The 72,089-nt window shown below is 36.6% G+C and overlaps 1 protein-coding gene across 2 annotated transcripts; it reads left to right on the plus strand.

Annotated features, from left to right (window-relative positions):
• Positions 1-21,353: 21,353 nt before the first annotated feature.
• Positions 21,354-53,268, plus strand: MAP9 (microtubule associated protein 9). 2 transcript variants are annotated; one of them, XM_080797567.1, is made up of 14 exons: positions 21,354-21,592; positions 22,496-22,645; positions 23,413-23,497; positions 24,598-24,918; positions 31,078-31,307; positions 38,506-38,599; positions 40,149-40,318; positions 42,163-42,233; positions 43,264-43,432; positions 44,354-44,443; positions 46,087-46,248; positions 46,380-46,525; positions 46,706-46,838; positions 53,010-53,268. In XM_080797567.1, exons 2-14 carry the CDS (start codon positions 22,571-22,573, stop codon positions 53,130-53,132), a joined length of 1,869 nt encoding a protein of 622 aa, XP_080653693.1. In that variant the 5' UTR covers positions 21,354-21,592; positions 22,496-22,570; the 3' UTR covers positions 53,133-53,268. The 2 variants fall into 2 exon arrangements, with proteins under 2 accessions (XP_080653693.1, XP_080653692.1); XM_080797566.1 differs by having other exon boundaries at positions 21,397-21,592; positions 40,080-40,318.
• Positions 53,269-72,089: the final 18,821 nt, after the last annotated feature.

Raw genomic sequence — 72,089 nt, forward strand, 5'->3', positions numbered from 1 at the left:
AGCTCAAGCACTAGAAGTAGTTTTAATATTGGTTGTCCAATGGAAATCTGAATTCGATGGTATTGTGTAGTCAATGAACTTGAGATTCCAGAACTTCCTTTGTACAACCCAAAGAAGGAATCTATAGAATAAGGAGTTGGAAATGTTGGAGTAGCTTTACTATGCGTAGCTTCGTCAACCAACCCTTAATACATGCCCTGAAGAATCCATAAGGACACTCTTCTGCAGCACTGATGTATGTCAGTGAGGGGAGCTCCAGTATCCTTCAAGAGCTCGAACGTGGTTCTTTGCAGGCCTGAAATGATGGTAGATATCATACCATGAAACACCCTCCTTAATTTTACTTGGGAGGGAGTAGGATCTGAGAATGTGAGAGGACAAGTAACAGTCCTGAAGGCAAACATGAAGTTACAGGAGCAGGTGTTTCATATTTTTGTGGCATCTACTCCAACTGCATTTCACCTCTTCCTCAAACTAAACAAAGACGACTTTGGGAATTCCCTAGGACCAGCTATGGGGGTGTGGGGTGGGAAAAAGAGCAGGCAATCTGCTGATATCAGTCAGTAGTGGACTGGTGCAAAATGACAGCCCCTGAAGGAGTGGGGGTGAGAAATCCTCCAGTGTGGAGGATCACTGTGGGCAGTTGATCTGCTTATTCACTCTTGGTATAATAAAGGAGGGATGGCAGCTCCTCTACAACAAGGCACTGATCTGTCTGATGATTTCTTGAAAATAAAATATTACAGAATCGATGACAAGAAGGTTTGGGGATAGACCATTTGGAAGGGGCCCCTATTTTTAGTATATTGTTCTGAGTGCTATATATAAAAAAACCAGGAAGACTTTATTTGTAATCAGGTGGATAAGATTAGCTAATGCTCTGTGAATGTTAGTCAGCCTTTCTTTAGCTACCCCCGTGTTTATTCAAAGTGGAATCCTCAACAAGGAGGGAGGTTATACACGAATTCAGCAAATTAAATTTATCCTCACCATGGCTGATTTGGCTTGTTAATGTTGAATGTCTAAACTTCCAACAGCAGACACCAACAACACGCCCCTGCCAGGGCACCATATGCAGATGGGACCGACCAGTCACTTTTATACAGTTTGATTCTACAGGACTATACTCATTGTGGAGGAAGTTGAGATTTGTGATTACTGAAATATACATACGTATTCTGCATGTGGCTTTGTCTTCTCCGTTTAGATTGCTCTGCCAGAAACACCACCCCAAAGTTTTTTTGAATGTCATATTTACCATCATGGTATCCATCAGAGCACTGAATTTGACTGAGGAACACTTTTTACAGAAAAAAGAAATGATGTACTACGGTGACCCCCATGGAATCACTGGTTGTGTCATATTTCCCCTTACTCAGAAGCAACTGGCTCTTGTGTTATGGTTGAATGGATCTCAGTTACAGTACTGGTCAGAAGAGGGTACTCTCCCACAGGATGCAGTACTTGCATTAAATTGGGACAGATTTTATGGCTAGCTCTCCCAACAGTACACAGTTTCAGGAACAAGCAAGGAAGAAGGAAATAAGGAAATCTTATCTTACTGTTATTCCTAATGAATTACCTGAAGATCGTGTTTCTCATCCCTGAAATGGTGGGTTCTGTCTGTTTCAAAGGTCCTGCTTCCCAAAAGATTAATGCTTCACCCAGGAAATAAAACAATGGTCCCATGTAGAAGTTAAGACTGTAACCTGGGCATTTGGGTTTCTTTTGCAAGAAGAGAGTAAATGATCTTGATTAATTAAGGGGCAGTTGCATTGTGTCTATGCAATAGAGATAGGAGGAGTTTATCTGGAACATATAGTATGTATTATAAAACATATAATAAATGATAGAAAATGTAATATAAAACTGAAAGGTATATCACATATAAACACAATGCACATCATTGACTCTAACATTACAATAAATGTCTTCCATGTTATCTTTATTAATCTTCTTAACAGCAATCAGAGAGAGGTATCTTCATTTTTTTCTGTTTTGCAAAGGAGGACGCTTCAGAAGGTTGAGTAACTTACCCAAATTCACAAAGCTATTAAGTGGAAGAGCCAGGATTTTAACACAGAGTTTGATCCTATTGCCCAAATTTAACTGACAAATTAAAACAGACAAAATGCCACTATGCAAGACACATGAACACAGTGCTAAATTGCAACATCTACTTTAAATGTTTACATTGAAATTGAAGATGTAAAGAAAAGTGAAAACATGAGACAAAAGTCTAAAAAAATTATAAAAAGAAAAAAAGAATACAGAAGATTTAAATTTGATAAGCAAATAGAAAAAATGAATAAGGACACAAAATGGTACATAAATCTAAGAGCTACTCATATAAATGAATAAAATTTGATAGGTTTATATCTAGTTTCAATAGGCATTGAGAAAATTTCTGATTTGGATGCTCATTGATTTACAACGAAGAATTGGTGAGCAGAGCCGCAGGTATGAATATGGTCTTACAGCATTATTCCTGTTAATTAATCAATATTCTTGCCCCCACCGAGTTGATTTCCAACCTTGCCTATTATCTTGTTTCTGATTCTTTTCTTTCTAAAAAATACTTTGATTCATTTTTTCAAAAATTTATTTTTCTCTATCTGCCATTTATACAAGTCCAACAATAAGAATATTCTAAACTTAAAGGGAGCATCAACAATTAATGCCATCTCTGAATCATAAATGTCCAATTTAATCTTGTAAAATCTCTTGAACCACTGAAAGAGGAATGTTCCACCCATAAACCAGTAAGAAAAAGCCAGGACACAAGAAGATAAGCAGGGGTGAGTTCACAGATTTATTCTAACACACATGCAGTGCAATTGTAAATGTCCTCTGTACTGTTTTTGACTATCATATTTGCAAGCACTTTTAATATATTTTAATATATTACAAAGCAGTCCAAGCTTGCACTATTTGGGGAACATAGTAAGAAAAATCATAAAATACTCTATGCTGAAAAAGATACGGAGTAAGATTACTGAAAGAAGTTACGGTAACTGATTCAAGAAACAATCTGTTCTTCAGTGTGAAATTAGCACCTTTTCTATCATTACCAGTATCTAAAAGTAGCTAAACTCTCTTATGTCCATTGCACTGCCCTTGGGAAAGACTGTTAAGCAAATTTCATCCCTCTCCACTAAAAAATACAAAAATCGAAATAAATGCAACCCTTATTTGAAGTAACATTTGACTAGAAAGACATGTAATTATGTAAGATCTATATAATATCTACACACAGAGAACACACAATATCCCTAATTCTGAATCCATGAAAGTTATATACAAGAATTATTTCACTTTTTCTATAAACACCCACATATAATAAAGATTAAATGATGGAATCTATCTAGTTTATGATCTGGACAGTGTGGAATAAAGGTGGATTCTCAGGGAGAAATTATCACATTGTATTTGGTTAATTATGAAAGTTTTTGTGGAGGATATAAATGTGGGAAAGAATTTTGAATGATGGTATGTGGGAGGATTAGAAGAAATGGCATTTCTATTTAAAAGATGCTTCCAAAACACAGTGTGTGGGTAATAATAAAACATAGGTTTGCTGAAAAGAGTGGGATTGTGGGGTTGGAAGCAGGTGTGTAGTCATGGAGTTCTGTATTTCTCTAACTTTTATTCACATTTTTGATGCTATTAATTGTATCAACCCCTGCAAGATTAGAGTGCTTAGTCCATTTCCATTTGTAAAGCTGTCACACAAATTGGAGTTGTCCTCCCATAATGGTAGACAAATTAAGTATTATGGTTTTAGGGAAACTGGTTTTCAGGTTGTATAAGAACTAGGAGATTCTTATCTTTCTCCTCCCATTCTCTTGCCTAAAAGAGCAGACTGCATTCAACAATTCAGTGGCTATCAAAATTTTTGCCCCTACATACTGAAAAAAATATATTTTATTCTACCACCTCAACATATGTGCATATACAATATGTGTATTAAATTTCTATTTTATACATATTATATTTGTATATTATGTAAAGTATTATAAATATTTATTAAATATTTTCCATGTATAATATATTCATTATATATGTGGGAATATAGGCTTTCTGAAATAGCACATACTTTTCTGGTTTGTAATGTCTGTGTATTTTTGTACTGTTCTAATCTAGCTTATGCCAGGAATTTCTTTTTAATCTTGATTACAATCTAATTAATGTGATGAGTCATTAGTGGGTCACATTCACAGTTTGGGAAATGCTGCCCCTCCTTGCACACAGACACTGATGTAGTTGAAAGCACTTTCTGCTCCCTCCTTTACCCTGTGTTTCATTCTTTCCATCTTCTGGGTAGCACTCCCTGGTTTTCATATTCTTCCACTCTACATATATTCCTATTATCTCCATTTTAGAAATAGACAGACATATCTAATTTCCAACTGATTTGTTGAACAGGTGATGAGATTATCCAGTCCTGTTTATTGTTTCCTGTGCCTGATCTCACTACTCCATTGGTTCTACCAGTTCTCTGTGAACTTCCAGGGAGCAGAACCCGCAACCACACCATGGTCCTCTTTGCATGCCTGTGGTTAAAAAAAAAAAAAAGCTCCCCTCTGTTCCCCTTTTTCAAGATGTAGCTTTATATTGACATGGATTCAAGAAATATGGTTGAGATTTTATTGGGATAACTATGATGAGAGTGGTGTGATAGAATAAGGTAAAATCTAACTCCAAAAAATAAGAGCAATGCCCAAAGTGATAAAAGCTTTCTTATTCAATGATAGTTTGAATCCTACTCAAAAACTATGAAAGACTGTGTGTGTATTTATGTGTTTGTGCAACAAAAGTCTAACTATAAAATCAAGTAGAAATAAATATTCTCATCAATAACCAAATGTCTAAAGATAAAAAATAAAAGAAATGGAAGAATGTCTGTTGGTGTTTCCTGTAATAGAAATGCAGCTTATCCTAGGATTTGGAATAATTTATATGTAACACTCAAAAAAAAAAAAAAAAAGAAAGAAATTCTTACATCTTTGAAATTTACTCCGCCTACTTTATCGATGTCCCCTAACTAATCTTAGAACTATATTCTGTTTTCATTTTGACTTTATGCTTAAATTCTTTATTTACTAAAATAAAACTATTACTATACCTTTTGGTAGTTCAATATTTGACACGTCTGGAAATAGTAATTTTTTGCAGTGTAATTTTGTCCCTCCCAAACCATCTTAAATTTTATCTGTAATTTAATTATATGTAACTAAATTAATTATATTAATGTTAAATATATTTAATAGTGTTGAGGAATTTTTTTCTTCAAGTTTTTATTTAAATTCAAGTTAATCAACATACAGTATAATATTAGCTTCAAGTGTAGAATTTAGTGATTCATCACTTACATACAACACCCAGTGCTCATCACAACAAGCTCCCTCCTTAATCCCTATCACCCATTTAACTCATCCCTGCCACCCATCTCCCCTCCAGTAACCCTCAGTTTGTTCTTTACAGTTAAGAGTCTGTTTTATGGTTTCCCTTTCTCTCTTCGCCCCCCCATGTTTTCATCTGTTTTATTTATTTGTTTGTTTGTTTTGTCAAATTTATTTATTTATTTATTTATTTATTTATTTATTATTGTGTTATGTTAGTCACCATACAGTACATTATTAGTTTTTGATGTAGTATTCCACAATCCATTGCTTGTGAATAAACACCCAGTGTTCCATGTAATCCATGTCCTCCTTAATACCCATCACTAGGCTCAACCATCCCCCCAACCCCCTGCACCTCCAAAACCCTCAGTTTGTTTCTCAGAGGTACGTCTCCCACTCTGATTTCTCCCCTTTCACTTTTCCCTCCTTCTCCTAATGTCCTCCATGCTATTCCTTATGTTCCACAAATAAGTGGAACCATATGATAATTGACTTTCTCTGACTCATTTCACTCAGCATAATCTCCTCCAGTCCCATCTATGTTGATGCAAAAGTTGGGTATTCATCCTTTCTGATGGCTGAGTAACATTCCATTATGTATATGGACCACATCTTCTGTATCCATTCATCTGTTAAAGGGCATCTTGGCTCTTTCCACATATTGGCTATTGTGGACATTGCTGCTATGAACATTGGGGTGCATGTGACCCTTCTTTTCACTACGTCTGTATCTTTGCGTTAAATACCCAGTAGTACAATTACTGGATCATAGGGTAGCTCTATTTTTAATGTTTTGAGGAACCTTCACACTCTTTTCCAAAATGGCTGCACCAACTTGCAATCCAAGAGTGTAAGAGGGTTCCCCTTTCTCCATAACTTCTCCAACATTTGTTGTTTCTTGCCTTGTCAATTTTTGCCATTCTAATTAGTGTAAAGTGGTATCTTAATGCAGTTTTGATTTGAATTTCCCTGATGGCTAATGATGATGAACACTTTTTCATGTATCTGTTATCCATTTGTATGTCTTCTTTGGAAAAGTGTCTGCTCATGTCTTCTGATCATATTTTGACTTGATTATTTGTTTTTTAGGTGTTGAGTTTAAGAAGTTCTTTATAGATCTTAGCTATCAGCCCTTTGTTTGTAGTGTCATTTGTAAATATCTTCTCCCATTCTGTAGGTTGCCTCTTTGTTTTGTTGACTGTTTCCTTTGCTGTGCAGAAGATATTATCCTGAAGAAGTCTCAAAAGTTCATTTTTGCTTTTGTTTCCCTTGCCTTTGGAGGCGTGTCTTGAAAGAAGTTGCTGTGGCCAATGTCAAAAAGGTTACTGCCTATTTTATCCTCCAGATTTTGATGGATTCCTGTTTCAAATGGAGGTCTTTCATCTATTTTGAGTTTATCTTTGTGTACGGTGTAAAAGAATGGTCAAGTTTCATTCTTCTGTATATAGCTGTCCAGTTTCCCCAGCACCATTTATTGAAGAGACTGTCTTTCTTCCATTGGATATTTTTTCCTGCTTTGTCGAAGATTAGTTGACCATAGAATTGAGAGTCCATATCTGGCCTCTCATTGGTCTATATGTCTGGTCTTGTACCAGTACCATGCTGTCCTGGTGATCACAGCTTTGTAATATAGCTTGAAATCAGCCAATGTGATGCCCTGGTTTGTTTTTCTTTTTCAACATTTCCTTGGTGATTCTGGGTCTTTTCTGGTTCCATGCAAATTTTAGGATTATTTGTCTCAGCATTTTGAAAAATGCCATTGGTATTTTGATTGGCATGACGTTGAAACTATAGATTGCTCTGGCCAGCATAGACATTTTAACAATGTTTATTCTTCCAATCCATGAGCATGGAATGTTTTCCCATCTTTTTGTGTCTTCTTCAATTTCTTTCATGAGTGTTTTGTAGTTCCTAGAGTATAGATCCTTTACTTCTTTTGTTAGGTTTATTCCAAGGTATCTTATGATTTTTTTGCTATTATAGAGGGAATTGATTCTCTAATTTCTCTTTCTACAGTTTCATTGTTAGTGTGTAAGAAAGCAACTGATTTCTGTGCACTGATTTTGTATCCCGCCACATTGCTGAATTGCCATATGAGTTCTGGTAATTTGATGATGGAGATTTTGGGGTTTTCCACATAGAACATGATGTCATCTGTGAAGAGAGAGAGTTTGACATCTTCTTTGCCAATTTGAATACCTTTTTTTCTTTTTGTTGTCTGATGCTGTTGCTAAGACTTCTAGTACTATGTTGAATAATCGTGGCAAGAGAGTGCATCCTCCTCGTGTTCCTGATCTCAATGGGAAGGGTCTCAGCTTTTCCCCACTGAGAATGATATTCACTGTGGATTTTTCATAGATGGATTTTATGAAGTTCAGGAATGTTCCTCCCTCCCTATACTCTAAAAAGTTTTAATCAGGAAAGGATGCTGTATTTTGACAAGTGCTTTTTCTGCCTCAATTGTGAAGACCATGTGGTTCTTTTCTCTTCTCTTATTTATGTGTTCTGTCACATTGATTGAATTGCAAATGTTGAACCACCCCAGCATCCCAGGGATAAATCCCACCTGGTCATGATGGATAATCCTTTTAATATACTGTTGGATCCTATTAGTTAGGATCTTGTTGAGAATTTTGACATCCGTATTCATCAACTATATTGGTCTGAAATCCTTTTTGATGGGGTCTTTACCTGGTTTGGGATCAAGGTAATGTTGGCTTCATAGAGAGTCTAGAACTTTTCCTTCTGTTTCTATTTTTTGAAACAGATTCAGGAGAATAGGTATTATTTCTTCTATGAATGTTTGGGAGAATTCCCCAGGAAATCCTTCAGGTTCTGGACTCTTGTTTTTTGGGAGTTTTTGGTTACTGCTTCAATCTTTTCACTGGTTATGGGTTTATTCAGGCTGTCAATTTCTTCCTGTTTCAGTCTTAGTAGTTTATAGGTTTCTAGGAATGCATCCATTTCTTCCAGGTTGCTTAATTTATTGTCATATAGTTGTTGATAATAATTTCTGATCATTGTATTTATTTCCTTGTGTTAATCATGATCTCTCCCCTTTCATTCATAATTTTATTAATTGGGGTATTAATTTGGGATAATTAATTTTATTAAATAATATAAATAAATAAAATAAATAAATAAATAAATAAAATAATTAATTTTATTAAATTGGGATAATTCTGGCCAGTGGCTTATCGATCTTATGATCTTAGGAATTCTTTCAAAGAACCAGCTTCTAATTTGTTAATGTGTTTTATTGTATTTCTGGTTTCTAATTCATTGATCTCTGCTCTAATCTTAATTATTTCCCTTCTCATGCATGGGTTAGGTTCAATTTGTTGTTGAGTCTTCAGATCTTTAAGGTGTAAAGATAGTTTGTGTATTTGGGATTTTTCTATTTTTTTTTGAGTGAGGCTTGGATGGCTATGTATTTCCTCCTTAAGACCTCCTTTGCTGTATCCCATAAGTTTTCGATCAATGTGTCTTCATTCTCATTGGTTTCCATGAATTGATTAAGTTCCTTTTTGATTTTCTGATTGACCCAAACATTCTTGAGCAGGATGGTCTTTAGCTTCCAAGTGTTAGAATTTCTTCCAAACTTTTTCTTGTGATTGAGTTCCAGTTTCAAAGCATTGTGGTCTGAGAATATGGAGGGAATAATCTCCAGCCTTTTGGTATTGGTTGAGACCTGATTTGTGACCTAGTAGCTGGTCTATTCTGAAGAAAGTTCCATGTGCACTCAAGAAGAATGAATATTCTGTTGTTTTAGGCTGGAATGTTCTGTATAGATCTATGAGGTCCATCTGGTCCAGTGTGTCATTGAAAGCTCTTGTTTCTTTATTGATTTTCTGCTTAGTTGATCTGTTTATTGCAGAGAGTGGAATGTTAAGGTCTCCTACAATTAATGTATTATCAATAAGTCTCTTTATTTTGGTTAACAATTGGCTTATGTAGTTGGCTGCTCCCATGTTGGGGGCATAGATATTTACAATTGTTAGATTTTCTTGGATAGATACTTAAAGAATGATATAGTGTCCTTCTGTATCTTTGACTACAGTCTTTAGCTTAAAATCTAATTTGTCTGATATTAGAAAGCAGCAGTAGAAAGCTACTACCCCAGTTTTCTTTTGAGATCTGTTGGCATGAAAGATAGTTCTCCACCCCTTCACTTTCAGTCTGGATGTACCTTTTGGTTCAAAATTAGTCTCTTGTAGACAGCATATGGATGGGCACTGTCTTTCTATCCAATCTGTAACCCCGTGCCATTTTATGGGAGCATTTAGGCTGTTCACATTGAGAGTGATTATTGACAGATAAGATTTTATTATCATCATGTTGTCTGTGAAGTCCTTGTTTCTATGGATTATCTCTGTATATCACTGTTCTATATAACTCTTGGGGTCTTTCTCCTTTTATAGAACCCCCTTTAATATTTCTTGCAGGGCCACCTTAGTGGTCATGTATCATTCAGTGTCTGCCAGCCCTGGAAGCTTCTTATCTCTCCATCTATTCTGAATGACAGCCTTGCCAGATAAAGAATTCTTAGCTGCATGTTCTTCTCATTTAGTATCCTGAATATGTCTTGCCAGCCCTTTCTGGTTTGCCAAGTCTCTGTGGACAGGTCTGACATTATTCTGATGTTCCTCCTCCTGTACATAAGGCATCTCTACCCCTAACTGCCCTTAAAATGGTTTTCTTGGTTCTAAGATTTGCAAGTTTTACTAGTGTATACCTGGGCATTTGTCCACTCTCACTAATCTTGGGGGTGTCCTCCCTGACTCTAGGACACGATTGCTTGTTTCATTCCCCGGGTTGGGGGAATTCTTAGCTACAATTTGTGCAAATATATTTTCTAGTCCTCTCTCTCTCTCCACCACTTCAGAGATCCCAATAATTCTGACATTGGAGCATTTCATGGTGTCATTTATTTCTCTAATTCTGTCTTCACGGATTTTAAGCTGTTTGTTCCAGGCCTCCTTCTCCTCATTAGTCTGTCTTCAAGATTACTAATTCATTCTTCTGCCTCAGTTACCCTAACTGTTAGAGTATCTAGAGTAGATTGTATCTCATTGATACAAGTTTTTAAGTTTTGCCAAATCTGCTATCACTTCTGCCCTTAACAAATCTATGTTGCCATTAATAGTTTTCTCCAGCTTGACTATTGTCTTCATAACTGCTACTCTGAGGTCTATTTCTGACATCATACTTAGATCCATATCCATTAGATCTGCTGGAGAGGCCATTGTCTCTGGGTCTTTTCTTTGTTGAGAATTCCTCCTCCTCATCATTTTGTTGAGTTGTGGTTGAGGGGATGTACAGTCGAAAATTTCAACCACTATCCAGGCAAGGTGTACCCTGGGAACTTTCAGAACAATAGGAAGTCACCACCAAAAAGAAAAGAAAAGAAAAAAAAAAAAGCCAAAACCATATCTTTTTCCCAAGAGTAAGATTTATAAAGTATAAAAACAAAACAAAACAAATAAATAAAATACCAACAAAAGAAAAAACAATCCAAATAAAAGGGGGGGGGGTGACAGGAAGGTGGTTATAATCCCTCAATATGGGGAGGAAGGGTATTTCAGTTCTTCCTGGGTGTATCTTGTTATCTTTGTTTGAGAACTCAACTTTCCAGAGATACACAGAAATTAAAACTGGTTATATATATATATATATATATATATATATGGTATTGAATAGGGAAAAAAGGACTACATTGAAGCTTATATCTATATCTATATATCTATCTATATCTATATTATAGCTGCAGATATAAAGAAAAAGAAAAAAAGTGTATGAAAATGTTCAAGTTAAAAAGTTACTATGAAATATGTTGTATTAAATATCTAGTTGAAATGATTAGGTAAAAAAAAAAGAACAAGAATCATGAAAAATAATTTAAAAAGAGAGAGAGAGAGAGAAAAGTTGTATCTAAGAAATATACAGGCTTGCAACTGCCCCTCAGAACAATGTATTACTTAAACTATAACCCCTGGATGATTTTACTAGTTACCAAGCACATTTAGATATGGCCTTAAGAAAAACATATACTGGCAACAGGTCTTTGGGGGAAAGGACGATATATGACATTGAAGCTGAGCAGCTGGGGATGCTCGCCGCTCAGGCGCCTGCTTCCCTTTTCTGTTGTCTCTCCTTTCTCTTCCCAAAAGCACCCATTGTTAGTTAGATGAATCCTTTGAATGTGCTTGAATGTGCTTGTTTAACTATAAACTTTACCCTCCTTCTTGTTTGTCCACAAGACGTGTGACTAATGTTTGACCTTCATTGGTTCCTCTGTTGGTTATTGTTTCTATCTAATAAAAGTGAGACTGTGGAGTTGCTCCGGGCAGCAGTCTTTTTGACCGTTGTCCCCTGCTCCCTTTCTCTTGCAGCTGACTTGTTTGTGCCTAATTCTTCCCTTGTTTGCCGGCTGAAAGCGGCACAGGCTGTTAGACAATAGCTTAATATATTGTTTTCCCTGGTGTTGGGGTTTTAGAGTTTTATGGGAACCCTGTGGTTGTTGTCCTCTTCTTCCTTTGGCTTGTCTTCTGGGGGAGAAACCTGCTGCATTGCTGTTCCATCAGTCCTGCTTGGGCACAGTGGCCCTGTAGGCTATCAAGGGACTGGGCTCCATGGAAACTATTCTTTGGGGCTTTTGTTCTCTGGAGGCTCTTATTCTCTGGTGGCTTTTCGCACCTTTTTGGGGGGTCAGAGCAAAATAAACTGTCCGTACCCAGACCTTTGCCTTAGAGAGAAACAGACTGCTCATCTCTGAACCCTCCAGAACACAGACACCCCCTCTGCAAGCTCTGGTGAACACCACAGCCTTCCACAGGTAGTGCATGCCCCCAGGCGACACTTTCAGTGGTCCCCCAAGGTCCTTCTTGTCTCTGTACCCCTGTGCCACCAAAACCACAAGCGATACAGTCTGGGAAAGCCTGGCCCCAGTGGCTGTGGATCCTGGGACCATGGGCTCCAGTCCAAGCCTGGTCCTCTCTGCCGCAGTGGCAGAGGTGGCAGCAGTGGCTGTGGTGGCAGTGGTAGCCATCAGCCCCAGGGACCCAGACTCAAGTACTTGTGGGGTCCTCTCAGCCCCAGGGGGTGGTGGAGGCAGCCACGGACGTGGCTGTGCTGGCAGCAGCACCTGCCAGCCCCAGGGACCACTGACTGAAGCTGCCAGCACCAGGGACTGCTAACTCAACTCTGTGCTGGGTCCTCTCAGGCACAGGTGGGTGGCAGCTGTGACTGGTCCCAGGACCATGGGCTTAGGTCTGTGCCTGCAGCACCCCAAGGTTTCCCCTCCCCCATTCCAGCAATTGTCTGTTAAGCCCTTTTGTTCTATTTGAGTGTTATTATCAGTCCCTCCTCATCCTGCAGCCACTGGTTCCCAAGGTATCACTGGTCCCCAAGCACAGGGCACTTTCGCATTGGGGTACTACTTTCCAGTAGCTCCCTTCTGGTGGCTCCCTCCCCCTTCTGTTTATCCTCCTGATATCTTTCTGCACAATCCCACCTCTGTCTTTTGTACCTCTCAACTGATGATCTGCTGCCCCACAGAGATCCAGACATATATAATCTTACATCTCAGGTGGGATTAATGGATGTCCAGAGTGCTCTGGTGGATATCCAGCTCAAATCAGGGGACCAGTTGAAATAGGGTCCCCTACTCCTCTGCAATCTTGTCCCCCTCCTCCAATCTGTTTTGTTTCTTAAATTCCACATGAATGAAATCATATGGAATTTGTCTTACTCTGACTTATTTTGCTTAGCATAATACTCTCTAGTTCTATCCATGTCAGTGCAATTGACAAGATTTCATTCTTTCTTTCTTATGGCTGAGTAATATTCCATTGTATATATATATAACACTTCTTCTTTGTCTATTCATCAGCCAATGGACATTTGGACTTTTTCCATAATTTGACTATTGTTTATAATGCTTTTATAAACATTGGGGATCATGTATTCCTTCAAGCCAGTATTTTTATTTCCTTTGGGTAAATACCTAGTAAGCAATAGCTGCATCTTAGGACAGTTCTATTTTTAACTTTTTGAGTAACCTCTATAGTTTTCCAGAGTGGCCGCACCAGTTTGCATTCCCACCAACAGTGTAAGGGGGTTCCCTTTATCCATGTCTTTGCCAACACTTGTCATTTCCTGTGTTGTTAATTTTAGCCATTCTGCTGGTGTGAGGTGATATGTCATTGTAGTTTTGATTTTTATTTCTCTGGTGATGATGAGTGATGTTGAGCTTATTTTCATGTGTCTGTTAGCCATCTGGATGTCTTCTTTGGAAAAATGCCTGTTCATATCTTCTGCCCACTTTTTAACTGGATTATTTGTTTTTTGGGTGTTGAGTTTGATAAGTTACTATAGATTTTGGATACTAGCCCTTTATTTGATATGTCATTCGCAAGGATCTTCTCCCATTCCAAATGCGGCCTTTTAGTTTTGTTGATTGTTTCCTTCACTGTGTGGAAGCTTTTTATCTTAATGAGATCCCAATAGTTTACTTTCACTTTTGTTTCTCTTGCCTCAAGAGACAAAGCAGGAAAGACAATCCAATGGAAAAAGTTTCTTCAAGTGGCGTTGGAAAAATTGGAGAGCAACATGCAGAAGAATGAAACTGGACCACTTGCTCACAACATACACAGAATAAATTCAAAATGGATGAAAGACCTAAATGTGAAAAAGAAAATTATCAAAATCCTAGAGGAGAACATAGGCAGCACCTCTTTGACCTCAGTCATAGCAACTTCTTAGTAGATAGTGTTAGGAATTTTTAGAAAGGAAAAGCAATACTCACTAAACTGCAGCAGAGAGAAATGACAAACTACAGATTATAGTAAATACATAGGCTATTTTCCCTGAAGTTTCATTCAGTTAAACATTTCTTGGACACATGATTTTCTATACAATGTTTTAGTTTTCAATCATATTATGTAACTACTGAGCCTATTTACAGCCTATCACATAAAGCAATATTATAACTGCAATTTCCAAGTGCCACTGAAGGACAAGAGAACCAAATGCAAGGGAGCCCTGATGCTGCTATTGCTGTCTTAGGAGCGAGAAAGAAGGTGATTCCATTTCTCTAAACCACTGCCAAAGGGGAAATAGCAAAATGAACTTGGCATTAACTCTGGTCAGAAAGACGTCCTGAATGTGGATAAATTAAATGTTCTAATGATATTTTTAGTAAATATCCTTGCCATATACATATCCTTATTAAATTTAAAGATAATACAAAAGTGAAAAATTGTATGCTGGATGACAAAATAAGAACTCAAGAAGTTTTCTATAGAGTGAGAGGTTGAAAAGAGTTGCCCCAAACCATACAACGATATTTAACACATTAAAATATCACATCCTACATTTTGATTCAAAGTTTCTTTTGAATCATATGGTACCTAAAAAATCACAGCATCTGGTTGAATACAAGTCCACAACACGAACCAATGGTAGAACCCATCTTCTGGAAAGACATCAACATAAGTTCAGACTGTTAGCAGTTTTCATACCTTGGAAAGGAATCATTCCTTTGCATAGGTTAAACCACATCTAGGTTGTTATTCTGCTTATCTTTAGACACAACTCTTGAAGGAGAAAATCAAATTACATTATCCAGAAAAGAACAACCAGGATGATAATGGGTTTTTACAGAAAATAGCAGTAAAGGGAAAAGGTAAATGGGGAGAGGGAGTATGCTAAATCTTTCCAAAATGGAAGTTTTGTCATGTGAAAGAAGTATTAGATTTATTCTCTGAAATTCTGCGGCATAGAACTAGAATCGATGTATATAAGGTAGGATAGCACATTTTGATTAAGTATGAAGAATAAAATTGTGATAATTAAAGCTAAGAATGAAAATATGCATCAGATGTAGGTGTATTCCAGCTATGTCATTAGAAGTATTCCAACAGGTATTTTTCCTTAACATTGTCAATTCATACACCAAGAATTATGTTAGTATTTCTACGGCATTCTAGGATTCTAACTTATTCTTGCGGGGTGACACAGTTTCATTTAGACAGTAGAACTCTCTAAGTGGGACATAATGTTCTTAAATTGTTTTGTCTAAAAGAAAAGAATCTAAAACATACTCAAATATAAACTTTGAAACTGATATTCATAAACCAGATGCAAAATCATGTCTCATTACCTCATTGTCTCACTCCGTCTAAAACAGTGAGATTTCCTTTTAAAAATGTAAGTCCAAACTTCCAAAAGATTTAGGTTTTGCAATCTTAGCCCTCTCAAAAAAAACAAAAACAAAAACAAAACAAACAAAAAAAACAACTAAAAACAAAAGAAAATGAAAGAAGAGGGAGAAGAAAAACAAAATCTGTACGATCTGTAACCTTTTAGACATCACTTTACCAACCCCTGACATATAACACTTCAAAATGTAAAATAAAACCAACATAATAAAAAAAACAGGAAACAAAATAGATTCACTGGCAGCTAATAGGGAAAATTTTATCTTTTTCTAACAGATACTATTGGCTATCTTAAAGGGAAAATTTTGTGGGCTTTCATTATAGAAGGAAAAGAAACATTATAATATGTAATGCCGGGAAAAAAAAAAGAAGAAGAAGCAGCAGCCTGCATCGGATTTTTATAGAATACATTCCTCTTTTTTTTCTCCATAATAGAAAAAAATCAGTTGGCTATGGGTTGTATGGACATGCTGTTTAAAATGAAAGGCTGACATCTGAATCCAAGTCAAGGAATAAAAGCATCACCTTATATATTTACTCAGGAATCACAAAAGTTCATTTTAAGGTTAAGAAGCTTGCATAACAGAAAGTTTTTATGAATGTTTATTCTAAGTTTGGCTACAGTATATGTATATAAAATGCCTAAAATTGAATCCTTGATTGGGCAAATGTAGTGTCTTTGAAGTTACATAAACTGTTTAGTAATGCTTTAGCATTCATCGTTGTCTATTTTAAACATGAAGAGTTTTAATTTATGTTATTTTTCAGTTGTGTGACCTAATGGATCTCCTTAAGAGCACTATATTAAATAGTGCCTTCCTAATGTTAGGAATAATAGTTATGGAATTAGGAGATTTGAAATGTTTTATTTTTACCTCCAGAAGAATATTTTTCTGTTAGATTTTAGAATAATTCCTTTTTTCTTTAACCATTAATGTTTCCTTTTAAAAACTGAAGGAAATATTTTATATTCATGTTTTTACTTGATGTGTAGTTTTTTTATTTGGTGCCAATATATGACATTTTTTAAAAAGAGACAATTAACCCTGGAGTTATACAGAATAAAATGAGAAGAAAAGTTTAGTTTACAAAATTGCATCTTATAAGGGAGCAATAAGGTATCTAAGTCATGAATAAATTTAGGTGAACACTATTCTTATGTTATGTTCTTATGCATATGTTGTAAAAACCTTTCTGGAAGGCATTTTGGAAATGAATATAAAGCCAGCTAATGTACTTATACTTTGACCCAACAATTCCACCTCTCATAAAAGCTGGAAATAATCTAAAGAGTGTTCAATAATAATTTTAGAATATCCATAATTGTATAACCATAAGGTAATGCACAATTCAAATTTAATTAACATGAAAGGATACTCAAGTGAAAAGACCACGCTATGTGTAACCTGGACATTTTTATGTGAATAGGAAAAATAGTATGTAAAAGAATGCTAACTCTTAACAATGACCATGGTTGAGTTCAGGAGAGTAGAGTATAGGTTGGAGTATGAGTATGAGCAGTTATGCAAGTCTTTTAAAAATATTTATTTAAAAAAATATTTTCTTGTCACATTAAACTAAATTCCTAACATTCTAATATAAGGAAAAGGTTGATCATTCAAAAAGCTTTATAAAATTATTTTAAAAGTAGCTTATTTTTCAGTGTAATTTTTAATCACTCTAAGCATAATAAAACATCCCCAAAATATTAATGATCATGTTCTTGTTATATTCCAGGATGCTAAATCCTTTGCTGCCATCTTTTGGAAGTAGGTTACTAATGCATGCCATGGATTTCTTTTAACCTGGAAGACTTCCCAGATTAGGAAAATTTATATTCTCACAGGAGTGAAATGCTAAAGCAAAATTAGAGTTTCTCCATAGTGTTGAAAAATTTGTTTTATTCACACTACCTACAGCTGGATTCTGGCCTCTTTCTTTGAAAATCCTGAAAGGGGTAATCGTTTACAAGGAAACTCTGATTGACCAATGCCTGGGCTTTCCTCAACACTGCAGAAACTCCAGCATTTTTTGTGCAAAAACAGTAATAGTTTGTCTTTTTCTATCCCCAAACCGGATTTGTCTTAAGGTGAAGGTACACAAAGCAGGGAGGTACTGGGCAATTCCAAAAAGGTAGATGAAAGAGGGAGTTACACTTGGAAGAAATGACATGTAAAACCATTTCCACGGTGTGGGCTAATAGATCAGGAAAGAAAGAACACACTAGCTCAACTTCCCAAGTAAGAATAATGTCATTGTGTGTATGAAAACATTAATAAAATTGAAGATTTCTTAAAACTTCAGTAGCATCATAAAGTCAATATAACAAACCAGTCTTGCCCGACATTTCACAGACAAAAATAACTACCTGATTATCAAGTTGAATAATATTTTTTCAAAACTACCTGAGTCTCAAGATGGTACATTAGACATGCTGGTATAGTAGACTAACAGTGGCTGGTTTCCTTCAGTCATCGGAAGCTGATAAACACTTTTAATCAGTGTAGTTGTTTATCACTGGCTTCCTCAAGATTCCAACACTTCCTTTCTAGAAGTTCTCACCCAGGAAGTTGGCACTGGTATTGAGAAATGCACTTGCATCTTGGTGTTTACTCTCATTCTCTTCCGACATGAGCATTCAGTGTTTAATGTGTATATAGTCCTTATCATTTGACATCAATGAAGATTTGCTTTTTTGTAGTGCACTTCTCAAAATGCTAGACATGTGCTTTATTTATTCACCCAGGACTGGCTGTGAGAACAACATCCTTCATCTCTAACTTGCGCTGCCAGTCACAGGACAATAAATAATTTGCTTGCTGAGGGGAGGGCAGGGAACTTTTGAAGAAGAGTCATTGCTCAGTTGCTTTATGATTGGAAATAGATCTTCTCATTCCCCTTGTGACCTGAAAGGCAACACACTATCACTTTGTTCAAATTCTTACATCTGCAATGAGATAGACTTCACATTCATAGACCATTTCCTCTGCTTAAAATATTCTTCTGATCTCTCTTACTTCCCAAACTCATTAATCAACTCACACTTAGTTTCTCTGTGAAAACTTAGTAGTGCCTTCAGGAAGAATTCTTTGCTCTCTCTTGAGACCTTCTCTCTTTGTACTTCTACAGAGAAATTAGCACAGTGTGTAATCACTGTGTGCTTACCCAACCTTCCAGCTGTCTCTGGTCTGTAAGATCTCTAGGCAGAGACCTACTCTGGTTTACATTTGAACTCTCCAAATCTGACCTAGAATGTTAATGATATGGGTGTACTAAATGAATGAATGAATGAGTGAAGGCAAGGTTGAGAAGTGAAAAGGGCATAAACTCAAAAAATACTTGCCAAGTAATATGTCTGAGATCAAATATATACTTGAAAAAAGAAAAAGAAAATAAAGAGAAGATATTACATAAGCTACTGAAATTTTGTGTGTTGTAGTGTTTTTTTTTTTAATTGAGTATATGTGGCCTTTGGGAATGTTTCAAAAATTATTTTTCAGTTTAAAATGCTATTTGTTTATGCATGAGTTCATGCAACAATTATGCATTTATTGCAAATTATGTGTTAGATAAAATCATAGTATTAATTCAGGTATTATATAATGTCATTTTTAACATATTATACTGAAGCTACCTGAAAATATTGATAACGTACATAATATTTTGCCACTTAAGGTAACAGTAGAAAAATACTGTGCTTTAGGTTTTGTGTAGAAATAAGATTGAGTTCAGGTTAACTGCTTTTGTTTACTATAGCTTTGTAAGCCATAGCTGGATACTGTTTATTAATTATTTTGTACTACGTTGAAATTAAAAATCCAGTGGGTTCTATGGAAAAGAGGATTTTAAAGGCTTTTCATTAATATTTTGTGTGACTTTTATTTTCTTAAATCATATATAAATGAAAACTATGTATTAGGCAGGTGGATTAAAAATGAACAGTTTTTCTGAATGGATATAAATATTCAACATGAACAAATTAGGACTTCGCATATTAGGATGATGTAGATTCTATCTTCTCACTGTGGGCTCAGGTACCACAATGGAATCATACTTGTTTTGTTTTTTTTTTTAAGATTTTATTTATTTATTTATTTGGCACAGAGAGAGAGACCGCAAATAGGCAGAGATGCAGGCAGAGAGGGGGGAAACAGGCTTCCTGCTGAGCAGAGAGCCTGATGTGGGGCTCCATCCCAGGACCCTGAGATCATGACCTGAGCAGAAGGCAGAGGTTTAACCCACTGAGCCACCCAGGCGCCCCATCACACTTATTTATTAATAACTTATATGAATTAGAAAGTTAACAGTAACTGGTAGAAATGAGAAATCTTTGTCTTATGCAATGATTCACTCAAAAATGTTTAAAAATGCCAAAATTAAGCAAATGTTGATCAAACTTTGTTTTCCAAACAAGTGAAACATGAACCAAACACAATTTTGAAAAAGTTGAATTGTAAATGTTGTAAATGTTGCTAAAAGCATGATTTTTAACTGAATTTCATATTTCTTGTGCACATTTAGTTTACATTTATTTATTAAATCATATACCTCAATGGGATTTGTTTATAAATAATTGTTGAATGAGTGAAAAATTAATAAATTTTAGAGATATGGGAAAAAATGCCAGGTACTGCTTTAATTACTGGTCAATATATTTATTCGGACAATTTAGCTTGGATTAAATATCTTTTAAATTAAAAATAGTAGAAATCCATGTTATTTTGAACTCTTTAAAGAAGTGTTTGTCTTGGGGCGCCTGGGTGGCTCAGTGGGTTAAGCCTCTGCCTTCGGCTCAGGTCATGATCCCAGAGTCCTGGAATCGAGCCCCACATCGGGCTCTCTGCTCAGCGGGGAGCCTGCTTCTCCCTCTCTCTCTGCCTGCTGCTCTGCCTACTTGTGATTCTCTCTCTCTCTGTCAAAAAAAAAAAAAAAAAAAAGAATAGGATTCATGCTAAAAAAAAAAAAAAAAAAGAAGCGTTTGTCTTTTGTTTATTGAAGGATTCCCTATACTAATTAAGTGATCTTGATCTGGGTTCCTTCAGCAGCATGTGGTGCTCCAGTCTTAGACCATTTTGTTTATTGACTGGTTTGATTTTAACCAGATTATCCACTTCTTATACAAAGGGGGAAACTTTAAAGAAATACTTGGAATGGGTTTTCACCTGTGTCCACAAGGGATGATTTCTTTCCAGGTCCTTTGTGACTGAGTTGCATAAAAAGTGTATCTAATATTGACTGAATGCAATCCCAGGCGCCCTTGCAGATATCCCACCTGCTTTATTCCATTTAGTACTCACAGCAACCCTTTAAGGTGGCTATTATTATTATTATATTTTTCCCAGAAAAGGAAACTGGCGCATAATTTGCCTGACATCACACGGGTATAGGGAAGGAGTACCAGGATTCAATAGAGCAGTTCCTCTCCTTAGCCTGCAAATGTCACTATGTAGCTATTCCGTCCCATCTGTCTATACTCTATTCTGTCAGTGCACTATTCCGATTCGCAGAACTACATATCCCAACTCTGGCAAAATGGTAAATGTGTTTTGGTTTAAGCAGCAGGTGGAGGTAAGGATATCACTCCACGAGAAAGCTCAAGGCTCCTGGTTCCGGGTGGGAGCCGGAGGGCCCTGTCTCCTAGGCAACAGCTGTAGCGCGGCTGCCGATAACGCACCCTTTTCCAAGGACCCAAAGGGGTGACGTCATTTCCTTCAACGGTTCCTTCCGCAACGCTTCAGGCGGAAGAGCGGTGTTGGGTACCCGAGAGACCTGGCGGTAGGAAGTCACTTCCTTCCGGAGACGCGGTTTCCTAGCAACCGTCTCCCATCTCCGCTCTTTAGTCCCTCCTCGTTGCTCCGTCCAGTGCCCGTTCCCGAGAGCCGGCAGGCCGAGGTCAGGGCGGGAGGCTCCTGCCCAACGCCAGCTCAGTCTTTAGGGTGGTGGGAGTTCTCCGCAGGATCGGCTGGGGTGGGTACAGGACGCGGGTCTTGGAGGGTCTCGGAGAAATGGGACGTGGATGGCGCTCGGTGTTCGAGGGCCTGGCGAGTGCTGGGAGCTGGGCGAGCAGGCGGCGCGGTGCAGTGCGGAGCCGGCTGGGACCCGGCGCCACTCGGCCGGGAGCGGTCCCTGGTGGCGCGCTGCGGCTGACGGCTGGGTAGCCGAAGCCCAGGCCTCCGCTCCGAGCACGGGAAAAGTTCACGGGCCCATTCGTGCAGTAATTTTAATACTGCCTATCATGGAAACTTCGTTTTGTTTTATCTAGCCCTGTGAGCACTGTTGCGAGAGGGAAGAGCGATTAAAATATATATATGTGTGTATATATATATATATATGTATATGTATATGTATATGTATCTATCGCTATTGAAGTTTAGCATTATGATTTTTGTCTTTCACTAGAGCTGTACGCAAGCTTTTGCTTGTTTGCTTGCTTGCTTGTTTGTTTTGGTTGTCCTTCTAGCTGTATCTTTTATGCTGCCAATCTCCTTGGTAGTCTTTTTAAAACAAGGTATGGCTGTTTCATGGGCACTGTTATATTTTCTGAATGGAAGAGAAGTGAAAAATAAGGTGTTGTATTTTAACTGGCAACATTTTATCATACTAAGCTGTTACAGTCGTTTATTTGCACATCCTTAAAATAATTGCCAGACTCTTTTAGGATAACTTCAATTTGACTTTTCCTTTTTTTTAATAATAAACTTGTGAAAATTTTATGTTTCTTTGTAAGAACGCTAAATAGTTAAGTGAATATGTAGTGCAATGTTGTGAGATGCTTTTCTTAATTTTTTTGTTTGCTCTTTTTTTATCACTAAAGAGTAGTAATAGAAATTCTCAAATATGCAAAGAAGTCTGATTTGTTTTTTATTTCAGATACCATCAGAGTTTGAATTATTCCTATTATTTATTAGCTGTTTTATAAAGGTAGAGTAAAAATCAAAAAACACTATGTCCGATGAAGTTTTTAGCACAACTTTGGCTTATACAAAGAGTCCAAAAGTCACCAAAAGGACTACTTTCCAGGTAAGTATTTCAAACGTTTTTATTTTGAGTGATTTTAAAGGTAAACATTGTATTAGCAGTGTTGGATTTGAAATGGTTCTACAAAGGGCCCTGTGTAACACAGGAGTGTATCTTACATTCCTTTGGAGGTTTTGCAGGTGGTCCTGTTTGGGCTCAAGTGTTACCCACTCTTCTGTGTGGCTTTCAGACTACTTAACTAGCTTCACTACTAGGTTCTTACTAAGTTAAAAGTTTAAATCAACTTTTAAAAGTTAAGTTATATAGCAACTTTAAATTTACATGTAGTTTTTTTCTGTTATAATAACATTTCAGTTTTTTCCATCCAGTCACTACAGTTTTGAACTCAGCCTCTAAGTTTAAAGTATTAATTACATTTATTACTGCAGTGTGCTAAAACAAAAGATCTTAAAAAGTACCAGTTTCTTCCAAAATGCCAGTTTGTAATAAATCTTGTCTAAATTGAGTCCTATCTTGTTTATTACTCTCCTGCCTTAATTACACCCTGTAATTATTTTATTTGCTATTGCCTGTCTCCTCCCGTTGAACTGTAAGTTCCATAAGGAGAAGGGGCTTGTCTGTCATGTTACATATTGAGTCTGAGGGCTTGGGTGCATGGCATAAGGTAGGCTTTCATTGAATATTTGTTACATGAATGAAACCTGAGTTTGAAAGCAGTTATTAATCAAGCGTTGTTTGTTTAAAGAATTAATTCTAAATATGAGACCTCTATGTTTGGATGGAAATTGATTTTAATTATCTCGTTTCAGGATGAGCTAATAAAAGCAATTACAGCTCGCTCAGCCAGGCAAAGGAGTTCTGAATACTCAGATGACTTTGACAGTGATGAAATTGGTATGTGTCAATGTGGAAAAGTGAACCACTTTTCCTCTTTTTGCTTCCTTAGTTATGTTTAACTCATCCCTTCAAAAATAATCACTTATGTCAAAATAACTGGTTCTAAATTTCCAACTTTTTAGTGAGTAAAAAGCCACTTGGAAGCTTCAAGAAGTTGTATGATTATCTTTGTTTATTTCTGAATGGTGTATACTGAAAATATAAATTAACTGATAGCAGGTTTGAAGTAAAAGTATGTCTATCTGCTGTAAACCATGTTGGACACAACAGTGTCAATCTAATTTCCTACAGCAAATTAAAAACTAGAGCCCAGAGAACTAAACTTTGGTGCATGTCATAATCACTTTTGTAATGCTTTTTGTAAATCAGATTTTCTTTTGGCTGTAATAGGGGTTTAGTTTTTAAAACCTAGTGTATGAGTGCTGGTATGACTTAATTTTGTCTCTTTCGATTCTGTAAAAATATTAACATTTTAGGTTTCAGATGTAAGCACACAGAATTCCAAACTTTAAATTCAGCACTTTATACTTTAATATTAAGTGAATAATTTTTAATGATCTCTGTGAAAATTATCAGAACAGTAGTTAAAGCATTGCTGTATAGTTAAATTGGCATTCTTTAATACTCTTCTCACAGTAAAATCTAATACTCTGGTATGGATGAAATTGTAGTACCAAAATTTTTATGGAAAATAATTTAATTAGCAAATAACTAGTAAAATTCTTCCACTTACCAGTGTTTTTGATTTTATATAATGAAGTCATTTGCAAATAAAAGCTCTACAGTCCAAAACCTAATTTAAATAACCCAACTCATCTTTATTTTGAGAAACCTTTGAATGGCTTCTCAGAGCAAGTGGAGAGTTTGGCACACAATTCACACTCACTAGGTATGTTTTGAATAAATTAATGAAATTGAATTTGTTTATCAAAAATACCAATAACAACTGCCTAAGTTAGCTGTGTGTTAGAGCTGCAGATATTTGTCCATTCATTGTTGTAAATTCATTTGTAGTCTTTAGGTAATCTTTTTGATTAGTATGACCTTCACAACTTTAAAGAGACTATTGGAAATGTTTTTTCTCTTCCATTTTTCAGTTTCCTTAGGTGATTTTTCTGACACCTCAGTAGATGAAAATTTGGATAAGAAAAAGATGAATGATTTCCATTTATCAGATGATGAAGAAAAGAATTCTCCAAAACTGTCTTTTTTGAAAACCAGGAAATCAAACAGTGACATAATGGAAGATGAGGCAGTATTCTCCACCAAAAATGATGAGGAAATGGCACCTGATGGTTGTGGAGATATGGTTGGAACTCCCTTATCTGAATCTCAAAATAAAGACCAGGAAATTGAAAAAGACGAAATTAAAATGAAACCTAAACCCAGAAATCTTCCAGTCAAAGGCAAATCTTCAGGTAATTCATGTTACTACAATTATATTTCTTGAAAACTTATTTTATTTATTTTTAATTTTTAACTTTTTTTTTTTTAAGATTTTAGTTATTTGAGTGAGAGAAAGAAAATGAGAGAGAGCACAAGTGGTGGGAGGGACAGTGACAGAAGGAGAAGCAGACTTGCTTCCTCAGGTCATAATCCTGAGATTATGACCTGAGCCAAAGGCAGACTTTTAACCCACTGGCCACTCAGGTGCCCCTTGAAAACTTATTTTAAGATAATCACAAAATATTTTTATATGGTAGCTAGTAAATATTTAAGAAATAGGCATAACTTTTTAATTTAGAGTTATAAAGCAAAATAATGGAACCATATAGAAAACTCATAATTCTGATGTCGGGTTGCATGTTAGTCTTGCATGTATGCTGGTGCCTAACAGAAGGCCAGAGTACCTTGCCCTCCACAGCTGTGGCTCCCAAAGTTTCTAGGTCCACAGAGGCCTTTGGGCTTCAGTTTTGTTTTTAGAGATGGGACTGCAATGCAGTCCTTTCTAATCCATTTTACACTCCAGAAATTAGTTACAGCAGGAAGGAACCAGTCCTTCAATCATTTCCATGCCATCATTTGCCAGAAAATCTTTTTGACATTTGAGAATGTGAAGGGAGAGAGTTTTGTTGTTGGTGTTGTTATTTAAGCCTCCAACTTGCCTTACGGAAACAGAATCTCCATTTAGTTTCTCTGTTCCCTGGGAAAATCCACTAAAACTCAGTTTTTTGAAGGGCAGTTCCTGGTGTGATTGGGAGTAGAGTCGTTTCTCCACAATTCTACTGAGCTCTAGACACAATGGAGCAAAGATGAAGTGAAGCAGGAACCAGCCTCTCAAGAGGTCCCCTGGGCCACCATATAGAAACAGGGGCATAGAAGTTTAAGGTTTTGGTGTCCTTTAGTCATTTTTTCCTGTTTTATAGAAAAAATATTAGTTGTTACTAACCTTCATAAAAATATCTTTCCTTTATATCATCATTAAATAGTCTACTGGTAAATATTTCATACTTCACATATTAGATATCACTAGTAACATCAGACAGAACTTTATTTCAGAAATTTTAAGGGAACCACTCCTTCCCCCACAATCCCATTGACTTTCAAATATGAACAGAGCAGGGACTACTAGGAGAAGAGCCATTGTATTGTTAATTATATGTGACCTTGGCAAATAAAGTAGGCCTTATTGTCCTCATGAGGAGGAGGATAAAACCTGCTCTTGTTCTACTGAATTGTTTCAAGAATCTATTGAAGTATATCTCAGAAACTATATAGTTCTACCAAAAATATAAGCACAAGACATAATAAAACAGAATTAAGTTGCTGAATGTACCTTCCCGGTGTACTGAATAGCACCAAAAATGGAGAGAAAGGGAGCATAATGGAACTTCGTGAATAATCTAGTAGTTCACCATTTCCCACAGTACATTCTACAGTCTGTTCCTTGGTACTATTAGAAAAACACAGAATTTTAGAAATTTTAAAGTGATTTCTTAGTGGGAGAACTTCTTGGAGCCATTAATAAAGAAATATGAATGGGGAATCTTCAAGAAGGATAGAGCAGACAGTGTTTCCTGGTTCCAGTAAATTTAGAAATCTATTTTTGTGGATTGTATTTATCTTATTTGTCTTGATTCTGAAAAGCTTTTCATTAGGTAAATAAGAAAATGTAAGCATACAGAAGCTAAAAGTTAGTCTTAGGTAGAAGTATCTAGTTAGAACTAGATGGTGGATAATCATCAATAATTATCTATTTAATACCTTAAAAAAAAACAAACCTGTGACAAATTAAAATTAATAGAGAAATACTGTCTTTAAACCACAAGATGGCACCAGGATTCTAAATACTATACACAAATGTGCAGTACTTATTTTTAAAGTCATTAGCCATTTGCAATTTATTTTATGTTATATAAAAATAATTACCAAAAACAGTTAGGCATTTATACTTAATTAGGAAAGAAAGCATTTTGAAAATGTATATTTGTATTTTTTTTTTCTTTCTGAAAGCTTGACAGTACTAGGAGTGGAGTGGAATTTTGGTATAAAATATATTAAGTCATTATTCATAGACTCTTCAGATTGAAGAAAAAAATTGAGATTAGTGGTTAGTGCCTGGCATATACAATTCAGTAAGTATTTTAATGTAATCATAAGTGAATGATTTCATTCGTGAAAGAAAGAGTGTGGTTCACAAGCTAAGCTTTATCCTTTTCTAAATTTTTAGACTTTTTCTTTTTCTTACGAAGTTTGGAACTTAGTGTTTTTAATGTGAGACATTGCCAAGTAGCAATTAAGACTTTATAAAAATATTGGAACCTGAAAATTTACTTTGTTCTTGCAGTGTTTTGTTAAAAGTGCAGTAACTAGACTCTTCACTTGATTGAGCAACTGTCACAGGGGGAGTGATTGCAGAAAGTAATTTTTACAGGATGTGTTGCTTTTATTCTAACATTAAAATGACTAAAGTCACGAACTTTGGAGTCTGGGTGCCCTTGCTTTAATCCCACAAACTAGAGTTTATGACTGTGGGCATATGACCTCTTTGTTCCTCATTTTATTTGTCTGTAAGATGGGCATAATAGTTGAACCTGAGCTAAAGGTTTGAGACAATTAAATGAGTTTATATATTTGAAGTGTTTAGAACAATCTGGCATAAAGCACTTTTCTAAATGCTTTTATTACTTAGCATTTGTTTGTAAGCAGATCATTTTATTTTTCCATACATATTTATTATAAATACAGTCTGTTTCAGTATGTTACAAGCACTGTGATGATAACTAAGGATACGACATTAAAAAACATTGTACCAAAAACAAAACAAAAGACGTAATACCGATCCTCCAATACTGTCTTAGTCCATTTGGGCCACTATATGAAAGTACCATAGACTGGATGGGTTTTATTTTTTATTTTTTTTTTTTTTAAAGATTTTATTTATTTATTTGACAGACAGAGATCACAAGTAGGCAGAGAGGCAGACAGAGAAAGAGAGGGAAGCAGGCTCCCCGCTGAGCAGAGAGCCCGACATGGGGCTCGATCCCAGAACCCTGGGATCATGACCTGAGCTGAAGGCAGAGGCTTTAACCCACTGAGCCACCCAGGCACCCCTGGATGGGTTTTAAAAAATGGAAACCTATCTCTCACAGTTCTAGAAGTTAGAAGTCTGAGATCACAGTGCCAGCACGGTCAGGTGAGAGCCCTCTTCCAGATCTCAGACTTCACATTGTGTCTTTACAATGGTAGAAGGGGCGAGAGAGCTCTCTGGAAGCTCTTTTATAATCCCCTTCATGAAGGTTCCACCCTTGTGACGGGGTCACCTCCCTACTGCCTTAATACTATCACCTTTGTGGTTAGGATTTCAACCTAAGAATTTGAGGGGTACACAAGCATTCAGACTGTAGCAAAGACTTTACAATTTAATGGAAGGTATATGAAAGGTGTAGTAAGAACACAGGAAAGGAGGCACCTAAGTATGCCTGAGGGTATCAGGTAAAGCTTCCTGGAGGAAATGGCAATAATAGTTGTAACTGAAATAATAGTACCCATAGTCAGGAGTCTTGGTTGCAAATGACTCAACTCAAACTTCAGTGGAAAGAGAAATTTATCACCTTATTGAGCAGGGATGTCAAAAGACCTCTCTTTAGGTTTGATAAAGTTTGTAAACAGTAGTTTTATGTGATCTGCATTCTCTACTTCTACTTCTTCCCTCCCTGATTCCCAGACCTCCTCACTGTCTCCTTTGACCCCTGTCACTGGCCCAGTTACTCCATCCGTTGGTCCTATATTTCTGTCATTGGGTCTCTTTGTCTCAGACTTCCCTTCACCTGGCAAGAAGGAATGCCGCTAGTAGTCCCCATATCATATCCTTCGGGCCTTGTGACCTTAAAGGCATATCTTCCAACTCTAAATAGAAAAATACTGACCTGACCATCTGCTGTGGATAGGGGAAATGAAGTTTCTGTGATAAGCTGGGAGGGTGATATGTACTGTGGGCACTCCCCTCTCATTGAGGTACGGAGGATATGTTTGTGAACCCACTAGAATTACAAGGATGGAGAAGAGGAGAGATTACCCCAAAGAATACAGGAGTGACAAACAAACTAAAAAAAAAAAAAAAACAAAAACAAAAACAAAAAAGAAAGAAGTTTACCACAGTTATTAATGTTCACTGAGAGCATTTACCATGAGTCCGGCACCGTGCTATGCACTTCATTTTTTCACTTAGGTCCCACAGGTACCTTAGGAATTCTTAACTAATTTTACTAATGGGGAAATTGAGCTTGTGGAGATGATATGGTCATGTAAGGTTATAATGCTAGTAAATGTCAGAGCCAAGATTCATGTATGAAATACCTGAACTAGACACACTCTTCCAGACAGAAAGTAGAACAGTAGTTGCCAGGGGCTCTGGGGTGAGGAAAAAGGGACTTGCTGTTCAACAGGTGTAAAGTTTCACTATGAAGGTGAATATATTCCAAAGATCTGTACAACACTGATTCTGTAGTTAACAGTACTGTATTGTGTGCTTAAAATTTGTTAAGAGGATAGGTCTGTAACCTATCCTCTTAACAAAGGACCTGGTTACAGACCTACCCTCTTAACAATTTTGTAAATTGTTCTTACCACAATTTACCAAAAAACCCTGACTCAACACCTTCTTTTAGGCATTATATAATATTCTGCTTACACTGAGGCTTGAAAGACAGGCAAGCATTTGTAAGGAGAAGTAGCGGGAAGCGGACATTCTAGGCAGAGGGATGAGCTGGGTAAAGAAAGGTATGGTAGCAGGAGGGATTGTGGCACAGCAGCGAGACAGCAGTGAGCCCGCATTTCTGGAACACAGATTATAATATGGATGTGTGGGTAGATGAGGCAGCGCCGGCAGGAGAACACCATAAGACCTTAAGCTTTTATTCCATAGGATTTGACGCTGGGGAGCCATTGAGGCATTTTGTGGAGAGGAGTAATGTGATCTGATTTTCATTTTTCAAATATCTATGAGGCAGTAATCTAGGAAAGAGCAGATGAGGAGCTGAGGGTGGGGATGCAGAAAGTGGGTTAAATGAGAGATGTAGCAAGAAGAATCAGTGGGGTATCCTGACCCATTAGATATAGGGGGAACAGAGGGAGGAATCTGGGATGGCTTAACTTTTGGCCAGAGTTTAGAACACAGCTAAAATTGGCAATTAAAACATTTATAGTAGTGCCACTTGGTATGATGATGGAATCTTCTAACAGCATTCATAAGGTCATGTGTAGATAAAGAGGAGGAAGGTGTTGATTATTTCAGTTTTGAAATTTTGTCAGAGGAAAACACTGGTAGAACAATGAAGAAATGAATATGCTTAACAGGTAAAATTTAGGCAAAAAGTTTATGTAAAAACTTTCTTATATTTTGAGGGCTGGATGTATACCAGCCCTAGATTGTTGTTTTAAACTTGGAAGTAATGGAAATAGTCACTGAGAATTTTTGAATAACTGCAGAGAAGTTTTATGGACTCAAAAAGCAGCAGGTCATAAATGTAGTTCTTCATTCCTCTGTCCAGGGAGAGCGAACACTTCTGCCCCCAGTACTGACATCATCTTCGTACTTGTAACAGAACTTACCTTTCTCTTGGAATTTCTTTTGTTTAGCACCACCTCCCCTCCCAACCTGTAAAACCCCTGGACGGGGCCATGGTCACTGTCTTGACTATCAAGTCTGGGAATGTGAGTAATGTGTATGCGTCCTAGCCACAGATACTGGCTGAAGGTTCATAGATGAGTCCCCTCCTGTTAGAGAGGCAGAAACTGGGGCACAGTTGGTGTTTTGCTTTTTATTTTTTATTTTTATTTTTTGCATGCTAGGAGAGTTCATAAAATTGAAGCGTTAACTTTTCACAAAACGTAAGTATGCTAGTTCCTTCCAGGATGACAGCTATTTTTAAAAAGGAAAATTTGATCGTGAGCTGTTGCTTATTTGTGCTTCTGGGAGCTCTGCGTAGAGAAGGGTTGTGGGCTTCTTCTGGCTCTCCAGGACAGAGACCCACGGTGCGCAGACACAGGAGGGAAGTGGGGCGGCACCCTGGAGGTAGGTGAAGTCATGGGCACTGTTCGGTATGCTCACCTTAAAACTGTTTATTTTTCAACAGAAAACAGCAGCAGTCTTGAAGCAGACAAGCACTTTAAGCCTTTACCTCGTCCACGGAACATGTTGAAAAAACACAGCCACAAGGAGGAGAAAGATGGGCTAGGCAAAGATGAGACCACTGCCCTCCATGAAGAATTGGAAGCACATTCTGCGCCCTCCCCCTTTCCAAAACTAAGTGACAGACAACTAGAAGCTGTGAAAAAATCATTCTCCGAAAACCTCAATCCTGAGGTTAGCACTACTGTTGAATTGTTGGATTGTGCTCTTGAACTGAGGTCTTTGCAGGTGCTTATGGAAAAGAGAATATTTGTGTGCATGCATGTGCCTGTGTGTGTGTGTTTGTGTGTGTTGTACATGTTTTCTTCAGCAGATAATAGGGAAATCTAAAGTGTTTTTTTTTAATATACAGTATTCCACTGAGTCTAAAACTTCACCAACTCTAAGATATAACAAAGATGTAGCATTATTTTATGTACTACTAAGAAAGGAGAAAACTACAGACACCAGTAATTATAAAATGAATCGTCCAATTGCAGAGAAAGTAAAATGTGAAAAAAAATGTCGCCCTTTTGAATCTATGCAATACTATCTTTCATCATAAGAATTTATAGGTTTATTCACATACCTTTTTTTTTTTGAAGATTTTATTTATTTATTTGTCAGAGAGAGAGAAAGAGCACAAACAAGCAGAGTGGCAGGCAGAGGCAGAGAGAGAAGCAGGCTCCCTGCTGAGCAAGAAGCCCGAAGCGGGACTCGATTCCAGGACCCTGGAATCATGACCTGAGCTGAAGGCAGCCGCTTAACTGACTGAACCACCCAAGTGTCCCATATTCACATATCTTTGAATTATATTATTTATGGCTAAGGATAATATAGCCAATGTCATTTAATTTATTTGGTTTTATTCACTCAACAAAGGTATATTGAATGATCATGGCACTGTCCTATATTTTGGGGGATCTTCCAGAATGGGAGTAAATGTGACCCTTTGGGATTTCATCAGAGAGTTTACTATGTATTGTTATTAGGAGAGAACGCTGAGCCTCCTCTCTTTACATTGCACTGTGGTTAGTGAACTTCCACCTCACATCTCAGAAGGAGTAAGTATGGGAAGAACATTCTGTCTCCATAATCTGCTTGAGCAAACTGGGGAAAAGGAACGGGGGACGCCTGGGTGGCTCAGTTGGTTGAGCAGCTGCCTTCGGCTCAGGTCATGATCCCAGAGTCCCGGGATCGAGTCTCACATCGGGCTCCTTGCTCTGCACGGAGCCTGCTTCTCCCTCTGCCACTCTGTCTGCCTGTGCTCACTCTCTCTCTCTCTCTCTCTCTGACAAATAAATAAATAAAATCTTAAAAAAAAAAAAAAAAAAGAATTATTTAAAAGGAACGGAATGGTACCTGACTAAGCTTCTTTCTTTTTCTCCTCACTCCTCTGCGGTAGTGATGCATGTAAGGATCTGTCCCTGGAAGGTGGTACAGAAGGAAACTGGGGGCAACTCCTGTGCGTTATGACTAAATAAATAAACCTTTCCAGTTCGGACAGGAAGTATGAGCACAGTAGACAACAGGTTCAAATCTGGTTTCGTAGTTTAGCTTTGCCAGTAAAGCTGACAATTTGATATAAATCTTTCTGACCTCAGTGTGCTCTTTCCTAATTTGTTCTGAAAATTCAAGAAATGAAAAAGAGGTGTTCTCAAACCCAGTCATTTTATATTTAATAAAATGATCTGGTCAAGTGGATTTCATGTTAGTTTACTGTAGCTGCTATAACAAGCTGCCACAAACTCGATGACTTTAAACAACAGAAGTGTATTCTCTCCAGTCTGGAGGCTAGAAGTCCAATGGGCAGCGCCATGTTCTCTCTGAAGCTTCTAGAGAAGAATCCTTCCTTGCTTCTTCCGCCCGGTGTTGGTTACCAGTAGTCTTTGGTGCTCCTTGGCTTGTAGCGGCATCACATCCTTCCTTTGCTCCATCATCACGTGGCCTTCTCTTCCCTGTGTCTGTGTCTCCCTCTCTTTTCTCTACAAAAGACACCAGTCATTGGATTTAGGGCCCACCTATTTCAGTATGTTTTCATTTTAACTAATGCCATTTGCAAACACTTTATTCTCAAATAAGATCACATTCTGAGGTTCTGGATAGACATGAATTTCGAGGAAACACTATTGAAATTGGTACTGGTGCCTCGCTTTAAATGCTCTTTGCTAACATTTCCGTATCCCTTGATTTAAGGGGAAAAAAAAGGTATTCCTAAAGTTTTTAAAGTAACATCATATTATGACAAAATTTAATCAAATAAGATTAAATTTTGTCATAATATGATGTTACTTATTATTATCTTATTTGATACCAACTTATAATCCCACCATCTCATAGTAACTATGTTTATCATTTTTATTCCCTTTTAGCCTGTTTTTCTAAACTTTTTTTTTTATCACATTCGTCATCTTAACATAATGTTTGTATCATGCTTTTTCTTTATCTCAATATTAGATCATGAAGTGTTTCTATGCTGCTGGGTGATCTAGAGACCATATTCTCCTTACTGATTATAACATAGCCCATAATATAAAACTTTTATGTTAATTGTGGGGTATATTGGATACTTCTATTTTCTTTTATTTTAAAGATTTTTTGTTTATTTGACAGAGATCTCAAGTAGGCAGAGAGGCAGGCAGAGAGAGAGTGGGAAGCAGGCTCCCGCTGAGCAGAGAGCCCGATGTGGGGCTCGATCCCAGGACCCTGGGATCATGACCTGAGCCGAAGGCAGAGGCTTAACCCACTGAGCCACCCAGGTGCCCCTGGATACTTCTATTTTCAATAATCTAAATGTTACATATTTTTCATTATAAAAATCTTCCTGACTGTGCTCTGAATCTTCTTTAAACCCACCTACTCAAGGATTTCCCATTTATTTTTTTGCTCAACTCTTCTCTCGCTGTATCTATGACCTTTGGCCCTTTATTGGAAGAGTCAAAAACTGGAAGGGTCTGTTTCCATCCACATTCAACTATGATCAAGACTTTTTAACTTTGTGTATACTCTCTTTTGATACCATGCATCTCTTCCTACTGCCTTATCTTCCTTCAAATATCTTGAAATTTTGAATCTTGAAATGGTGACATTTGCTTTCTTACCATCCTCATCTCCCACCTTTCCTTTTTGTGTGTCTGTGTGAGAGAGAGAGAGAGAAGAGAGCGAGGGGAGTGGAGATTATACATATGTATGTGCAAATATCAAACTAAGCATTCCTGGGATAAAATCTGGTTGATCATGGTAGAATATTTTATTGTGGGATTTGATTTGTTAGTGTTTTGTTAAGACTTCTACATCCATATTTACAGGGCTATTTGTCTATAATTTTTTCCTTGCAATGTTATTATCAGGCTTGGGTTATCATATGAGTTAGGGAGTATCTCTTCCTCTTTTATTTTCTAAAAGTTTGTTTGGTTTGAAACCAAAAGTTTGGTATCATTTTTTTTCCCCTTAATTGAAAGAATTCACTAGTGAAGTCAATGTGGAATTTTCATTGTGAAGAGATACTTAGTAAATTTTATTTTTGGATACATATTTTGGTATTCAGATTCCCTGTTTCATCAATTTGGTAATTTATGTCTATTAAGAAATTTGTCCATTTCATCCAAGATTTTGAATTTATAAATGGGAGGTTGTGATATTTTTTATCCTTTTGATGACAGTGGGATTATCATAACATTCCATCTTTTATTTCTAATAAAAACTTTATGTTTTCTGTCTTCCTCACTAAATCTTGATAGGCATTATCCAGTTTTATTAAATTTTCTAACTTTTCTAACCAACTTTGACTTTGTTACTTTTCTCTATTGTTTGTTTCTAATTTCACTGATTTTCACTTATTATTATTACTTTCTTTGGGTTTAATTTACTTACACCCTTAAGTTAGAAAATGGGTTCATTGATTTTAAGCCTTTTATACTTTCTATTAAAACCTTTGACAACTATAAATTTCCCTCTCTGCACTGCTTTAGGAACACCCCGTTTTTTTGATGCCTTTTATTTTCACTATCATTTCTTTAAATATATTTTCTTTAAATGTATTTTCTAATTTCCTTTTTGACTGGCTATTTTGTGGTGATTAGTTTTATTTTCAAATATTTGGATCTTCTCTAGATGTAATTTTGTATTCATTTGTAATTTGATTTTGTTATGATCCGAGAATGTATCTTACATGATTTCACATTTAAAAAATTTCTTTAGGTTTTTTTTTTAATGGCTCAGCCTAAGTGTATCTTATGAAAGTTCAATCTGCATTTATAGAGAATGTAACTTTTGCAGACATTGGGTGTAATGTTCTGTAACTTCAGTTTGCTCAAGGTGGCTGGTAATGTCTCTGAAATCTTCTCCATCCTCACTGTTTTTGTGTCTAGTTGTTTTACCAAATATTGACTAAGAAGTGTTGAAACCTCCAGTTATGTTTGTGAATGTGTCTCCACTTCCCTTTAGTTCTGTCAGTGTTTTATGACTCTGTTATTAGACACATACACATTTATTATCATTATGTCTCAACCCTATTTACATTATGAAATGTTTCTACCCCGGTAATCCTCCTTATCCTGCAGTTTGCTTAGTCTGATATCTCAGCTTTCTTATTACTGGTATTTGCACGGTGTACCTTTTCCTATCATTCTCTTCAAACTATTTGTGACTTTCTTTTTTATTTAATTTTTTATAATAACTCTTTTGTAATAACTATTGGTATTACTCTTTTTTTTTTTATCAAGTCTGACAGTCTACTTTTTTAATTCTATTCCATTTGTGAGTGTATAGTCCATTTACTTCTAATTTGGGACTGATTTGTTGCTGTGGGTTTTCTGTTTGTTTCACTTTTTTTAGTTGATTTATTGTTCCTCTATAATGTTTTCCCTGCCTTTTTTTTTTTTTTTTGAGAGTTAACCACATGGGTTTTAGTTTCCCATTTTGATTCCTCTGTTGCCTTTTTAGCTGTACTTATTTGTGTTATATTTTTAGTAGTTGCTCTGCGGATTACAAGATGCAGCTATGAATTATCAGTCTACTTAGATACTACACTATTTCATATTTAATATAGCAATCTTGTGATAGTGTAGTTCCATATATTCCCTCGTCCATCCTGCTATTGTTGTCATATTATGCTACATTTATATATGATATAATCCCCACAATTCAGTGTTACAGTTTCTCTTTAAACAAAATTTTTTGTCTTCCACTTTTAAAAAATTAAAAGAAAAGAATAAATATTTATAGTTCTCTTAAATATATATATATATATACCGTTTCTGAGGATCTTTATTCCTTCCTGTAAGTCCAGATTACCTTCTAGTATTGTTTCCCTTCAATTTTAAGAACTTATTTTTGTTTCGCTAGTGATGGGTTCTTCAGTCTTACTTACCTAAAAAATATTTATTTCATTTTCATTTTTGAAGGATGGTTAGCTGAATATATGCTTCGGGGCCAACCGTTCCCTTCTCATCCTTGTAACTCTTTATAAGTTTCTATTGTTCCTGGCCTGTATTATATCTGGTGAGAAATCAGTGATAATTCATTTTGTTGCTTTCAAGTATGTCTTGTTTTGTTTTTTTTTCTGGCTGCTTTTCAAGTTTTTTTTTTAAATTTTGTATTACAACATTTGACTACAGAGTAACTAGATGTGTGTGTTTTTAAAAAGTATTTGCTTGGGTTTCTTTGAGTTCTCAGAATCTGTAAGCTGTTACTGTCTAAGAAAATGGGAAGTTTTAAAATATTTTTTCCTGCCCTAGTTTTCTTTTCTCTTCTTTTAGTACTGAAATCTTTGGTATGTCTCATCTAATCTCTAAAATTCTGTTCATGTTTCTTCAGTTTTTATTCCCTTTGTTTTTCAGATTGAATAATTTGTATTGCTCTGTCATCAAGTTCACATCCATGTTCTGCCATCTTGATCTGCTGTTATCTATCCAGCAAATTTCTTATTTCAATATTGTAATGTCCAACTGTATAATGTCCATTGGTATTTTTATATTTCTTGTATCTTTAAGATCCCATCTGTGTCAGCCTTCATGCGTGCATTTCTCTAAGTGCTTGAACATATTTATAATGCCTACTTTAAAGGTTAATTGTAATATATGGGTCATCTCTAGGTTGGTTTCCAAGGACTGTTCTTGTGGTTTTTGTTTTTGTTTTCATGAGTATGTGCCACCGTTTTCCATTTCTTTACCTATTTAGTAACGTTTTGATTGAATACAGGGCATTGTGAGTGATTATGTTATAGAGATTCTAGATTCTGTTATGTTCCTCTGAATAGTGTTTTAGTATACAGATATTGTGGCTGAACTCAAATCCCCAACTCTGTCTCCCTTGCTGCAGATATCAATGGAAATCTCTGCTTAGTTCTTTCAATTTGTAACTGCTGTGATTTTATAGGATCTTCTCTGATGTCTTTTCTATGCCACGCATAGATGAGCAAAGGATTTTGAGTGAATTTTATATGAAGATTTTGGGGTTCATGCCTACTGCAGCTCTTCCTCAAACTTACTCGCTGATCTTCTAGTCCTAGACTCTATCCTCTGCTCCCTTAAGCTAGCCCAGTAAGGCTGTAACCTTGTACCACTTGAGCTGCACATATGGGTGAACTCACTCAGACATAAAGCTACTAACTTGCCAGTCTCCTCTGCAAAGCTTTGTCTCTCGAGGCAGATTCCTGTGTTTCATCCCTTTTGTCATCTTCCTAGATGGTTTCTATTTATTGCTTTTAACAAATAATTGTCTTTGTACCATAAAATATTATGGAAATAAAAAATAGAATTTATTATTTATACAACAAAGTCAAACGTCTTACAGTATGATACCATCAACTTTAGGCTAGATTACTATTCTCTAAAGAGATGTGTAGTTCAGACAGACAATTATTTCATTTCAGATAAAATTTTCAGAATTTTGAGGAAAACTCAAGTGCATGAAATCTATACTATTTCTATCTAAATATTTGGTAGTAGCTGTTTACTTGGTTTTATAAATTGCTTTCATTTGCCAAATAGTAATATTTGACACCAAGGGTTTTTGCCTACTGTCTCCTTTATGCTTTCTTAGAAATAAGAATTAGAGAAAAAGATATCAAATCTTCATCTCAAATACTTATGAGATTTGATTTGAGAGCAAGAGTTTTGAAAATCACTGAAAACAAATATCAAGATGCTGGCTCAAGAACTAGAATAGCTCTTTAGTGACCCCTTTTAATGATCAAGCCATCAAGTCTTACAAGTAAAGCATGTTAGCCCCCAAAGGCTTAATGCTTTTGGTGTTTCAACAGCAAACTCCTAATTATGATGATTTCAGACTTATAAAATAGTCTTAATAATGCTGTTGCCCTACCACAAATCTTAAGAACTAAACCTACATAGTAAATTCTTTCTTTCTTTCTTTCTTTTTTTTTAAACAGGATCCATGTTTAACAAGTTTATCATCATCATCCCTTAAAGAAAGTCTTGGAGATTCCTTTTCACCAGGATCTGGAGGAAAAGCATCCATAAAAGGTGGTTATATCAAATTATTACATCTTAGTTTATGTGTGAACTCTATACTGCTTAGAATCCTATTTGTAAAAGAAAGAATACATAGTTATAGGAATGACAGGTTTGTATTTGCCTCAAATTGTGGTATTTACTAACCATGTGACTTTAGATACAGAACTAGACACAGTTCCAAGAGCAAAGTAACTAATCTCTCTGGCCCTGTATACTGATCTTATAATGGGGATCATAAGAGCAACCTACCCCACACAGTGGCCATCAGAACTAAGTGGGTTAATGATACATGTAAAGCACTGAGAACAGTGTCACAGTAAGCATGCAGTAAGTGTGAGGGGTGAACTGCCAATGTATTTCTTTCCTTAGTCCTATGACTTAGAGCTTCATGAGAGCTAAAAAGGCATCGCTGTTTCTAGGACCAAGATGTATAACATTTATTAAGTGCTTGCTGTGTAGTATAGGTTTTGTCATTTTACAGATGAGAAAAACTGAAGTGCAGAGATATTGAGAAACATACCCAAGGTCAGTAACGGAGCTGTAATTTGAATCTTTGGCTCCACAGTCGTTCTTTTTACTGAACGCATTGATTAGCAGCTCTAAAAAATCCACTGATGATACTTGGAGTCATGGGTGCTCTCCAAATGAACAGGTCTAACTCTATTACAAAATTATCTTGACTCCTGGTTACTGCAAAGCAGGTTTCAAAGATGGCTTTAATGAAAGCAGCGGAATTAAGACTTTGACAATAAAGAGACAAGGTTGGCCAGCAGGTGGCTCCAAGTAGAACTGAGAGTTGGTGATTGATTTCTTTCTGTTGAACATTCCGAAGTGGGGCAGACAGAATAACGGAAGCAGTTCTGTGATAGCAAAATGGAATCTTCTCATGCCAGAGCCTGAGACAGTCCTTTGGAGCACGGAAAGGATAAACAACAGGCCCACCTTTAGTGCCTGTTAGTAAAGGCAGGCATCTTAGCAGGGATAACGCTGTCTAGAGGATGGCTTTATTTGGTGTGATGACTCTTCTAAAAGTGCATGGGTTCTTGGTTCCCCTGCACCTATACAAGTTTACAGCTGTACTGATTGTGCCTCTGGTAACATGGAGATGTGTGCCTCCAGCTTACATAGCCTCTTGTTCCAGCTAAGAAGGCCAGGCTTTGAATAGAATAGATATTGCCAGCCTACTTACTTGGTTTATCATCAACAGGAGCTTTTGGTGTGTCTTTTGATTTAGGATAGTTATTCCATTTTTTTACTAATATATTTTTTTCTAAGTATTAGGTATGTCAAATGTTTTTGTAGATTGAGTGGCCATTTTCTCTTTCATAGATCACTTTAGAGAAAAGTTTATTCAGGTTGAATATAATAGCTCTCCTTTATGGTATTCTGCAAGACAAAGAGTTTGTAAACAATCCTTTTAGTAGAAAGCAAATGAATCTGTTATTAGTTCAGAAGGGAGTTTTAGTTTTGTGACTCTGTCTCAAAATAGATCAGAATGAAGAACTCCCTGAAAACCACATGAGATCAAATGAAAATGAAGATAATTCATTTTTGATAGACTTTGTCACTCCTCCAATTGAGAAATCCCAGGAAAGTCAAGTGATTACCAATGACCTTGAAGAAGAAAAGGAGAAAGCTGAACTGATGATGAATGACTTAACAGTTGATCCACCATTGTTGAAAGCTCAGAGTATCTTAGTACATACTGATGCAACGGAGCCTTCAAAGGTATTTATATGAAATTATGCCTTTTATACTACAGTTTAAAACTCAAAATAGACCTTTTAAATATTTTATCTGCCACATTATGTACTTCTGAATTGTCTGTGGAAAACTCATCTTTTGATAATGACATATTGTCAGGTAGACAATAGAGCCAATAGGGTTTTACTTCGGGGAAGGTTTGCAGTGAATATAATAAAAGTCAGTATTTCCTTAAAAATTATCAGAGGTGTATGATCATAATATACTCTTAAATATCTCAGAAATACAAACTCATAAGTGGGTAGGTTTCTATAGGTCTCCGTGTTATAAAAATATAGCTATCTGGAACAACTTCTGAGGTTTTGAATTAGTGAAAGTTATTCTTTTAGATATCATTTTAAAACATTTTACAGATTTTAAGGAAAATCCTTAAGAAATGTTACCACTGTCTTGCTTACTTAAAAGGATGGACAGGGTTAATTTCACAAACATTATTATTACTATTATTACCTTGAGAACCAGATTTTTGGTGTGTAGGATTACTTGTCACTATACTATAATGTGCCAGAAAACTGTATGTTTTTAAAATTTATTGTACAGTACTTTTAGTCTTTATTCCTCTTGAATTTAGTCTTTATTCCTTATAGCTATAGTTAGCTGGTGGCTATGTAAACCTAATCTTGGGGAAGGTAACAGTGCTAGTTGAAAACCTGTGGTTGAGTAGGACTTTTATAATACAGAATATTAGTGCTTTGTATTAACATTTATGGAGATGGTTCATTAAATCACGTTCCAGTTATATTGTTCCTAACCACTTTCTTCAGGAAAAGTCACTTATGCCAAGTTAGTGATGTGCTTACATCTGTGGTCTCACTTCAATGCTAGCACTGATCTATCTGTGTAAAGTAGAGAAGTTACTCCTTAAAAAGAAAAAGGGTATTCTGGAACTTACAGACAGGATCCTAGAAATGTCTAATAGCGACAATTCTCAATAACAACAGGCAATTTTGTATAACAAGTAAGATCATAACTTTTTGTTTGATTGAATCCTTGGCTTTATCCTTACTCTGTCCTGGGGGATCTTCCTCAAGTCTAAATCACATCACTCCCCTGCTAAGGTCTCTTGATTGGATTGTCATCAGGAGAATAAAATGCAAACTCCTTCCCACATCCTCAGGACCTTATACCATTCTTCTCTGACTATATATTCATCCACTCTCGCTGCCATTTGCTCTGCATTGGTGTCGTTCACTTTCTGTTTCTCAAAATTATCAAGCTCTTTCCCTTCTCAGGCTCTTAGCATTTACTACTTCTTTCTTCCCATAGACCTTCCTTCATGTGGGCCCCTTTTTTCCCCATCTTTTTCTTGACACTGCTGTCAAGACCTCAGGGAGGCCAGGGGCACCTGGGTGGCTCAGTGGCTTAAGCCTCTGGCTTTGGCTCAGGTTATGATCTCAGGGTCCTGGGATTGAGCCCCGCATCAGGCTCTCTGCTCAGCAGAGAGCCTGCTTTCCCCCCTCTCTCTGCCTACCTTTCTGCCTACTTGTGATCTCTGTCTGTCAAATAAATAAATAATTTAAAAAAAAAAAAAAAAGACCTCAGGGAGGCCTTTCCTGGTCACTGTCATTAACGTAACCCTTCACCCTAGTCATACTCACTGGACCCTAGTTTATCTCCATTATGACTCACATTTGATTTTGTGTTTCATGTCCGTCAACCCTTTCTAAAATGTAGTATCCTTGTTAGTTTCCAGTGGCTGCTGTACTTGACGCATAGTAGATGCTCTAAAAACATAGATTTCCTGGCCTCTAGGCCTAACTGTCATAGTTACAGTGAGTAATCCATCTGTGGTATTTTCTCTTTAATAGAAAACAATTGAAGATAGAAATATGAAGACTAAAAAGTCAACAAATACTAGAGCTTCCAGTGCATCTGGCAGGTAATAAAGCTGTCATTATCCCTCATTAATGGATGTACGTTCCAATAAAGCTAGTTTTAATTTAACTTCTGTAAAGTGAATTTCATTTGGTATTATTTGATTTTCCTTAAACTCCCATCTCATGAACTGAATGAGGTCATTACTTCATGATAAAACTCCTCAGTTGATCATATTCTTTTATGAAAAGGAGTTGGTTAGGAGTTCTCTTTGCTCTGCATTGTTCCTAGGATGGAGTTTCTGTCCTGTTTTTCCTGAGACAGTACATATCAGTAATAAAGCTGAAGTCCAGCATTATACTTCTCTATTAAACACCTTTGTCCCACATATGAAAATTGTACTTAAAACCTCGAGGTTCTGTGGACTAAGTTGGTTTATTGAGATGAGAAGACTCTATATTGCTTCATTCACACTGATGATAACGAATGCCTAACTCATAAATGATAATCAGAACCTTCTCAGTCTTTTCAATTACCATAAATCAAATAAAACAAGAGTCAGCAAACTTTAACTGTAAATTGCCAGTTAGTACATGTATTGGACTCTGTAGGCCGTATAGTCTCCGTTGTAACTCCTCAGTTCTGCTGGTGTAGCAGGGGAATAGTTGTGGTACAGTAAACTTAAGAAATAAATAAACTGTACAAAACTGGATCATGGGCCGTATTTTCCAGCCAACCCCTGAAATAGAGGATGCTGTTCTAACTTTATATTTAGAGTTGTTTTTTGTAACAAAATGATACAAGAGACTTAAAATCTACTTTATTAACACTTTTTTTTTCCGTGTAACTTGAGATGTAGTCCACTTTTCTTGAAAATGTTCTAATTATAAATATCTTGAAAGAGCATCCATTTGAAGCTCTTAGTAGATGAAGAAAAAACTATCATCATATTCCTATTTTATCATCACTTTCAAAGTACTTATAATTTATTAATTTACAATATAATTTCAAATATAGTAGTTGTAAATTCTAGTGAATTTTTCTTCTACCAAGTACAACTAATATTTTTTGTTGATTTATTTGGATCTTTTCAGATTAATGGCCTCTGAGTTCTTAAAGAAATCTAATTCTATAAGGAGACCTCCGTCAACAACTACCTCTTCTCACTATTTAGGGACTTTGAAAGTCTTGGACCAAAAGCCCTCACAGAAACAGAACATAGAACCTGAAAGAGCAGACAGCATAAGGGCAGCTGTTTATCAGGTAAAAAGGAAAACATATAACAAAAAATGAAGAACTGATCACGTAATAAGATTACCTGTTTACCAAGGAATAAAAAGACCCTATCAGAAATGATGTCTTAGTACTTAATTTATTAGGAAAGATGTTCTTTTATAATACCTGAGCAACCCAAAGGTTTTTTTTTTAACTAGAATACTTCCTTCCAAGCTTTGCTTAATTGATCATGGTTGTTTAAGAGAATATGCCATAGCAACTTATGAAAATACTATAAAAGCAAAAATACTGTTAAGGTCTATACATGTTTTTATACTTTTTCTCCTTAAAATGTATATTGTTAAGAACACAAAGAGTTTTAATTTTTTCCATGAGACTTTGTATTAAGCTTACACAGAACAAGACTTTCCTGATTTTTTTTCACAGTTCCCAAAGCCATCCTTTTGTTTTTTTGTCTTGTTTGTTTTACAAAATAGTACACTTTAGAAAATTATACTTGTAAATTTTGAAGAAAAATGTTAACTTACGTAGCCATTATTTTCAATCTTCAAAGTCTGTTGTTAAAACTAAGATAAGTTTTATTTTCTTAACTCATCTTTATATATTAGAATATTATCAGAAAAAGAAAAGTGATACTAGTTTATATAGAATTTCTAAATTTTGTATTTTGCTTTTTTTAAATTTCTTGGGTGCTTGTGTGGCTCAGTTAGTTAAGTGTCTGCCTTCAGCTCAGGTCATAATCGAGTCCCACATCAGGCTCCCTGCTCAGCGGGGAGTCTGCTTCTCTCTCTGTCCCTCCCCCCTGCTTGTTTTCTCTCTTTTTCTCTCTCCTATTCTCAGATAAATAAAATCTTAAAATAAAATTTCTATCAAATATTTCAGAAATGAATAAGAATTCTGAATCATTTGGGAAACTGAGTATTAAATACTTTTTTCTTGTTTTCACAGGAGTGGTTAGAAAAGAAAAATGTGTATTTACATGAAATGCACAGAATTAAAAGGATCGAGAGTGAAAACTTAAGGATCCAAAATGAACAGGTATTCTGAAATATAGAAATGGAAAATATTCTGGGTTTTTAAGTCAGTAAAATATCTCTGAGTAACATTTCTAAATCCACTGTTTTTTAAATGGCAAAATAACATGGATATAAAAGAATTGATTACTGATTTTATTTCTCTGGCATTTCATACATTTTCAGTTTGATATAAATATAATCATCTCACATGAAAACAGATATGCAGAGATTTCTGATTTTTGTAGGTGCGGAATATATTCGACACTACTGATTTAGGAACTTACTATTACTTGTGACTACCTATTCACTCTTACTTAACTTTTCACTGTTAAAAATTGACTTCAGTCTTACAACTTAGCCAAGAACATAAAGGATCAGCAGAAATGAACCTCCATTTTTCCTCTTTTCTGTCTTGAATTTTATATGTGTCCTTAAGACTAATGCCTATGGAGGGGCGCCTGGGTGGCTCAGTGGGTTAAAGCCGCTGCCTTCGGCTCAGGTCATGATCTCAGGGTCTTGGGATCGAGCCCCACATCGGGCTCTCTGCTTAGTAGGGAGCCTGCTTCCTTCTCTCTCTCTGCCTACTTACGATCTCTGTCTGTCAAATAAATAAATAAAATCTTTTAAAAAAAAAAAAAAAGACTAACACCTGTGGGGGCGGGGGTGCGGAATACTAACACCCGTGTGAGCTCTTGACTGGTATCCTTCCCACTTACTGGAGGTGGACTCTTATTTTACTCTGGCCTGTACTTCAGTCTCTACCTCTAACTCCTGGTCCACAATATGCTTAGTTCCCTCCCGACTTCTGCACTAGAAGCCCTTCCCTGTGCTGTCTGGTACCAAAGGGATTCAGAAGGAAACCAGGTTCCCCAGTGCCTGGTACTGCATGGAGAAGCATGCAGGGGTGTGCCTGCATCCCCATCAGCGGTTCTGCGGCCTTAAATGGCTGAGCTCCGAGCCCAACACTTTCTCCTGTCATCGTCACAACTCGCTGAGGTGGCTTGTACCTTTACTTCTAAAGCGTGTTTTCTTTTTATAAGACTTCATGTCGTTTAGCATTAAGCAATGAGGCAGAGAATATAATGGGATTAGATGGAGGTAAGTCAAGTAATAACATACTCACCGTACCCTCATCTACATTTTTCTCAGTCTGGCACCTAGTTTCAGCATCCCAGCTGTGTTTATTTTGTAACAGTTTTATGCTTTGATGACAGTCAAAATTCAGGTTCAAAGCAAAGATTGGGGCTTTCTACAGGATTTGGCCGGTTGAGTTCACTCTTACTTTATAAGCCTGAAACTTTCCTGATATTTTTCTTGTAATGGAATGTTTTATTCTGAGCATTTTGCAGTAGCACTCAGGCCATTATAGTTTATTTTGATAATGTTTATTTAGTAGGCTTCCAAAAAAGTGTTCTTTCCCATGAATAGCAGATCAATATCTGATAAATGGGTTTAGAAAAGGACATTTTAAACTGCAATGAATAATTCCGATAACACTTTTTTTCTAAATCCACTTGTCTCAACCATTCTAAGAAAATTACCTGCCCTGAACAACAAGGTCTAGAAATGATGATGATGAAGGGAATTCAACACAATCTGTATGTATCTGTATCTACTGCTGTCTGTCCACTGTTTATATGTCTGTCTCTTATTTTTTTGAAACAGAAAAGAGCTGCTAAGCGAGAAGAAGCATTAGCATCCTTTGAGGCCTGGAAGGCTATGAAAGAAAAGGAAGCAAAGAAAATAGCTGCCCAAAAAAGGCTTGAGGCCAAAAACAAGAAGAAAACAGAGGAAGAAAATGCCGTGAGAAAGGAAGAAGCACTGCAGGTACTCAGTGGCTTGAAGTCCCTGGCGGCATGATTTTCCCTTCTCTGACTACTGGAGATTAGTGACTGGCTGTGACTCTCCTTATTGATCATTTTCACGGTTAATAAGAAAATCATTGTGTACTTTTTCAGGCCTTTGAACGATGGAAGGAGAAAAAGATGGAATATCTTAGAGAGAAGAATAAAAAGGAGAGAGAATATGAGAGAGCAAAGAAGCAGAAAGAGGAGGAGACGATTGCTGAGAAAAGGAAAGATAACCTAACCGCTGTTGAGAAATGGTAATCCCAAATGAGAGCTATTTGATAGTTTCCAAGTGAATAACACTTTAAGGCTCTTGAAAAGATTATTTGCTTGAAATTTACTAAGGCATTGCTATCTCATTATTGCGAAGCTGTATTCAGGAATCTTTATTCTATCCTCCCCTTTAACCATCCAGTGTTCTGTAATATCCTACATAGGAATGAAAAGAAGGATGCTTTTTTCAAAGAAAAGGAGAAAGAGAAAATAAATGAGAAAAGAAGAGAAGAACTGAAAAGAGCAGAGAAAAAAGATAAAGATAAGCAAGCTATTGATGAATATGAAAAATGGCTGGTAGGTATTGTCTGTTAATGCACTTGTGTCTTGTGAATGCACTTTATTCGTGACTTTTCCATCCTTTTCCAACCGGTTCTCTTTGTCTCTGCCTACTGACCATTTTTACCTGAAGCTGCCTTGTGGAATCTTGTTCTCTCCCTGTGCCTCTCCTATTGTCTTCAATTTACTCATTTCTGTTGATGCTTTTACTCTTTCCTCAAGCACTCAAATGTCAGGCAGAATATTCTTCGTTATCTGCATCCTGACATTTATTTACTTACCAATCACGCCTGTTCTTCCTTTGCAATGACTGTTATGTCTAAAATCATGGAGAGCTGACAAGTGCATTGCTGACGGTATGCCAGGTATTTTAGGTGGGACTTGTCATGACACATGGTAATACAGGATTGAATAGTGAGAAAGTTACTCCATTTTTAAATTCTCTTTTGATCTTTCTAATGACCTCGAGGAGAAGGTTTCATTTTGGTGTTTTTTAATGAAAGAAAGTAAGTAGAAAGTGTGGGAGGAAAATGTGTAGCTGTACTTAACATTATTTTGTTTTTTGTATTTTTTGTTTGTTTTAGTGTACTTGTGTTTATGGTCACTTTTCATTGATGTTAAGCAAAATACCATTTTCTGGCTTAAAATATCATTATAAATATGCATGTTTATCAATATTTGGCTACGTAATGCATTCCTATGAATAAGTATTTATATATGAGTTGGTGACACATTCATATGAGTGGTTAGCACATCCCATGTTGCAGCAACCAAAATGTGTAAAATTGCTCCGCTGGGTTTGGGATCCAATAGGGTTTCTTTCCAGTAGGAATGCTTGTCAACCTTTTTTTTTTAAATCCACATCCATCTGCTAGTTAAAAATATCATCCAGGGTATTTTGTGGTTGTATTTCTCTGGTTAGGACTGAACTTGAGCAGCTTTTCATTTGTATAAGGGTCTTTTGTAATTTTTTGTGGAAACTGTTAATTCATAGACTTTCCACATTTTTCTGTTGGTCTTTTTCTTCTTGATTTTTAGAAGCTTGTTTAAGTATTAGGGAAATTAACCCATCATTTCTGGTAGGAGTTACAACTACTTTTTCCCCGTTGTTTTTTTGTTCTCTAAACTTTGCATGTAGTATTTTATGCCATGAAGAACTGATTTTATTTTCTGTTGTCAAATTTATCAATCTTTTAGGTTCTGATTTGCAAGCATAATTGAAAAGGCTTTCTTTATAACTTGAGGCTAAATGAAGTACTCCCATTTTTCTTCTAATAACTTTATAATTTTAATATCTTGACATTTTAACATTTGATCAGCTTGTAATTTACCTTGATAATAGTGGGGTATATGATTCTGATTTTATTTTTTCCAAATGCATCTCCTATGAAATAGCCTATCTTTTACTCATTGATTTGAAGTACTGCCTTTGTTATATGATACCTTCCCAGATTTTAGGGTCAATTTCTTGACTTTCTGTCCCATTGGTCAATCTCAAATCTCATGGTACATATTCCAGCACTGTACTGTCTCATTATCAGGGCTTCATATGTTTTCGTATCTGTTTTGGTTAATCTTTCTTCATAGCATGTCTTTCAAAGTATTTCTGACTGTTACTGTTTACTTTTTCACATCAGCTTTAGAACCAACAGTAGCTAGAGAGGCATGCAGGACACAAAGCAGTCTATTTAAAGATAGGGTAAAAAGATGAAGCACTTAGGAATAAACTTAAGAAATGTACAAGACCACTATGAAGAAAATTTTAGAATACTCCTGCAGGATACAAATGAAGACTTGAGAACATGGATCCAAACTGCTTTTGGATAGAAACACTCAGTCTTATAATGATGTTATAGATGTCAGTGCTTCCTGAAGTAATTTACAAATTTAATGCAATCCTAATAAATATGCCAACAGAATTTCTTCTTGTTTATGTGTTGATTTTAGTGCTACTTTATGCTAAGTCCATGCAGAAAAATAGTGAGAAAATAAAGTGATCAGAATTGGTTGGATGGTTTGAATGAAAAAGGTAGTGTTTCGTGATGGCTTCCTTAAACTCTTATTAAATAGTCCTTGGTTCAAGAAAAATTAAAACTCTTCTTCTTTCAAGGAAGCATATACCAACTGTGCTATATCACTTAGGGCAACTAAATTGACATGTTTTTCAGTTTTATTTTCACATACTTTTGATGATGGAAATAGAATTTTCTTAATGACTAAGTCACTGTTAGGTACATTATGTTTTATTACAGTATTTAGCCACTTTCTTATTCTAATCAGTCCTCTGGAGAACAAAAACTTATCAAAGATGAAAATGAAAACAACTTGTTTTGATATGTAGTACAACCTTGACAAATATAATGCTACTTCTAAAAACATCCAATCACATTACAGATCTAGTCCTCCAACTTGCCAATTTTATTGCAGTTTGTTTCTAGAAAGAATGGAAAAATATCCCCATATGGAAATCTAAGAACTTCAATTTAAATGTAAAGTTACATCTCAAAATTTTGTTATAAAACCTGCTTTAAGTAATGAGCATTGGATGGGTTATCGTTTTAGGGGAAAGTTACAGCCAAAGATCAGTAAGACTCTCTTCTTTATGCTGGTTCCCAGATTAATGAATAGTTACCATTAATAAGAAAATGAGTAAAAAATTCACACTCCAAAAAACAGTACTCAAAAGGACTGTTTAACAAGCATTTAATTATTACTCCAGATAACCTTTTTGATCATCTTAATCGATATTAAGGTTGATAATTAGTTGCCTGTTTCCTATTCTGACTTTCTTAGCACCTACTTTTAAGAGCAGACTGGTTTCATGTTTCCCTCTCTCTCCCCATGTGAAATGGAATAGACAAAAAGAGGTATGTGCAGTCAGTTTCTGTGGACTCAGCCCCACACTGCTTTTCTGCTCCCTAGCTAGAAGGTGTGCCTCTCTCTAAGATACGACAGTGTTTAACAGGGGCCCAGTTACAGTTTTTTGTTGTTGTTGCTGTTTTTTTCTCAGTTAGGATTCTGAAAGGGGGATCACTCTTTGCTTTAGTAGGAATAGCAAGCATGGGGCAAAATGTTAAGACAGTAAAAAAGAATTTCATACCTCTTTTCATTCCTTTTGTTGTATGTGAATAATTGTATGCTTATGGGAACCTTGCATTATCGTATTCTCCTTGTGACACATCAATTCCATACACTTGCTGGTGAAAGAATCATAGACACCTCATAATGTACCAAGATGCTGCCCCTCCCAAGCTGTCCAGCCTGTAGAGGTGACACTATCTAAGGGTTCCTGGATACTGCTGCTCTTTGAGAAAATCACCAATATGAGGAAACCACCAAACTCTATAGTGTTAGCGGAGACTTTGAGAAATGAAGATACAATCTGAGCTGCAGGGTGAAAAGAGCTAGTGCTGCTTACATTTCAGGAATTCCTGGATTAATGTTTAATTTTCATAGTAATCCTCTCATAGTCCTTTCTTTGAAGGGAGTGTGTGCAGGGAAGCAAAATGATTCTAAAATTCATCCAGCATAATAAAAATGGGAGAATATAGAAGATAATATTTCCAAAATAAGATGAGGTAGAGGACTGTTTCCATCAAGCAATAAAGTATAAATTTACCGTCCTACTCTCCCATGAACCAGCATTCTTCTCCTGGATTTGTCCCATCGCTTTCCAAGATGTATAATTCTTAATTCTTAATTCTTAATTCCTCATTTGCCTCCAGTTGTGGTTCCACATCTCACTACCCCTCTTTAATAGCTAAACTTCTAAGAAAGTTTTATTTACACTTCATACCCTTTTCACCCTCAACACACTCCAGCCTCGTCTCTTTTGCCATCACTATACTGAAACCACACTTTGAAAGTTAGTTTTGCCAAACCATCTAGCAATCCAATGTGTTGTTTTCTGCTGCATTCCCCAGACCTCTCAAACATTCTCCCTAGCCACTTTCATCTTCTGGCAACTGTCACCTCCCCTGGGCACCTTGCTCCCCTGGTGTCTCTCATTTCTCTGCCTTTCTCCTCAACGGCACTTGTTGACTTCTCTTCTCTTACCTGTGTTCCAGATGTTACCATTGGCCTGCAGGCCCCACACCACCTCACTCGCCTACCTTTCTATTCTGGTACCCCCTCCTGTCTTCTGCCCAGTTTGAGTCACACTGGCTAGCACTGGCCCTCTTGTTTCTCTCACATCCCACGTTTCTCCGTGTCCGAGCCCTCACACATACTGCTCGCTCCGCTTGAAATGCTCTCTCCTCAGTGCCTCTTGCAAGGGGCTTCTCTTATCTGGCTTGTCTCACTTTGAAATGACTTTCCCTGAATCCACTTTTCTTTGAAGCCATGCAGTCTGTTTTATTCTTTAGCAAGAACACAACAATTTTTTAATATGTTCCATAGAAATTCTCACAATTTGAAATGATCTGTTGTATGTTTGTTAACTGTCTGTTTTGAAAATCCCCTGAGGGACAAGGACCAAATCTGTGTTTGGATTTTAGAATCACGTTATACGTGGTCCCCTGTAGCATACTGCTTGATCCAGAGTAGGATCTCGGTGCTTAACAGTTGTATGAATGAACACAAATCAAAGCAGTATGATACCAGTAAAATAATAGATGCTCCCCCAGGACCTCTCAGAACCTGTGATAAGGAAGGATGTGCTGCTATATAATAAAGTAACACAAATTAATAGATCCAAGGAAACTGTAACTTGGGTTATTTGTGTGACATTTGGGCATGAGATCACTTCAAAGCAAAGCGAAAGCACCTAAGCATTAAATATAAAATGCCAAACAATAGAAGAACTGAAGGAAAACAAAACACTATCAAGTCTCACAGGGATAAGATGCTTTTCTAAACTGAGAAGTGCTATGGAAATAAAAAGGAAACCATGAACAGATACTGAATTTAAAATCATTAATGCATTAACATAAAAAGTCCGTGTAGATGCTGCTTGGGGTGTGGCTTCCTACAGCTGTTTTGGAAAATAAATCATTTCCCAGCAAATTATATTAATACCCTAGAAAACCAGCAGTTTCACTCCTAGGCAGATACTTGGAGAGAAAATCTTGACTTATAAGTACAGGGCATTAAACAGGGATGTTTACGAGGGGGGAAAAAAAAATCATGTGTTCTACAACACAAAAATAGGTTAACAAATGGTGATAAGTTGACAATGCTGGAATTCTATGAATATTCTATAGAATATCAATGAACTAGGGCTGTAATTCACATAGGTGGATCTTAGAAATATTAAGATGGATAAAAAAGAAACTGCAAAAGTACAGCATGTTACATTTTACTCTAATTATGAAAACATGCAAAACAAAATTACTTGTTTTGAGATTAATACATTTATAATACAAGTACTAAGAGATGCGCTGAAATGATAAGCATCAAATTGAAAGTAATGGTTACCTCACTGGGGTGGAGAGGAAGCAGTCTGATGGAGGAATGAACACAGAGACCTTCGAAAGTATTGGTCCTCGTTTTTTTTCATAAGGCAGATGGTGGGCACACAAGTTTTGATTACATTACTCTTTACACAATTGTCTTGGCTGAAATAGTTAATTTTTTTTTTTGCTGAAAAGGACTAAGAGTAATGTAGGTAAAATATGTGCTGCAAAGATAACATATATTATATGAAAATATACAAATTACTAAGCATTAAAAGCATCGATACCCATAGCCAGATAATTAAGCAAATAAATTCATGAAAGGACTAAAGAAAAAAATAATGTGCTCAAACTTAATAATAAGCAAAGAAACATGAGACTTAATTTTCAACTATTTATAAAAATTTTGAAGTGTCCTTGCTGGTCATGGCATATTCAGCCTTTGCACCCAGTAAATTAAGTTCTGAGCTTTTGTTCTCAAGTCATCACTAACTTCTCATAATTTTCTCTTTGAGTTTTGGAATTATAGGTCTTTTTCCCCCATTTTTCATAATCTTGTTTAAATATTATCACTTTAAAGATTAAAAAATAAGTGATTAAGTGATGCATTAGTACCTATTGGTAATATACTTACAGATGAGCAATATACTCAGCCGCTATTCCTTTATAACCAGTTAAATAGGAAGTGACATTTTACTGTCTTATAATAGATTACTTTGTTCTTTAGCAAGCAACTTGATTTGAAAATGATATTCATATATGTATATAAATTTGAAGTTTTCTATCTTCTCTTTAGGAAAAGAAAGAAAGGCAGGAGAGAACCGAACGAAAACAAAAGAAGCGTCATCCCTTTCTGGAAAATGAGGCACTTCCTCCCTGGAGCCCTCCAAGCAGAACTGTATTTTCAAAAGTGTTCTGATACTTCTCATTTTTACGTTATTTAGTTATCAATTCACCGTTTTAGCCACTATTTATTCAATTAGTTATAGTTAGAAGAGTCTGTTTTAATTAAATGCCAGCCATTTCCACTAACAATGGAAAAGATGCTTTGGAGTTTAATCAGTGAAATAATTGAAAGCTTTTTTTTTGGACTGTAGGTAAATGCCTCAGATAAGAAGCTAATCATCAGATTGCTCTTAACCATTCGAGTGACTATCACGTCCTGACAGTCCTTACAATCAGATGATCCGTGGTCACTTTCCCGAAGCTGTGCATGGTATTTAAGTGTGTTTATTCCCCAGAATAGGAAACCATCTAGGTACTATAATCATAGAAATAATTGAATCTGTGAATGATTGTGCACCTAGATTCAGGTTTTAAAAGGAATCATCTCTGGGGGTACGCATATATGTAAATACACATACACACACATATATATATATGTGTATATATATATATCTTAAACTGATCTTTATTTCAAGCAGTTGACTTGCACTGTGCAAGTTAGAGTTTCAGTCACTTAAGGCAGTAGTTCAGTAGAACTCGAATCATTGAGGCGTCTTATTTCAGAAGTTTGCCTTATGTTTTAACATGAGTTTTATCTGTCCCACACTTAACGTGACAATCGTAGGCACTTTTATAATGAGTAGACCTCTAAAATGTGTCTTCTAAGTTCTGTCTCACTTTATTATTTCAGTGGTACCAAAAATATATCCATTTCTTGGTAGTGATATACTTAACACAATAGTTATGGAAATTCCATGAGAGTTCAAGGTCATCACTGTTAATAATTTTTTCCAGACTAAAGCCATAAAGGTGATAAAGGTAATTTTCAATCTCTTAGCTTATTCCAGAGTCTTATAGCTTATATTTAGAAGACAGCTATATAGGAAGGCAATTTGTAGAAAATGCCCAAAGAATATTTATTTATTTGATCTCTGCATATCTTTAAATTAATTGGACTCATACTTGAACTGGTCAGCTGGTTTATCACAGACCAAATGTATGCTCTCAGAGCTGCAATACTACTTTAGCCAATGATGCAGCACAATGATGGATGAGAATAAATAATTACTATTTATTAAGCACCTAATGTATGCTTGCTGCTGGATCTTTACAGATGTCAATTCTTATCTTTAGAACAATTATTCAGTGTAGGTATTATTTTGCAGATAAAAAATACTGAGACTCAGAGAAATAACTTGCCATACATTTAGCATGTGATTGAATCGGAATGAGAATTAAGTCTCCCTCCAGAATCTGTATTATATCAACTTTACAAACACATATCACCTCTGGGATCCTAAAATCATGTATTGTTATCCGGAGATTATCTTTCCTTTAAGAAATATCTGTTTGTTATTAGAGATGTTGAACTTTATTAGATCTATGAAGTGAAAGAAGTTTCCATAATAGTTGAAGATTTAGTCAAATGCCTTGTACCTAGCATTAGAATGTCAAGAAAGCCAGCAGGTTGTGGAACAGAGGCTTTGAGATAGTCACTCAGGAGGTTTCAGAGGATTAACCTCATTGTGGTGCATGTGCAAAATAAGGGAGATACCATGGGTCACTTTCTATGATTACATCAGTACTACGAATAAATTGGTTTTAAAATTATAAACAAAACTAGAAGCACACTGCCAGGAACTAGGAGCATACTTCATGAAATTGAAACTGTTATCATCAGTATGTATTATCAACATGGGATTTAACTCATCTCTTTTTCACCAAATATATATATAGTGCCTACCAGAATGAATCATTGTTTTTGATATCCAATTAACTATTCACAGCTAAAAAGGAATTTGCAAATTCCAGGGAAGTAAAAGGAAAAAAAGATCAGGGATATGAGATCATAAATGTGTCATAAATTTCACATTAAATATTTTCTTACACTTCCCAATTATTTTCTTCTTCATTATCATATTTAGTAGCTTGCCATTATCCCTTCTTAGTTGTTGTGAGCACTGAATGAAATTAGTAATTAATGTAAACCATATGGCATTGTTTTCATTTAGGGACTATCAAGAACCCTGCATTTCCCCACTTCATGTATGTGAGAAGGTTAATGTAGGCGGCATTGATAATGGTTATTTGACATACATTTTTAGCAAACAAGAAGAAATCTCCGCTCCTGGCCAGTCTAGCACTCAAAGGAGAATACAGAGATGACCTGTATTAGGGAGTTCCTAAAAAGAAACCTAAATACTAATTTCTTAGCACTGCTTGTGAAATAGGATGAAAAGAGAAATTGAGGTGTTTGCAAAGACCCCAAAAGTTGTTTCCCTCAAATGGGGAAGTTTGTCTTACTATGATAAATAATATATTATTTCCCGTTTACAGCCACCTGTGCTGGCCAGTTATCTAGTTGAATGAAACCCTCTTTTTTCCTGCAGCAGAAATAAAGTTGAGTTTGGGGGGCTGGGTGAAAATAAAGTACTACTCAGTTTCTGAGATCGAAAGGGCCGAATCCAGCCTGGTAGTATTCTCGTGAATGTATTTATCTGTTTTTATCTGTATTTATCTGTATTTATCTGGTATGAGTTCCCCATATATCCTTAAAAGTATCAAATGTAAATATACATATTTGCTCATTAAGTTTTCATTAATTTATAATAAGAGGGAATTCAAATTAAGGACACTAAAAACCTATAGATTTTCAGGTGTAGCGTCTAGTTTTGTAAATTGTATTGATCACTTCACACTTCAAAGTAAAGAAAGTAAGAATTTAATGAATATTCCAAAACATTACTGAAAAGAATTTCCCTAGAAATTTACTTACCAGTACAAAAAAATAAAATTTTTTACACAATGTATTTTCCATTACGAATAGTGTTTGTAACAAAATAGTGTTAGGTAAATAAAGAGAAACTATATGGCATTTTAGGTCAGAAGGAAGAGGCAGTTCTCTTGATGAAGATAAGAAATGTTCAGGGGTAACAATTTTTCAGTGGTTTGTATTATATCACATTTTGAAAATGTTAGTGACTCATTTATTGTTTTAAAAGTATTGGAACTGATATTTTTCACTGTTGCCAAAGCAGTAGCTGATAATAGTTAAGTGTCCACAGCTGTATTACCTTAGAGTGATAAAACTGCATCTGGGAGGGTTTTAATACTTTAATAAAACAGGCCCAAACCCTATTTCCAAGTTGAACAAAACTACTCTGACTTGCCCACGCCCATACCACTAACCAGAAGAATCCAGAGTTAGAGATCAGGTGTCCAGTTTTCTAGTTGTAATCTGCCCCCATCCCATAATTTTGAGAACCCAATAAAACTTTTCATGCTAAATTTTGTAACCATGGTCATTATCAGCTTGGTTCATTGTGATCTTCCCAGATGGTCCCTTATCCTTCCAGTGCCTTCTCCGTAACTCCAGATCAAGGCTCTTTGGACACCTACATGACTACTTCATGGGTGGGGAAGGACATAAGTTTCTCAAGCCCTGAGTCACAGGCGAAGATACAATGGAAAAAGGAATTTCACAAAATGGGAGAAATTGCATGTTAGTCAAAGTAGTTCCTGAGAATAAACCCATACAGAAAACAAACTTTCCTGATGTCATCTTGGCTCTAATTTCAGAAGTGCTATATTAATAGGTATTTAGACCCATATGCTCCCATGCTACACAAAGCAAAGATATTATCAGTTGCCCTGCTTCCTAGGTACACTGGCTGACAGAATAATGAATGCTATATAAATGCTTAACTGGAGACTTCCCTGAATTCTTTTTGTTTTAAAATTTCAGGTGATTTGATTATTTTGAAACATGTTACATGTAATTGTATAATGTTAACTAAGTTATTGGTATTAGATTTAGGATGTTGTTTTAAGAATTACCTGAGGAGATGTACTTACTGTCTGCTTTCTAGTAGCATACTTCATGTTGTGCTGAATTAAAGTTAACCATTCAAGATTTATTTTATTGGGTTATGATGTTATTTGTTGATCGTGCCAGATTTCATTTCATAACTTTGGAAAATGTGGTATGAGTTTCATTTGTGGGCTAATGATGAAATGATCATTGCTATTTGCAGAAACATGGATGGATCTAGAGAGTATAAATGCTAAGTGAAATAAGCGAGTCAGAGAAAGACAAATACCATATGACGTCGCTCATATGTAGGATTTAAGAAACAAAACAAAGAACCGCCCCCCCCCAAAAAAACCCCCAGACTCTTAATTATAGAGAACAGAGGGTTACCAGAGGGAAGGTGGGTAAGGAGACTGGTGATATAGGCGAAGGGGATGAAGAGTACACTTACCATAATGAGCACTGAGTAATGTATAAAATGCTGAATCATGGTCTTATACACCTCAAATTAACATAACACTGTATGCTAACTACAGAATTTTTTTAAAAAGATGAAATGATCATATTATGCTAATACATCTTTTACTAGAAATGCCTGAAAATTTTTCAAAAATGACTGAAAATTTGGATATAAACTTTTCTTTTACTTGAAGTAGTACATAAGTTACAAAGGTAATTATAAAATTACCAAATAGTTAGAAAGTGCAAATAGCAAAAATAACCCACATTTCCATCTCCCCAAAATAATCATAGTTAACATATTTTGTACTCTTCCAGCTTTTAGTTTCCAGTGCCTTTTTTCCTATAGTTGGAATTAAATGGAGAGTCAAGAAAATAGAGATAAAATTCCTTCTCTCTGTCTGTTTTTCTCTGTGCCTTTCTCCCATGCCACCTGTATGTATATACCTATGTGTTGTATTTCTGTATACATATATATTTGCATATATTTATTTACTAAATATAGATTAATATCTATATATAAATATACATTAAATACATATTATATAAAATTTATTTATTTATATAAATATATATATATATTTGAGTGCAAAACTCAGGAAACCAAATATGCAGTTTTGATCTTATTTCAATTTTAAAGAATGAAAAAGTTTGAATATATGCATGTATACATATGTGTTATATTTCTATAAATTTCTGGTTACCAGCGTTTTCCACTCAACAATAGATAATGAACATATGCTATTATGCTTTTTCTAATAATCTTTGATGCTGCAACTACAATCTAACCTATTTTGGGCAATTCGTTTCCTTATAAATGTTTACTGTAATAAGTAATAAGACAGCCAACATCCTTGTAGTCACTATCCTTGTTATCAAGAGGGTGGACCTCATTAAATCTATAAAATGAAAAAAGGATTCATAGTATGTAAGGAGTTAGTCATATTCTTTGTATCTGCTATTAGAATGTGAGGCGGGACCCCTAGGTTGCTCAGTCAGTTAAGTGCTGGGACTCTTGATTTCGGCTCTGGTCCTGATGTCAGGGTCATGAGGACCTCTGCATTGGGTTCCACACTGTGCGAGGAGCCTGCTTAAGATTCTTCCTCTCCCTCTCCCTCCAGCCCTCTCCCTGCCAACCTACCCCTTTGCATTGTCTTTCTTAAGGCGGGGGCGGGGGGGGGGGCGGAGAATGTCAGGAAAGCCAGCAGGTTGCAAAACAGACTTTGAGATAGTCACTTAGAAGGTTTCTCAGGATTAACCTCGCTACGGCGCATGTGCAAGAAAAGAAAGACGTCATGGATCACTTTGTCAGATACCATCATCACTACAGATAAACAAGAAATTTCATAAACAAAACTAGAAACCTTTTTATATTGCCAGAACTACAAGGAACTACACGGGAATGGGAGTTGTTTAATGGGTACAGAAACCCAGTTTCTCAAAAGGAAGGAATTCTGGAGATCGGCTGCACAGCAGAGTGAGTGTGCTTAGCATTACTGAACCATACGTTTAAAAATGGGTGAGATGGTAAATTTTATCTTACGTGTATTTTACCACAATTGAAAAAAACTGCGCAGCAAGACAAAATGCTTACTCATTCATCCATGGGAGAAATACAGAGAAAACTTCTCCCCTAATTAGAGAGATGTCTTTTCCTTTGGTCTGATCAGATCGACTTGTTTATCCGGGACGACACATCCTTGATTCAATTACAGTTCTGAGGAATGTCCTAGCTGCTCAGTTTAAATGGAGATTGAACAGAGTAGAAAAGAAACATTTCAACCACACCTTCTGATCATTCCTCCTTACAGATTTTTTTTTTTCTTGGATATTCTTGCTCACCTAATTTTGAGATAAGCTTTAGGATTCTTTTTGAAGCTTTTTTTTTTTTTTAAAGATTTTATTTATTTTTTTGATAGACAGAGGTCACAAGTAGGCAGAGAGGCAGGCAGAGAGAGAGAGGAGGAAGCAGGCTCACCGCTGAGCAGGAGCCTGATGGGGCCTCAATCCCAGGACCCTGAGACCATGACCTGAGCCGAAGGCAGAGGCTTAACCCACTGAGCCACCCAGGCGCCCTCTTTTTGAAGCTTTTAAAACAAAATTACGATTCTTGGTAGAATTGCAATAATCAGGCACAGTAAGAAAAATCTGTTGGTTAGAAAAAGAATAAAACCAATCCTGTTCTGAGGCTGATTAATATTCACTTGTATTTTGTACAGAGAGCCATTTTACTCTTAAAATTAATGAATCTATTGTGCTCATGGATTCCCTTTGGGGAAAATCCACTGTGATCCCTACGCATCTTCCATATACTCAGAGTAACCGTTACTTTCTTTACTACATTGTTCCCTTGCCTTAAATAACTGTTGTAGAAGGTCTCACCTTTGTAGGCGAATGTGTGTATCTCCCCAACTAAAGAACTTTATGAGGGCAGGAATGATATTTTACATATATTATATATTTTATACATCTTGGTATTTTTCCTTTATCAGTGGGGCCTGGATGAGTATTTCTTGGCTGATAAAGAACAAGTTAAAAATAGAATATAAAAGACTGCACATGTGTTTATAATGACCATAGTACACATAAGAGCAAGGACCCTATTATTTGATAAATTTATATAAATTATTTTATATATAATTAAGATGGCTTTAAAATGAGTACGATAACTATTGCAAATAGCTTAAAATTTTATTTTAACATTACATCACTTTCAGCCCAAAACAAAACATAATTTTTAATGTGGAAAACTCTCTGTGTATGTGTATGTGTGACTGCATTAAGTTGGAAAACCTCACATATATTCTAACACTCACAATTAAATAGATTGAGTCCTATCAAGGGAACTCTTTTCTTTCTTTCTTGGTATCCTTCCCATGGTACTATTCAGCAACAAAATAGAAGGAATGAAGGAAGAGAGGGAGTGAGGATGGGAGGGCGGGAGGAAAGATAGCAAGCAAGCCCAGGGCTCACTGGCTCATTCACGCTAAAGGACGAATCATGGTAGAAAAATCCATTAACTAAAGCTTAAATTCAGATATACCAAGTGTGGATACTGAAACTAGACTCAACAGTGAGCCTTCATTCTGGGTGAGTGGAGGGCAGGTCACTCCGTGACTACTTTTATCTCATTACTAGATTTAGAACTCAGAGTTACGTCTTTAAAGCTTGTGATTGTGATTTCCGCAAGGCTACCATATCAAAAAACTGCTCGTTCATGAAGCAGTGAACAAGCTGCCATGTGTGGGACTCCTCTATGAATGTTAGGGATTTGGCAATAATAACCCCTGTTTTCAAGGAACTTATGGTAAGGTCAGGAGGAGGCAAACAAAAATCACCTGAGCAAATATACAAATAAAATAATTCCAGTTTCTGATAAATACTGTGAAGAAGATAAAGTAGTTTAGTGTGATAGCCCATGACCAGGCTGTGGAAGATTTCTTTTCAGCAGGCATCTCTGAAGAAAAAACGTGAGAGCTGTGACCTGAAATGAGAAGGCAGCACTGGGAAGACTCGCTGGAAGAACAGTCCAAGCAGCAAGAACATTGGGTGCCGAAGCTTTGAGGAGGGAAAAGGCCAACATGGTGGGTGGTGAACAAGAAGCAGAGAGGAAGGAAATGAGGCCAGAGGGGAAGGAAGATGATATAGAGAGTCTGAGGCATTTTAAGAAGTCTATTTTATTCCAAGTGCAGTGGAAGAGTTCCAGTTGAGGTGAAGTGATGTGACATACACTCTAAAAAGTTCTCTCAGTCGGTGCCCCTGGGTGGCTCAGTCAGTTAAGTGTCTGCCTTCTGCTTAGGTCATAATCCCAGGGTCCTGGGATTGAGCCCCACATTGGGTTCCCTTCTTGGAGGGAAGTCTACTTCTCCCTCTCCCACTCCCCCTGCTGTTTCCTCTCTCACTGTGTCTCTCTCTGTCAATAAATAATAAATAAAATATTTTTTAAAAATAAAATAATAAAATTTTAAAAAAATTCTCTCAAGGCTACTATGTGAGGAGTAACCTATCAGAAGGTTTCTTTACTAGCCCAGATAAAGATTGATGGAGATTTGGTCTGGGGTTGTAGTGCTGGAGGTAATAAAAGGTGGTTGGATTTGATATACATTTGGAAGGTAGAGAAATAGATGTCTCTAATGGATAGAATATGAGGTATGAGGGGGAAAATCAACAACAGCATCAGGGTTTCATTCTAGACTCAGTGAATGGATGGATAGCGATGCCCTTTATTCAGAGAGGTTTGTAGGTGACAGATTTGGGGATGCAGGATATCAGGATGGATCTGACGTTTGCAGGGATGGATGCCAGAAGTCTCCGAGCCTAGTGAAGAGATTAGGGAACGGAGAGGCCAAATGACCCAAATCTGCGTCCGGCCCTGCATGCTCTTTAACTGACACACACCGTGCAGAACCCCACAGCACACTTATTGTTCCAGAAGGTTTAGTCAGTTCAAGGGACACTTCAAGCCTGGGCCATGATCTGTCCCAGGAAGCAGTCGTATCCCAAGACAACCCACGTGGTGTTGCGTCTAGTCACAGAGGCTGATCAGCACTTCTCTCGCCGTTCAGAAAGCCTTTTTTTTTTTTTTTGCCACCTTTTCCCACTACATTAAATGAGGCACTTCAGTACATCATGACGAGGGGTCATGCAAAAGAAGTATCTTTGTCTTTTTACTTCCGGGAAGCTGTTTGGCCCCCGTGCCACTTTCCTCCCTCTTTTTCCAACAATTCTCCAATTCTACGTAATAATAAATATGTATGAAGATCGCTGTTAAGCGAAACACAAACACAAACTTAGTATTGTATTCCAGAGCTAAAAGCTGGTAGGTTCACAAAGTCCTAGATTCACAAGGGTGACATTGTGGTAATAAATATTTCATATTGGCTTCTGGCACAGAGCTTCTAAAAGTCTTGGAACCTCTTAAGTGATAAGAGCAACCTCAGTGTCTTTTGTTATGTTAACAAGTTGACTGCACTTCAGGAGGCAGACTGGCTGCTAGGAGATCCAACCAAAGGGTTAGGAGTTGGAACTTTCAGTCCTGTTCCTGGGAGGAGAGAGGGGCTGGAGGTTGAATCAATTGCCAGGGGCCAATGATTTCATCAGTCACGTCTTAGGAAATGAAGCCTCCATAAAAATTGAAGTGAAGGGAGTTTGGGGAGCTTCCAGGTTGGTGAACATATATAGAGATTTGGGGTGTGTAGCACACTGGGATAGGGCATGGAAGCTAGGCAAGCACCCTACCCCATACCATCCCCTACGGATCTCCTTCTGAATCCTCAGGCTGTTCCTGAATTATGTATTTTTATAATTAACCAGCAAACTAGTAAGTAAAAAGTTTCTCTGAATTCCATGAGCCACTCTGGCCAATTAATCGAAACCAAGGAGGGGTTCGTGGGAATCTCCAATCAGAAGCAGAGGTGATGAATAACCTGGGTTTGCAACGGCATCTGAGGTGGGAGGGGGGTGGCTAGGGGCTGGAGGGGCGGGGAATCATGTAGGACTGAGCTCTCAACCTGTTGAATCAGATGCTGTCTGCGTACAGAGTGTCAGAATTGTAGAACATTCAACTGGTGTTGCAGAATTTTTTATCAATGGTGTGGAAAAACTTCCACACATTGGAATTAAGGTACAGAATCCATTCAACAAGGTAGAAAAGTGTATATAGTAAAAAATGTCTCCCTTTGCTGTTCTTGGCCACCAGCTTCGCTTTCCAAAAAGCAACTGTTAATAGTTTTTTTGTTTGTCCTTCCAAAGATATTGTATATATTAAAAGCATATAATTAGTTGTTCTTTTTACCACCCTCGAATGATATTATAATGAGTGTACTAGGCTGTACAGTGTTTATACCTTGGAAAATTTTCTGGACTAATGCATATAGAAATACTTTTATAGTTCTATGCCATTGCATTACATGGATATTTGATAATTTAATTGAACAGTTCCCTTTTAAAAGACCATTTATTTCCAATCCTTTGCAGGTATTATAGTGTCAAATAAAAAAATCAGACATATAGTTACATGACCATTAATATACTATTTAATTTGTATACAAGGGAAGCCAATCAATAAATTGATTTCATCTTAAAAAAAGAGAAACTACCATGATTTATATAAAAGGAAAAGTGAAGAGGAAAAAAGGAAGAAGGAAAAAACACCAACCATGTGGAAATGTGACCTCTCCTTCGGTAAACTGCTGGTTAGCTGGCTGTCGTCTGGGGCCAATGGGGATATTCTGCCTTGGACAGCTGGATAGGTTATTGAAGGAAACAATTTCAGTTACTATGGAGTCTTTAAAAAGCTTGATTTTTTTTTAATGTTTTCATCCATTTTTTATTTTATTTTCTGTTTTTTTAGATTGTTATTTATTTATTTGAAAGGAGAGAGAGAATGAGCAGGGAGAGTAAGAGTGGGAAAGGGAGAAGCAGACTCCCCACTGAGCAGGAACGCCAATGCGGAACGTGATCCCAGGACACCAGTATCATGACCTGAGCTGAAGGTAGACACCCAACTGATAGAGCCACCCAGACACCCCAACCTTGAGATTTTTTAACCCTAAACTATACCTGTCAAGTGATGTCTCTCAGTGTCTTTGGTTGGCACTTTGTCTTAATCAGGCCACGTCTGCACCCATCCCTTCATCAGCATTTCTCACAGACAATATTGTAAAGTATCGTGGGCACATCATTTTACACGTGGATAAGCACCATCATAGCAACAAAGCTGAGAACTCCGATTGTTGCATTGAAAGATTCGTGCATTTTAACAATGAAAGTTATTGCCATATTGTCCTGCACAGAGGTTGTACTCACTGTGAAAAGAGGCAGTACATGCTTGCCTATGCAATGTGATAGCCTCCTTTTCTTCTTTAGCTCTAAATCACTTTTAATTCCTAGTTTTGCAATCCACACTGACTTGGTTTAGAACACATAGGTGTATTTCACTTTCGCCAACAAATGTGACTGCTTTTTTTTTTTTTTTTTTAAACATAAAGCCATCTTGGGACGCCTGGGTGGCTCAGTGGGTTAAAGCCGCTGCTTTCGGCTCAGGTCATGATCCCAGCGTCCTGGGATCGAGCCCCGCATCGGGCTCTCTGCTCAGCAGGGAGCCTGCTTCCTCCCTTCTCTCTCTGCCTGCCTCTCTGCCTACTTGTGATCTGTCTGTCAAATAAATAAATAAAATCTTTAAAAAAATAAATAAATAAACATAAAGCCATCTCTATCTTCAGGTTTCCCACTTTAACCAACATGATTGAGAAAAACATTTGGCTGTCCATTGGAACTCAACAAGTATGTTGATAAGGACAACTGTCACATGACCTCCATACTGAACAGGTAAAAAAGGAGGAATAAAGATCATGACAAGCTAGGGATACAGAGTATAGCTCTTTGTCAGCAACAGAATTCATAATTTTTACATGTTTAATGACTTTCTAGATGAACAATGGCGTCAACTAAACAAACAAGACTCTTAGCATTAATACTGCAAGGTCCAGATGAAACAACTCTGCAAGTCTTCCTGGTTTCTGTTTTCTTTCCCCCAATTCCAAACTGCCAGGTCAGGGCACATGAAAGAGCAAAAGCACACTGATGTGGCGCAGAGGCAACAAGTCTGTCTCTTTGTCAGGGCAGTCAGGAGAGGCTTGGGGCAGAGCTCCGGTCAAGTGGATTATCTCCAGCTACAAACTGCTCCATAGGTGTTTCTAGAAGGGTGCCCCAAGGAGGTTTGCATGTAAACCGCTCTGTACTGCAGACTGCTACACAGTGAAGAACAGTGGAATTCACTGCTCTACCTTGACTGCAAAGATCCTCAACCATATGCCATTTATTTCAATAGCTAACTGTAGTGGGGGGGAAGTTTGCTTCTTGGGTCCCCAAGAATCACAACCATGGTGGGCAGCCCAGGAAGAACCAACGGAAGTTGGATAGCTCCTGGAGGTCAGGGGGAGTCTTCCCAAGGGCACAGTTCTGTCTTCAAGTATATGCTGACTTCAGAGTTTGTGTGAGATTTTAGTAACATCCATACTACCTGCAGGCTCATGGCTCTGACCATTCAAATAATGTGGGTGCCATTGTTACAAGCCAGAGTTCCATGATTATTTTGATATACTGTATCTAACATGAAAATAGTTTATATGTAGAAGTTAATTTGCTTTGCACAAGAAATTTTAACTTCATAACTGTTAATGAAAGAAAAGTCTGTTCAGTTCCTTAAATAAAATTCCAATTGTAATGTTTTGATTTATGCCAACCAACTTGACATAAATTATAATCACCAATTTGTAAGGTATGAAATAACTTTTCAAAAATTTTATCCAGTGGTTTCTTGGTTGGCTCAGTCGGTTGAGCATCTGACTCTTGATTTCAGCTCAGGTCCTGATCTCGGGATCATTAGATCAAGGCTTTTGTGTGGCTCGCCACTCAGCATGGAGTCTGCTGAAGATTCTCTCCATCTTGCTCTTCCTCTACCCCTCCCCCGACTCTCGCTTTCTTTCTCAGATAAAAAAAATATTTTTTTAAAGATTTTATTTATTTATTTGACAGACAGAGATCACAAGTAGGCAGAGAGGCAGGCAGAGAGAGAGAGGGAGAAGCGGGCTCTCTGCTGAGCAGAGAGCCTGATGCAGGGCTCGATCCCAGGACCCTGAGATCATGACCTGAGCTGAAGGTAGACACTTAACCTACTGAGCCACCCAGGTGCCCCTCTCAGATAAAAAAATCTTAAAAAATATTTTATCATTTATCAATATTAATAATAGATCTTGTCTGCTGGGATTATTAGGAGTTTGATGGGATTATCTTTAAATGTTTTGATTAGGATTGTATCTGGACATCTCATCTAGAAACCCTGACTTGAAGAAATCATGTCCACAAAAGACAATTCAAGTCTGTCATTTTAAATTTTAAAATATTTTATTTTGAAATGTTATACAAAATTGCTATTTAATTTGTTCTCTATTAATTTATGTTTTTAAATATATATGGAATACCCAATTAATTTTGTTAGCCAAGCCTGAGACAGGCAACCTAAAACACTCAGAGTCATCAATAATAGCATTGTTTTCCTGATGTCAGATGAAACATCTTGGATACACAGCTTCATCCTTCCCCAAGAATGGATGTCTCATGTCTCAGAAATACATAATCAAAGTTGTGACTCTTCCAGAATGAAGATTTGGCCAGGTCAACTCACTCTCCATGCTAGTTATAGAGGCAAGTGAGGAAATTTTCACCGACACTTCCCTTTGTTAAAGAAGAAAGAAAAATATGTGTAATATTAAGTGGATAAGCTTACTTTAAAAATCCAAAGGGAGGGGGAAGCAGCATTGTGAGATAGAGGAATAATTTTGGCAATATTAATGATTCTATATGATATGGAAGCCCAGGATATGATAAGTATGAGTCTAGTTATAGAATAGAGTATACCTGAATGGACCAAGCAGAGTTCATCCCCTCATGTCATTTATATTCTAGAAGGGAAGAGAAACACTGAACAAACAAGCACATTTATAATGTAACGTCCATCAGTTCATAGTATAATAACCTCTAAGCAACTTAAGGAGATAAAATAATAGAAGTTAATAGAACTGTGGAGGATTATCAGATGTCCATCTAAAGAGAATAATTCCAAGCAAAAATCTAAAAGGAGTGAATGAGCAACCATGTTAGTACCTGTAGAACAGGATTTGGACCAGTCAGATCTCATGGGGCATGAAGTAGGCTTTGGTTTCATTCTGAGTATCACAGTATAAAATCAGAGAATTAAGACCAGTGACCTCACAAGCTCTTAAGATATGGAATGTTTTCTTAGGTGTTTGGGTGGACAATATACTTCAGGGGACAAGAGTATAGATGTCAGAAGCTATTACAATCGTTCAGGAGATAGATGGACGGTGCTTGAAGGAGGAGCTGCATCATCAAATTCCAGATGTGTTTCGAGGGAGATGCTGCAGCATTTACTCACGGGCTCAGGGAAGGTGTGAAAAAAAAATAGAAGAGTAAAAAAATGGGTCAAACAACAGACTCAATGCCATTTATCAAACTCCGCGTCCCTTATCAAATGATGGTGCCTTTATTAAACTGGGGACACTCGGAAATCAAGTTTGAGGGGAAAGCAAAAAGTTTTTTTTTCTGTAAATAATATTTTCAAAAGGAGAGAGCCTGTAGTTTGAATATTCAAATCAAAGGAGGGAAGCTCCGGAAGTATGAATTTGGGTGTTAGCAGCATAGAGATGGTATGGGATAAAGTCATGGGATTAGATAAGATCACGTAGAGAGTGAGCATAGGACAAAGAAGAAAAGGGGAATCCCAGACTAAACCCTAGGGTGACCCAACGTATCAAGATCAGAAAGATGAAAGGACACGGTGCGTATGATTGGAAACATAGGCCAGTGTGATAAGAGCTAATCCAAGAGACGTGAGTTCCCTGGAAATCAACAGAATGAAGTGTTTCCAGAAACGAATGATATATAGTGTCAAATCTTTCTGATCGATCAAGTGATCAGAAGACTAACTATTGGAGCTGTTGGATAAAACAGAAGTTCATGTAACCTGAAAATAAGATTTCAACAGACTGATGGGATGAAAACCTGTTAGGGGAAGGGGGAACAAAGGAAATAAAATTATAAGCATCCACCACTCTGTCAATGTGCCTTGCTATAACCAGAAACAGAGAAACGAGAGTGGGTATCATTGCTGAAGGGGACGTGGGGTCAAGGCTGGGTTTATTTGTTTTTAAGATAGAGAATTTATAGCTTATTCACAGTAATTATTTAACAAAAATGAAAAAGAATTATGCCTCATGTGCTTTTAGGCAGTACAGAAATCAACTAATTTAGATGAGAATTATCTATGCCATTCACACAATATTAGTATTTCCCCCCTCAGCAAGCACAATCTAATAAGGAAAAAATGTCTTGAGTAATAAAATTAAAATTCAATGCCTACATATGGCAAAGATTTATTATCCATCAAGGTTTTCAGGTCAATGTTACACATTTCTGCCCCTGCTTTTAAAAACAGAAAGCAAAAGTATTAACCAGGGGCGCCTAGGTGACTCAGTGGGTTATAAGCCTCTGCCTTCAGCTCGGGTCATGATCCCAGGGTGCTGGGATCAAGCTCTGCATCAGGCTCTCTCTTCAGCGGTGAGCCTGCTTCCCCCCACACACACCGGTCTGCTGTTCTGCCTCCTTGTGATCTCTCTCTCTGTCAGATAAATAAATAAAATCTTTAAAAAAAAATGGCAACATGAATGCTTATTTGGAATATTTACAGACCAAAAAAAAAAAAAAAAAAAAAAGCATGGCTATGGATAAAATTCCCTAGGTAACAAATATGTCTACTTGGAAATTCCTTTAAATAATTGTAATTCATATATTAACATATAATTACAGAAAATATATTAAGTAAATAAACCTATACACAATTATTTTTTTATGTTGAAGGAAACATTTGCAAGGAAAATTAACAGTATATATGAGTACTGCAGAATAATGTATAATACACCAAAATCTTCATTAGTTTCTGAATGTCTCAGCTTAAATTACCCCCACATCAAGAAAAGGAAGGAAATGTCAATCTTCAAATCAATGATAATTATTGTCATCCATGAGTCATGACAGCAAGTGGAATCTCTCATAAATATATAAATGTGGCCTCCAGATGTTTTTGACTGGATGAAAAGTTTATTTATGAGTCATATAGGAGAGTTGCTTAATTAGAAACTCCTGGCAAGATGAATAAGAAGAAGCAGCTAATGTAGTCCTCACCTGCTATCACATACTCAAACTAAACAAGATTGTTATCTGATTAATCAAAAATTAAAACTAAGTTAAATTGAAATGTAAAATGTTGATTGAATGAGCCAGTATATGGGAGACTCGGAGGGTTTAACCCTGAAAACTTTCATAAGTACTTTTGTTGTTGTTGTTGTTGTTGTTGTTGTCTTTCCCCCACATCATTTTGAAAGTATTTGTACACATCTGTGTTTTTATCTCTTTCTTACTGTGTCATGAACAAGGAACAACCGCTTGAATGTAGCTGGGTTTTCATGCTGCAAGTGGTCTTCCACATGGAAGCAGAAGTTAAATATAGCTCTTGCATAAATATGATTATTTATGTTAATTTTTGGCATTCGGTAAAAATAAACTACTTTCTGATTTCTTTCTGAGTCTTTTTATCTCCCATATAGACAATACGTGGAATAAAAAATTTAACAGGTTGGAGGTCATTATTACCCCATTGTCATTTACTTACCAAATATTTATTTTCCCATTCTCCTTTGATAACAGAACCACAATTATGTCTAGGGCAACAAGATATCTGGTTAAATAGAAGCTTTCCATTCTTCCTATGGCTCGTGGTGACAAAGGACACACTGGCAGAAGCCTGTGAGATTTGAGTTGATGTTTGCTGAGAAGTCCAGATAAGTTTTTACTTTTCTGAAAGGAGACGGATGCAGTGGGCTTTTCTGCTTTCTTCCTCTCTGGAACATAGCATGAGAGCTGCATCAGTCACACTGCAGGAAAAGCAAGAGCTTCCCAGACACACTTACTGCTGAAATAAGGCAATAACTGCTACTTCTGGATCTATGTTTTTTGTTTTTTGGGTTTTTTTTTAACCTATGTTCTTGTAAGGAAATTAAACCCCTAGGTGTTTAAAGCTGCTGGGAACAGGCTTTTAAGGACTTGGAACCAAACGAAATTCTCACTGATACATTTTTGTACTATTCATACACACAGCAAAATGGTGACGCCAATGTTACATAATTTATATAATATTTGCCTTTAATATTTATTAGTATACTGGTGTATTGGTCAAAGTAATGCTAGCTACTCCACCAGATGGAGTCCTGAATTTCAGTGGCCTTAATGCAATAGAAGTTTATTCTTTATGCATTTAAACTCTGAGAAACAGGGTCGAGGGTGGGGGTGGAGTGGTGGTTGGTGGTGGCCCTCAGTGCCTGAAATCAGAGATCCGGGGTCTTCCATCTTTTAGCAAGTGAGCTCCAACATGCAGCTGATAGAGGGGAAAAGAACATGTAGTAGAGAAATTCATGGAAGGATCTCATACGCCGGGCCTGAAAGTGGCGATTCACTTTTCTTCTACCCACTCCAGTGGTGGGAACACAGGACCTGGCATCACATTGCTTGGGGAGAGGTTAGCACAGGTAAGCTAACTGTAGATCCAAGAGGAAAGGAAAATGTTTAATAAATCCTCAATCTCTGCCATGAGTAACAAGGGTAGTTTGATGTGTATTTGTCAAATTGGTATCTTCCTTTGTCAAGTGTTTATAATTATGTTATAGGTGTCTGTGTATATATCTATATTAGACTTTAGCACCTACTAGGTGTTCACTTTAATCTAAGCACTGTGCTCGATATTTATCATGCATTTTATCATTAATCCTCCTATCCACCCTGTGAGGTAGGCATTACCATTAGACGGGGATGCTGAGACTCAGTGCGTTTAAATAACTCGCCCAAGAAAACAGTCAGCAGTGTGGGAACAAGGCATATTTCTTTGTTCTGGCACATACTATGTTTTCAAAGAATACTTTTGAAACTGTAATGTATCAGTAATGAATTATGTCATATCTAGTGACAGGCTTGTCGATATGTATTGATGTCACCTGTGTAGATAGACTAAATGTCCTCCCTCCTAAATATTCCTTTGTTTATATAACTGCCAACTATATTTGGCCTTTTAGAAACTGGAGTGATTTTCAGGATTATTGTAGGTGAAAATGCCATTATTTCTAAATATTTATTTGCATAAGCAGCCATCACCAGATATATGGGCTTTATCTGAATGTAATTCATGAGGAATTGGGTAATATCTTGATGTGTCCTACAATTTACATCATACCTTTTCCTCTTTACCTTTCTGCTTTCTGGCACAATCTGAAGGTTCCCTATATTCTTCCATGGCTTCACAAGCATTGTTGCTATTTAGTTCTCTATGAAATGGTACTTGGCCAAATATTCTTTTAATTCCACCAGCCTCGAGTTGTTGCCCACCTGCTGCTTGCTCAGTGAAGCACGTTTCCCCTTTCCTAACTATCTAACTCAATATGTTGGTCTCCTATTTATAATAATCAAGATACTATGATATTTACATAGATTTATCTCCAAGAAGGTACTTTGTTGATCAAATATCAATTTTGCAAAGTAACAATGACATGTCCCCACTTTTACCTATCTCCCACATAATCTTACCACTCTACAGAAAAAGTGAAATATAAATTATGGTACCAACCATGGAAAATAATGATGGCTTTCCTTGTTACATGACAAACTAAATTACATAGCATATAAAGAATAATTTGCCTTTATTACTAAGTATTTAAGAGATCTTTAACTAATGAGTTTGGTTAATATCAGTATCTCAGCTTTATACGTGTGGGACCTGAATGAAACATATTAAATGACTTGAATTCAAACATAAAATCATATTTTGACCCCTTTAATGTTTTCAATTCATGGATGGTTATCATCCACACATGTATGTTCAAAATCAACTGATAAACAAGGTCAAGTAAAATTTACAAGGGTGATTTTTGGTGAGCTTAAAAAAATTATTTCCTTTTGAAATATAATGTACATACGATAAAATGCTCATATCTTAAGGCTGTCATTCAATCAGCATGAAAAATGCATACCCTCCTG

The sequence above is a fragment of the Martes martes genome (assembly GCF_963455335.1).
Source record: "Martes martes genome assembly, chromosome: 2".
NCBI lineage: Eukaryota > Metazoa > Chordata > Mammalia > Carnivora > Mustelidae > Martes > Martes martes.

Coding starts and splice junctions, on each gene's coding strand:
- MAP9 (XM_080797566.1), top strand. CDS start 22,571: ATGTCCGATGAAGTTTTTAGCACAACTTTGGCTTATACAAAGAGTCCA. Junction 22,646..23,412: donor CCAAAAGGACTACTTTCCAG/GTAAGTATTTCA, acceptor ATCTCGTTTCAG/GATGAGCTAATAAAAGCAAT. Junction 40,319..42,162: donor ATGCAACGGAGCCTTCAAAG/GTATTTATATGA, acceptor TCTCTTTAATAG/AAAACAATTGAAGATAGAAA.